Source organism: Pistacia vera, unplaced genomic scaffold (assembly GCF_008641045.1).
Source record: "Pistacia vera cultivar Batoury unplaced genomic scaffold, PisVer_v2 Contig896, whole genome shotgun sequence".
Taxonomy (NCBI): Eukaryota; Viridiplantae; Streptophyta; class Magnoliopsida; order Sapindales; family Anacardiaceae; genus Pistacia; species Pistacia vera.
The window spans coordinates 146,791-207,738 of NW_022196774.1; the positions used below are offsets into that span (position 1 = coordinate 146,791).

The 60,948-nt window shown below is 39.4% G+C and overlaps 3 protein-coding genes across 3 annotated transcripts; all 3 read right to left on the reverse strand.

Annotated features, from left to right (window-relative positions):
- Positions 1–24,526: 24,526 nt before the first annotated feature.
- On the reverse strand, positions 24,527–26,661 carry LOC116119552 (disease resistance protein At4g27190-like). Its single transcript, XM_031405490.1, has 3 exons — positions 26,200–26,661; positions 25,793–26,101; positions 24,527–25,504 (listed from the first exon to the last, which is right to left on the reverse strand). Exons 1-3 carry the CDS (start codon positions 26,659–26,661, stop codon positions 24,527–24,529), a joined length of 1,749 nt encoding a protein of 582 aa, XP_031261350.1.
- Positions 26,662–46,732: 20,071 nt separating this feature from the next.
- Positions 46,733–48,619, reverse strand: LOC116119553 (disease resistance protein At4g27190-like). The gene has a single exon (XM_031405491.1). The coding sequence runs from the start codon at positions 48,617–48,619 to the stop codon at positions 46,733–46,735; it is 1,887 nt and encodes a 628-aa protein (XP_031261351.1).
- A 2,393-nt stretch (positions 48,620–51,012) lies between these two features.
- On the reverse strand, positions 51,013–54,441 carry LOC116119587 (disease resistance protein At4g27190-like). Its single transcript, XM_031405531.1, is given in 2 exon segments — positions 51,013–51,851; positions 51,854–54,441. Coding segments are annotated over 2 exon segments (2,958 nt in total). The 5' UTR covers positions 54,318–54,441; the 3' UTR covers positions 51,013–51,357.
- Positions 54,442–60,948: the final 6,507 nt, after the last annotated feature.

Below are 60,948 nucleotides of genomic sequence, written 5' to 3' on the forward strand. Positions count from 1 at the left end.
CGTGCTACTGCTATTGCGTGCTGCCACGCGTGGAGGAGTACTGACCACATGCTCCAGCATGTGGCCTTGGGCTGTGCTGCTACAAACAGCATAGCAACAGCGACGCATGCAAATGCACCACTACTGTCCTCTCGATTGGGTGTTGTTTTGGAGCTACCCTATGGTGGCCAAATGCTCCCAGCACTTGGCCTTGGTTGGCACTTGGTTTTCAGCCAAGGGTCTGATCTGGTGCACGTTAAAATGTACACCAAATCTGGATTTTTTGGGCAGCCCACATAAAGATGCAATGGGCTGAATTTTGGGCCGTGATCGCATTGTTGTGTGATATTTTTTAATCCATAATTTTCTAAAAAAAATGTCGCTGCATGTTAGAAACATTCTGGAGGCTCAATTGAATGAGGCCCGATAACAAGGGACTAAAATGAAAATTTTAAAACTTGTTGGACTTAAATAAACACTGTCAAAATTCAAGGGGTAACTTGTAATCTACCAACCTAATCAAAATTAAATTTTGATTGTTTATGCATGATTCTTGGTTGTGAATATGCATGGTGTTTGGTGCATAATCCTATGAATCTAGTTTATTTGTTTTGGGTTATGTAATTTAAAATAGGGCTTGCGTGCCCTGCCTTTCTCTAAATCTCCAATGTAACTTCTTTCTCTCATCTTACTCCCCTCGAATGTAACTTGAGGTTTCTTTTCAAATATGTAAAATTAGAAATGTAATTTTAATTTGGAAGTTGTGTAATGTTCGGGAAGGAGAAGGCGAATTACTTGAAGAATCAGAAGTTATAATTAAACCTAGGTTGACCTACCAATTCCTCTAGGTTTGGGGAATCAGTTTTAGTTAAGGCTATGCACCAAAACATTTATTTTACGCTTAGCATGCATGCTAAGGGTGTATGTTATGACTATAACATGCTAAGAAAGATAAAATTAGTGAGACATAAAATAAAAACCTCTCAACTAAAGTATATTAAGTCAAAATTGAAAGGCCTTCCATCACCATGAGTTTAATCAAACCACTGTTCGTTAAAACCTTGTTTTTCAAAGCGAAGGATACACTTCTACTAGTGGGAGGTTGAATATCATTGGAGTTTTCCTTAATGGTGATGGATCGACTTAAAATGATGAGTTTTGCTTGTTTACCAAAACGAAGGTTGATAAGCACATCATAGGCATAATAGAGAAGTACACTTGTTGTATGTACGTGGTGACATGTAGTGTCCACTCTACTGATACTGAGAATCACACTTGAGGACAATGGCTGTGGTTATCGTATTGTGTGATTAGTTTGTTGGCTTACTTCGCATTTGAGGTTGGTAGTGGGAGCTATCAATTGATTTGGATTAAGTTTGTTGGCCTACCTAATCAACCCATTTTGGATTTTTCGCCAAAGCGAAGGTTTGAAATGGGCTAGATGGGATCTTAGTCCACTAGGAAAGCCAACGGGCTTTCCCGAGTTAATAGTGAGGGCTATTGGCTTGAGGAAAATAGTGGGACCAATTATTTAATAAAGACATTGTTAAATAATAATAATAAACATGATAATAACTTTTACTTTACTGCATTTGTAGATTCACCAAAATGAGCAATACAAACCTACGATCGAAATCGAGAAAGAAAATAGGCTAGATGAATCCAATTTCTTGGACTGGTATTGAAATCTTTGGATTGTACTAAAGTCTAAAAAGAAATTGTATATCCTTGATAAGCCTTATATGGATGAGCATGATCCTGATGCCACTCAGGAAGTAAAGGACACTTACCAAAAGTTCCTTGATGATGCTAATAATGTTCAATGCATTATGCTAGCATTGATGACACCTGAGTTGCAAAAGCAACATGAGAATATGGATGCTGCTGCCATGATTCTGCACCTCAATGAGTTTTTGGAAGGAAATGCTCGACATGAGAGGTACAAGATGTCAAGTGCATTGTTTAGGAGTCGTATGAATGAGAGAGCCCAAGTTGGTCCTCATGTGCTCAAGATGATTGGGTGCATAAAGAGGCTTGAGACTTTGGGGTTTGGTGTGGATGCAGACTTACAAGTGGATTTAATTCTACAATCACTACCTGATTCTTTACATTGTTCATAATGAACTTCAATATGAACACAATGGTGAAATACCTGTCAGAGCTTTTGAACATGCTTAGGACTGTAGAGTAGGACACGAAAAAGTCCAAGCCTGTTTTACTGGTTGCCAGTAAAGGTAAGGGTAAGGGTAAGGGTAAGGGTAAGGGAAAGGCCAAGCCCAAGCTTAAGCACAAAGGACAAGATGCTCTCAAGCCCGATGGTGGCATTGGAAAGGGTGGGAAGGTAGTCTGCTTCTATTGTGGCAAGTCTGGCCATTGGAGGATACACTGTAAGGATTTCCTCACAAAGAAGAAGAAGTCAGACGCTTCAACTTCAGGCATGTACATGATTGAGATTAACTTATCTCCTTCAACATCTTGGGTCATTGACACAAGATATGGTACTCATATTTGTACTGATGTGCAGGGACTAAGGCAGAGTAGATTGTTCGCTAAGGGAGGAGTGGACCTACGAGTTGGAAATGGAGCACACGTGGCTGCATTGGCTGTAGGATCTTATTGTTTGTTATAGCCTACAGGCTTATTTTTAGAACTTAATAATTGTTATTTTGTACCTTTCATTTCAAGAAACATTATATATGTATGCGCTTTGGATGATATGGGATATCATTTTGAGATTTCTAATGGATTGTTATCCTTTAGTTTGAATGATATTCTATATGGAAATGCAAGGTTACATAACGGATTATATGTTCTAGATTTAAACAATAAGGATATTCTCAATGTAGAAACAAAGAAAGCTAAACATAACGATCAAACCCAAACATACCTTTGGCATTGTAGATTGGGTCATGTTAATTAGACCTGTATTGCAAAACTTCAAAGGGATAGAGTTTTGGACCCTTTTGACTTGTGAGTCATGCCTTTTAGGCAAGATGACCAAGTCGCCTTTCACAGGACAAAGTGAAAGGGCTACAGAATTGTTAGGCATCATCCATGGTGATGTTTGTGGTCCACTAACAATTGAAGCCAGAGGTGGATATTCGTACCTCATCACATTTACTTACAACCTCCGTAGATATGGTTATGTCTACCTTATGAGACATAAATCTGAAGCCTTTGATAAATTCAAAGAATTCAGAAGTGAAGTACATAATATATTGGGCAAGAGTATTAAAACTCTTCGGTTTGATCGAAGAGGTGAATACTTGAGCTCTGGGTTTTCTGAATACTTAAAATGGTGTGGGATAGTTTCAAAACTCACCCCTCCGTACACACCCCAACACAATAGTATGTTTGAAAGGAGGAATAAAGCCTTACTTGATATGGTTAGGTCCATGATGAGTGTTAGTGATCTACTCGCATCATTCTAGAGACTATGACTTACGTACTTAACTATGTGCCGTCAAAGTCTGTGGATAAGATTCCACATGAATTATGGAGTGGGCGAAAGCCTAATTTGTCTTATATGAAGATTTGGGATTGCGAAGCTTATGTCAAGAAATTGACTTTGAACAAACTGGGCCCGAAGTCTAATAAATGTATTTTTGTGGGGTATCCTAAGGAGACCGAAGGATATTATTTCTACCACCTAGAAGAGCGCAAAGTTTTTGTCGCTTGTATTGGTATCTTATTAGAGAAGGAATTTCTCCTAAGAGGTACTAGTAGGAGAAAAGTAGATGAAGGATGGGAAGATGTGCCACAGGAAGTGGTTGAACATCGTGAGGAGGTCACTCCATAATCTGTGGATCTAAGTGAACCATCTCAAGTAGCATAGGAGCTACGTAGGTTTGGAAGAGTAAGCCATGAGCCCGAAGATATGGTTTTCTCATTACCCAACATGGTGACGTACTAGTCTACCAAGACAATGAACCTAAAAACTACGAAGACATTATATCGGATCCAGATTCCGTTAAATGGCTTGAATCCATGTAATTTGAGATGGACTTCATGTACCAGAACCAGGTATGGTCTCTGGTGGATCCACCTGAAGGGGTAAAACCCACAGGGTGTAAATGGGTCTTCAAGAAGAAGACTAACATGGATGGCAAGGTGCATACTTATAAGGCACGACTGGTTGCCAAAGGTTTCAAACAAATTCATGGTATTGACTATAAAGAAACCTTTTCGTCGGTTGCCATGATTAAATCCATCCGGATTATGCTTGCGATTGCTGCATATCATGACTATGAAATTTGGTAAATGGATGTCAAAATAGCTTTCCTGAACGGAAACCTTGAAGAGGATGTGTATATGACACAACCTAATGGTTTCGTTCTTGATAGACAAGCTGATAAGGTATGCAAGTTGCAGAGGTCTGTTTATGGACTAAAGTAAACTTCAAGGAGTTGGAACATTCGTTTTGATGAAACCGTATAAGAATTTGGTTTTATCAAGAACGAAGATGAGGCATGTGTTTACAAGAAAGTAAGTGGGAACGCAGTCGCATTCTTGGTGTTGTATGTCGACGACATACTTCTTATCGGGAATGATATACTGAACTTGCAGTCAGTAAAGACTTGGTTATCCAAGTGCTTCTCCATGAAGGACTTAGGAGAAACAGCCTACATCCTTGGAATAAAGATCTATTGTGATAGATCGCGTAGGTTGCTTGGCCTAATTCAGAGTACGTATATTGACAAGGTACTGAAGAGATTCAGCATGAAAGAATTGAAGAAAAGATTTCTTCCAATGTCATATAGTGTTTATCTCTCTAAGGATATGTGTCTTAAAACACATGATAAGAGAGATAGAATGAAAAGGATCCCATATGCGTCAATAATTGGATCCATCATGTATGCCATGCTATGTAATCAGATTGATGTCTCATGTGTGTAAAGCACTTGTAGTAGATATCAATCGGATCCAGGTGAGTGTCACTGGATGGCTGTCAAGAACGTCCTCAAGTACCTGAAAATGACTAAGGATATGTTCTTGGTATATAGAGGGGAAGATGAGCTCACTGTAAGAGGATACAGTGATGCTAGTTTTCAAACAGACAAGGATGATTATCGCTCGCAATCAGGGTTTGTATTTTGTCTCAATGGAGGTGCAATAAGTTGGAAGAGCTCCAAGCAAAGCACTGTAGCAGATTCTACAACGGAAGCTGAGTATATCGCATTATCCGATGTAGCCAAAGAGGTGGTTTGGATCAAGAAGTTCGTTACTGAACTTAGTGTGGTCTCCACTATTGTTGATCCAATAGAAGTCTATTGTGACAACAATGGAGGAATAGCTCAAGTAAAGGAACAACGATCTCACCAAAAGTCCAAACACATACTCAGGCGTTTTCATTTCATTAGGGAAATGGTTGAGAGGAAAGATGTGTAGATCAATAAAGTGCATACTGATGACAATCTCGCTGATCCATAGGCGAAGCCTCTGTCACAGCAGAAGCATAAAAAGCACTTAAGGTCATTCGGTATTAAATACAAGAATGATTGGCTATACTGCAAGTGGGAGATTGTTAGAATAGGTGCCCTAGAGTCAATCCTATTTTGTAAATTGACTCTTTGTAATCATGTTTTATTATCAATGAAGGCATCTATCTATATCATGTGATCTAATTATATTCATATAAGAAAATGTTATATGTTCTTAGGGTGGTAGAACCGTGACGAGGGTATCAAGTGTTTAAAATCTCGATAGTGAGAACCCTATGAGCACATATGGTGGCCATTCTAGAAACATCTATAGCCCTAGTATTATCCTGACCTAGGGCACAGATAATACGGTAAGATATATATATATATATATATATATATATATATATAGATGACCCTGTCAAAAGGCAGTGACATATCTCACTTGTCAAGGTTGTTTGGTGACAACCTGGTACAACACATAGGTGCTTGCTGTAGGCAAGTTCACCGGACCGACCCACCAAAGGATTCCACATAGATGGTTACCCTAATGTCTGTGGAACAAATCCTCCAACGAATGGTGGTGCACGTGATCCTTATACTTGAGATCACTGGGTGCCTTGTGCACCGATTAGTATAGTTTGACACTAGTCCAATATAGTTCTATTTAGGACTATCAGAACGGTAGTGGTTGACTATATTGAAAAGTGTATTGAGACTATGGTAGATCGACAAGGGATTCATCACTCTCGGGTATGGGAGAAATTATCTCACTGAGTAATTCGGTAGATGGTAACGACATTAAATCTATGGCCACAGTGGGATTAAGTTGTAGCTCAATCCAATCTATTCTAGTCGTTGGTCCAATAACTGAATATCGAGATATCAAGGATATCAGACACTACTTCTATTCCTCGGCCTTGATGAGATAATAGATGATGAAATGATTGGATTACACGGTAAAAATATCGTTGATAGGTAGCAGTTTCGCTAAATCCGAATCTATCGGGTGGTCATGATGCCTAGCTAGAGGTCAATCTTGGTTTGTGTCTAGTGGGACGATTGATTGATTGTCAATCGTGATACAATTCACTGCCAATATGACGAGGAGCTTTCGGGTCACACACATAGAAGATGAATTAAGAATAAAATTCGTGAGAAAGGTATTTTTGTCATTTATGATGAAAGGGCATTTTCATCTTTTAAGATGAAAGGGCATTTTGGTAATCTCACAGTGCAATTAAATTTATTGAGGTTGTTGCCTAAATTTAATTTAGTGTGGAAATTAAATTAATGAGATTATATATATTTAAATATTTAGTTTAAATATATATATGTTTAAATATTTAAATATAATGGATATTATCCAATATTAATATTTATTATTAATATTGATAATGTGAATTCAAATTTGGTTTTCAAATTTGAATTGAAAAATGTCATGTTTGGTTGCTAGGGTAATCTATTCCAATATCCAATTGGAATAGATGACTATTCCAATTTGGAATAGGGTTTTAGTGTGCACTAATTAAGTGCAACTAAAATTAATTCATAAAGTTGAATGAAATAATATATTGCAACAATTAAAAGAAACCCTAGCCTCCTCTCTATCTCTCAAAAACGTGAGCCTCCATTGGTGAGAGAGAATTTTTCTCTCAAAGAAAAATTCTGCAGTTTTTATTCTTTTAGTTGAGTGAATTACCTAGCCTAATAATTCCTCAATGATGTTTGTCCCATCTTCGTGTGGATACCGAGAGTTCATTCCTAACTTGGAGTGGGAGCGAATCACATCAATCGGAGGAGCCTCCACACGTTGGTATGACATTTAACTTGATTTAAATATTTTTCTTGTATTAAAATGATGTAGATCTGTAATTGGATCATTGGTTTTATGGTTTTTGTGATCGAAAATTTTTATATTTCCGCTGCGTTAACGATCCAAAAACCAACAGTAATTAGTAATTATTTTCTTCCTTCATTCTTTTTTCCCTCTCTATCTCTTTATCTACCTTCACAACTCCAATAAATACTAGCTTGTCTCTTCTAAAGTAGAAAGTCTGTATGAAATATCTTATATCCTAGAAAATAAAAAAATCCAAGATACTATCCCTCCTTTTGTAAATCCTTATACAGCCTTTTCCAAGCCTTCTTCTTATTTGTCTAAAACCTTTAAAACTCTTGTTAGACCTTCCAGAAAGCAAGTAAAAGAGTATGTCCAGACTAGTACTTTTGATAAGTGTCAAATTCCAGCCACAACTCAAGAACAATATGTTACTTTGGAAATCCCTCAAGAATCCATTGTTGAATGGATCCATGAAGGATACTCTTATGTGCACTTTGGTGCTATCAGACTTGCTCTATCTTATCATGGCAAAAAAGAACTCCCAGTCTCTGTCTGAATTGCTCTGTTAGACACCAATTTGTCCATTATCAACATGGTTACATAGAAACGACACAGACAACTTTGAATGCTAGAATATCATCATCACACTGTTTCCTAATTTCAATATGTCTCTCTCTGACGTTCATTGCGCCAAAGTTCTCAAAGTTCAACTACAGATTGTCGATGTAGATTTGAATCCAGGAAGTATTACCGCTACTTTTCATTACCAAATGGTTTGGTGAATCCAAGACCATGCTCTTGATCTCACTATTCTTACGACTATTGATGTGCTACTTTTTACTGTTGATTCTCAAAATACTCCTCACTGTATCAATATCCCCAGGCAGATTTCTAGGGATGACTTGATTAAACTGTTGCCAGACTCTTGGGTGACAAGTAATGAGTCTCTTAATTAAAAAGAAACTGTAGTAGTTTCTACACTCTACCATGCATGATAACAATGATGGTACAACAACTATCACATTTAAGTCTCCAATAACTCCTAGTGCTCCACCTTTGAGTTTTAACTAACTCAATTCATAATTACTCTAGTCTCACCATCTCCAGTAGTACGAGAACTTGGGCTTTCCATTCATTCATTTCAACAATTTGGTGCTCCTGTCTATTATCAATATGATCCAGTCAATGGTCATAATCCATTTGATCTTGATTGTCAATGCTCTGACTGCCTTGATGATCCTATTTGGGAAATTGACGAGTATTATCTTTCCAAATGAAATTATTATAAACGGAAAAGATAGATAGCTCGATGCAATTAGAAAGATCTTCATTCTAGATTTGAAGAACATGATCCCGAAGTTGGCCTTCTTGGTCAGCCATCCGGCAAATTTGACTATTATGTCAAATATTCACTACCATCCTAGAAAGAATCACCATCCATTAAACCTTCATGGGACACTCCTCCAGAACCTAAACTTAGATCTCCTTTAAAATCACCCAAACCTGCTAAATCACCTTACTTTAAAAAGCATTTGACTTATTATTAGCAGGCTCTCCAGTAGATAGCAAAGGAAAACAAAACGATTTAGTCACCCTTTGTTCATACTTCTCCAGTCCAATCCATCATGATGATTCAATCACCTGATTCTCAAAAGGTAGGACAAAATTTTAATTATGACACAAATTTTCCTTCCCTTAAGGAAATTGTGACTCAATAGCCAAAAGTGGTCCCCTCTAAAGCTATACAACCTAAAGGCTCAACACCAATACTTTCCCAAGCTGAAGTAGTTCTTAACTGGCAAACTGAAAATGCTTTGGCCCAAAATAAAACCATGACCAGAATAGAGCAAAAAATAGATTTGGTAACTCATCATGTGGACTCTCAGTCCCATAATCTTAGTATGCTGATTTCTCGTTTACAAAAATAGATTGATCAGCTCCACCAAGAATTGATGCACATTGTCAGGCATTCTCATAGCCATTCAACTCAATTTCTCCAGAAGAAAGCATAAGTGAAGTCGCTCAAAATTCAAATGGCATCACTTCAACAGGAATACCTTAAGCAAAAGCTCAAACAACCATAGGCTTTTCCTGAAGTATCTTCGGTGCCAAATCCTTTTGACTCTTCACCAACTTGACCATAACCTTCATTTCCACCTTTTCCAAAGATGAGTCAATCTTTGGTCTCTCCTCAGATGCCTTTTGGTGCAGTTCAAGCTTTTGGAAATATTGAACAATTATATGTCAGACCTTGCAAAGAACGTGATGAAAAAATTAAACTGGAACGTGAACAAAAGAGGCGAGAAAAATATTATGCTAAAACATCTGAGTTAGCATGTAAGCCATCTAATAATATACCTGACTCTTTCTCTTCCAGTCATTCAGATCCTCCATCTCCAAAGCCTCATCATGCTTTATCTAAGGATAAGACTCCAATGCAAATGATGACGATGGAAGATTGCTAGATTTCTACTAATCATGTCTCTCTAAAAAGTCTTATTTCTTCTAATTATTTGAGTTATTTTCTAAGAGATATGGCAAAAGACAATGTCTTGCAACTTCTGGTATGACTCAGGATTCTTCATCTACCTTCCAAACAGAATCAAAAGCTGATATGCTTTCTAATGATGAATCGTTTGATAATAGCTTTGATTCTGCCAATGATACTTCTAATTAACATTTCAAGGTTTATGTCCAATTAATGACCCATCAACCCGAATCCTCAAGAAAACCTGTTGTCTTTGAAGTTGGTGAAGATGAAGTGCCTGAAGGTGATGATTCCATTTCAGACTCTGCACCTAGGTATCGACAATCTCGTCATACTACGGTTGAGCATGACTCTCATACAACTTCAACCAAGCTTCACACTTTTACTGTTGATGATCTTCCTCCACATAAATGGAGAAATCAAATTTTTTAATTTCAAGCCTGGTTGCAAGTTGAGATGCTTAAACCTAATGCCCAAGTCTCTATTATTCCTACACAGTTTATAATTAGATTTGGTGGAATTCTCTGTGATTGGTGGATTAGTCTTCAAGAATACAGACAAACTTTGTTTATCCAAATGCTAGATATTTATCAAGCTTTGTATCTCCTTTTTGATGAATTTTGCAGATTATCTCACCTTTATGAAGACCAGCTTAGAGAAGAATATTTTAAGATGCGATGTTGTTCTCTCAAAAAGAAAGATCCTGACAAACATTATAAAGAAATTGCAAAACGATATCATATACTTAGGGGAATGGATGATCCTAACATGAAGCAAACCTTTTTAGCTTCTATTCTAATCTCCCTAAGTCATGAAGCAACCAAGCAAATGTAGTCTCAAAGCAAATAACTTGGTTCCACTTCCCTTAGAGAAATTTATCAGTTTATCATCCTTGCTCTGGAAAAGCTTTGTTCTCAGAAACAATTTTTTGATGATTATTTGAAGTGCTCTAAATAGCTAACAAAAGTTTGTCATAGACCAGATTTGTAGATCAAGTGCAAATCAGATCGCTCATGTTCTTGTCTTGCCAAGAAAAAGTTTCATTGCAAATGCATCAAGTATTCTCAAACTAATGCTCCTACCAGATGCAAATCTCGACGCTTCAAGTCTGCAAGTTTCTCTGAAAAAAAAAAATGTCGAGGCAAATGATCTAACCGTTGTTACTTATGAAACTGTCATGGCCATTTTGCTAAGAATTGTCCAAATAAGCCCAAACAGTCAGCCAAAATGATGCAAAAACTTTCTCAGCTCACTGATATAGATTTTTCTGATGATGATGTCGAAAGTTGGTTTTCCATGGATGAAGAACCCACTTCAGATACAGTCTTCAGTTTGTAGATACTGATACTGAGTTCTCCGATTCAAATGATTGTCACTATTTCTACAATAGTCAACAAATACCACAATATTTCTATCTTTAGCTTTCTCATGTCATGTACCTACAGCAACAGTCCAGATCTTCCCTACTAAATATTCCAATCCCATTTTTGTTATAGCATTTTTTGATACTGGTGCTACCTGCACTATTATCAATCTTAAGATCTTCCCATCCTCCTAGTGGAAACCTCATCAAGAAATTTTCTACACTGCTAATAGTGACACTTTCACTACTCATCTGATCAGCAAACCCATTAAAATCCAAATTTTTCTAAGATGTTTTACTTTTCATAAAGTTCTTGGTTCCGATTTACCTGGCAAAGATATGGTTTTAAGTTTTGATGTTTATTCCCAACCCAATAAACGTAGAATCCTCCTTAATGGTATTTAGTACAAGATGTTTTTCCAATCCTGGACCACTTAGCCTAATCTGTTTCAAATTGAAAGCAATCCCATTGAGCAAATCAAAGCCCAACTTATTTCTCGCTCTTGTGCAGATTCTCATGCATATTTTCTCACTAAATATTCCCATCCATTATGGAAGAATTTTGACTTCCTTATCCATCTTCCATTCATCAAAAGTGAAGATATCAATCCCACTAAAGCTAGTCATTTTAGTATGTTACCAGAACATCTCAACCTAGCCCAACAAGAATGTACTCAGTTTTTATCTAAAGGATTGATTGAACCCATTGATTCTCAATGGGCATGTGAGGCATTTTATGCCAATAAATGTGTTGAACAAGCTAGAGGAAAGCTCAGACTTGTTATCAATTATCAGCCTTTGAATTTCTTTCTCCGTTATGACAAATTTCCTCTACCTTCCAGACAAATCCTCTTTGCAAATCTACATAATGCAAAAATATTTTCCAAATTTGATCTCAAAGCTGGATTTTGGCAACTTGGGATTCATTCTGGTAATCCTCATAAGACTGCTTTTTGCATTCCTAACCAACATTACTGATGGACAGTCATGCCTTTTAGTCTTAAGGTAGCGCCTTCTCTGTTTCAGTAAGCCATGACGAAGATATTTGCTCCTCTTCTTCATACATGTCTTATCTATATAGATGATATTCTCCTCTTCTCAAAAGATGAGGAATCATGTTCATCTTCTTCGCAAATTTGCTGATATCATACATTCCTATGGTATTATGCTCTCTGAGAAGAAAATGTATCTAGGTCAAACAAATATTGTTTTTCTTGGTATGGTCATTGTTGCTGGCAAGTATGACCTCTAGCCTCATACTGCTAATGAATTATAGAAGTTCCTAGATGTTCTCACTACTCAGAAAGAAATATAACAATTCTTGGGAATTGCCAATTACATGCGCAGTTTCATTCCTAGCATTTCTCAACTCACCTCTCCACTTTCCCAGATGCTTAAAAAGAATCTTCCTTCATGGTCTGATAAGCAAACCAATGCAATTAAGAGTCTTAAACACAAAGCCTTCCTTACATAGCCATTGAAGATTCCCTCTTCTAGGAAACGAATCCTTCAGACGGATGCTAATGACACAAATTGGGTTGCAGTGCTTTTCGAACAAGATTATGACAAATTACGACATTTGTGTGGATACCAGAGCAGATAGTTCAAACCGCATCAACAACATTATCATTCTACTTTCAAGGAAATATTAACAATAAAAGATGCTATTGAAAGGTTTGAATTTGATCTTGTTGGACATCATTCTTTGTTGAAACAGATATGAAGTCCTTTGATCAAATGCTCTGATTCAACAAGAAAAAAGTTCCACATCAACAATTACTACGATGGGCAAAATGGTTCAGCAAATATTCTTTCGCCGTCCAGCACATCAAAGGTCACACCAATACCATTGCAAATTATTTATCCAAACCTAAAGCTAAACAAGTTTGTTTCATGAGTCCAAACCACTTCCTTGTTTCATGTATCAACCACTAACCCAATCCAATTCTTGTTCATCCTCTTCTTCACCAAACCATATGGCAGACACACCTAGGGCTGCAAAAAAAAAAAAAAAACAGAAAACCTAATCGAACCGAAAAACCGGACCGAAACCGAACCGAAAAACCAGTTTTTAGATTAACCGGTTCGGTTTCAGTTTTTAAAAATAATTAAACCAAATTTTCGGTTTGGTTAACGGTTTAAGGATAATATTAAACCGGTTTTGAAAAAAATAAAAGTATCCCTTATTTTTTCCCCCACTTTTTCTTAGTATTGGGTACGCAGAATTGCAGACCGTAGTCTGTTTCTCTACGCATTTTCTTGGGTTTGCTTCTCCACGCAAATACTTTTTTTCGTCTTCTTCTCTTTCACTACTTTCTCTTTCTTCTCTCCTTTCACTCTTTCTCTTTCTTTTTTCATTTTTCTTCACATTTCGTCTTCTTCTCTTCCTCTCCTTCCTTTCTCTTTCTTTTTTCTTTTTCTTCGTCTCTTCGTTCTCCTTCTCCACTTTTCCTTTTCTTTTTCTTTTTCGTCTTCTTCTCCTTTCACTTTTCTGTTTTTTTTTTCTTTTTCGTCTTCTCCATTTCTTCTCTGGCAAATCCAGTAACAAATATACTCAGTTCATACCAAATACTATAAATGTAAGGGAAGAGAAGGGATAAAAGTTTAATCCCAAAGTTACAATAAAATTTAATTTTCACAATACAAGTTATCGAGATGCTTACGTCTTTGCAAGGAGAGGCAATAGTCGCCATTGATGAATTGGATAATTGAGCAACAGGATTTCAACACTGAAGATCTCTCCACTCTCCACGCCATCAAGAATCATCGTGTTATCATGATGCTCAGTTTAGCAAATCCACCATGAAAATAATTCTGAGACGAAATGATCCCATGCTCAAAAATTTATTAATAAAACTGGTTCGCAAACCGGTTAACCGGATTACAAACTAAAAATCTGGATCGGTTTGCAAACCGGTTTATGCCAAAATCCGGAGCGGTTTCGGTTTGCAATATGGTTTGAACCGAAAAATTGGTTCGGTTACAAAAAACATGTATCCGGTTCGGTTAACCGATTTTTTGCAGCCCTAAAGCTCACGACTTGATCCGCTGTCATGAGTTACCTAGAGAGGTTCAATAATACTCTCCAAATGGTCAGCCAAAGGCTAAACCGATTGGATCGGGTCGTGCCACCTGAATCAAATGAGGAGGTGCCACCGCAAAAAACACTTGTAGGTCGCGTGAAAACATGGAAAAGGGCAAAAGCCTATACCGCACATATTGTGGCGCGTCAAAAAAAGGGAAAACAAGTGGCGCACAGTGGACCTAAAGGCTCTGAGGGACCAGCGAACACTGATCATGCCCCGGGTAGAATACCCGTGGCATTGCGACTCGGTGACATGTCGTTGCTTGAGCCATCCTGTGCCACGTCGCGCGAGCACTCCCACAAAAGTGCAAGGCGGGGAGATTCCCATTATCGCCAAAATGACGGCTTTGATCGTCATCGTGCAGGGGATTCCCACCATCCGCGAGTCAGTTTGCACCACCGTGGAGGTCGGGAAGGTTCCCCGAATCACTCAATGCCATCACACAACTCCAGCTAGCGTGTGTCGAGCTTGGCCGGAACTGTCGGCTGTGGTGAGGAGAAATCCGACCTACTATCTTTCCTCAATCGCAACCGCGAGGGTCGAACCCACGTTACGGAAAGTGATCCCCAGATATCGCCACTGCCTCAGATTGAGGAGCTATAGCGAGCTTTGGATCAGCTTAAGGCTCAGCGAAATGAGCAAGGGTAGGTCGTAGAGGACACTTCCTTTTCTCTGGCAGTATTAGTTGCTCCCCTCCCGTCAAGATTCAGAAAGCCCGACATGTGAGCATTCGATGGGAATTCTGATCCGCAGGATCATCTGTATGAATTCAACGACCTCATAGAACTCCACCAAGTCTCTGACTTGGCAAAATGCCGTTGCTTGGCGGTAACCCTTACCTCTTATGCCAAGCGATGGTTTAGGTCACCCCCAGCGGGATCAGTAAGCTTGTGGCCTCAAATGAGCTCGACATTTTTGAGACACTTCCAAGCGAACAAGAAGTTCTTGATGCCGCTAAGCTACCTGAGCAACATAAGGCAAGAGAGGGGCGAGCCCCTCCAATCTTACATTAACAGGTTCCACAGGGAGCTCCACAAGGTAGCTCACACTCTCGAAGAGTCCGTTCGAACTCTCATTATTGTGGGAGTTCGCCCATAGACAGATTTGTGGAAGGAACTGCAATCTAAGGACGATGTTTCCCTCACCCGTTTCTACAACCTTACGAAAAAGTACCTCCGCATTGAAAACTCTATGGCTGCCCTCAACCGCTACGACCCCGGTTCTTCGGGCAGTGCTCCCGATCGGGGGGAGAACAGGAGGGCTAATCGCAGATGGGCTAATGACGATCAGCGAAAAGGAAAGAAGTAGCGATACGAGCCAAAGAAATCCTACGCCCTAGTTCCTCGTTGCGATCGCGACAAGAGTCAATACACCCCTCTAAATGCCTCAGTAACGGCTATTCTGGATAAGTCAGAGGAGGCCGGTTTGCTCGGAGAGCTCGAGCCCATGAAAAATCCCTCTTCCGCTAGAAACAATAAAAAGTAATATTGTTATCATCAGGATAATGGGCACCACACCGATGAGTGTCGGGCCTTCAAGCAAGCAATTGAGGACCTCATTAAGCAGGGGCACTTCAAAGAGTACGTCGATGACTCTGCTCCTGTTCAAGAGAAAAATCAAGAGGAACCGGGAAAGAAGCGTCGTGGTCGCAAAGGTCTTTACAGTATAGGGATCATCTTTGGGGGACCACATCTCACAAGAAATTCATGAGGTGCTCATGAAAGTTTTGCCTGCGCAGCCCGTCATGACCCCATAAGTGTGATGAACACAACGCCGTGACCAGCGAAGGTTCGCAGAGAGGAAGAAATCACCTTCTCTAAGAAAGATGCGGTACGATTGCATCATCCCCACGATGATGCTCTCGTCATCACACCCGAGATAGAGCAGTGTGAGGTCCACAGAATTTTGGTGGACAATGGAAGTGCCGTGAACATCTTGTTCTAGTGAGCTTTCGAAAGAATGAAACTGGATGAGGCCGATCTGAAGTCTGCCTCCATCTTATTGTACGGTTTCACCGGGGATCATTTGATTCCTAAGGGGACATCTCGCTCTCGGCCACGTTGGGTGATATCGATGAAATGACCAAAATAACTGAGTTCCTAGTAGTAGACTATCCATCCGTTTTTAATGGCATCTTAGGACGGCCTTTACTACGAAGCTTCAAAGCAGTCACCTCGATCTACCATCTAAAGATGAAGTTTCCCACCCCGACAGGGATAGGGGAAGTAAGCGGATCTCAACACGCATCTCGCGACTGCTATGTAAGGGCAATGCAGATGGTGTGCAAGGGAAAAAGGCATTCCACTCGGAATCCCTGAATAGGCAATGACGATCAGCAGGATCGAGCCATAGCCTGGCCCAACTGAGGATAACATGGACCCTCGTATCCAGGAATGCCTTTGCAGTGGGCCGATTGAGGACCTATCTGAAGTCTCAGTCGATCAGAGCGAGCCAAGCTGAGTGTTGAGAATTGGAAGTAATCTCAACCCCTAGCTCGCCAACGACCTAACCAACTTCCCTAGGGAAAATATCAACGTATTCGCATGGACTCATGCCGACATGGTCGGGATCAGCCCGAATATCATATGCCATGCCTTGAATATTGATAGTGAGGTCAGACCGGTTCGCCAGAAGAGAAGAGTAATGGATCCAGAGCAATATGCTTCCTTGAAAGTTGAGGTAGATAATCTCCTCTTAAACGGATCCATCTGAGAGACACTCTACCTGAGTTAGGTTGCCAACCCGGTTTTGGTGAAAAAGTCGAATGGCAAATAGCGGACTTGCATCGACTTCACCGACCTAAACAAAGCTTGTCCGAAGGACAACTTTCCCTTGCCAAGAATCGACCAGCTTGTTACTGCCACCTCTGGGCACGAGTTGCTGAGTTTTATAGACGCCTACTCGGGATACAATCAGATTTCGATGTACGCACTGGATGAAGAGCATACCTCCTTTGTGACGGATTGGGGGCTATATTGTTACAAGGTTATGCCCTTCGGCCTAAAGAATGCTGGGGCGACTTACCAGCAACTGGTTAACCGAATGTTTTCCGAGCAAATCAGGAAATTTATGGAAGTCTATGTTGATGACATGCTGATCAAATCGCATGTCGCTTCAGATCACATAGCGCATCTCGCTGAGATGTTCGGTATACTCCAGAGGTATAGAATGAAGCTCAATCCTCTCAAGTGTTCGTTCGGAGTATCCTCGGGAAAATTCTTAGGGTATATGGTTAACCAAAGGGGAATAGAAATCAACCCCGAGAAGATCTAAGCTCTCCTTGATATGAAAAGTCCGACCAACCGAAAACAGATTCAAAGTCTCAATGAGCGAATAGCGGCTCTCAGTCGCTTCATATCAAAGGCAACAGACTGCTGCTTGCCATTCTTTAATATATTCAAGGCCAATAAGAAGTTCAAATGGACTCTCGAGTGCGAACAGGCGTTCCAGAGCATAAAAGAGAACCTCGGAAAGCCACCTCTTCTGTTCAAGTCTCTCCCTCAGGAAATTCTTCTTCTATATCTGTCCGTCTCTCAGTATGCGGCTAGTGCAGCTCTAATTCGGGAAGAAGACAGGGTCTAATGGCTAGTATATTACGAGAGCAAGCGTATGCTGGACGCTAAAATGCGGTATCTAGAAATGGAGCGATTAACTTGTGCCTTGCTGATCGCCTTTAGGAAGTTGCGACCTTATTTCCACGAGTACACAATCTATGTATTGACCAACTATCCGCTCAAGCAAGCCCTCTAGAAACCAGAGGCTTCGGGTAAGTTGCTCAAATGGGCTATGGAACTAAGTGAGTTTGATCTGCAGTACAGACCAAAAGCAACCATTAAAGGGCAGGCTATTGCCGATTTCATTTCGGAATTCTCATATCAACCAATCAAAGAATCTGAGCAACAGGCCAGCGAAGTCACCCAGGAAACTGTTCAGAATCTGTCAACCTAGAGTCTCTATGTCGATGGATCCTCGAACAGGAAAAGGGCCGGGGCAAGCCTTCTTCTCCTTAGTCCCGAAGGACTCGCATCCATGGCATTCTTTGATTTGGGTTCAAAGCAACCAACAACGAGGCTGAGTATGAAGCTCTACTCGCTGGCTTGCGGTTGTCAAGAGAAATGGGATCAAAAGCGATCAGCATTCATAGCCACTCCATGCTGGTTGTTAACCAGATCTTGGGGGAATATCAGGCCAATAAAGAAAACATGATCAGTTATTTGAAGAAAGCTAAGGCCGCGCACGAGCCATTCAAGCACTTCACGATCACATAGATCCTCAAAGATAGTAATTATGTTGCGGATGCCTTGGCAAAGATAGCCTCGTCGCTGGACTGAGATGTGCCAAAAAGTATTCCTGTTTGGTTCATAGAAATCCCTAGTATCAGCTCGCCCAAATAGGCCGTGAATGTGACCGAGTTGGTTTCCTAGATGACCCCGATTATTCAGTATCTCCGAGATGGGACCTTGCCCAATGATAAGATCGAGGAAAGAACCATGCGAACTAGAGCTACTTATTACACGTTTATAGGAGATAAATTGTACAAGCGAGGGTTTAACGCTCATTTCCTCCTATGTGTAACTGATGAGGAAGCAGACTATATCATAAGGGAGATACATAAAGGGATCTGCAGTAATCACACTGCTGCGCGATCCTTTGCCAACAACAAGTGGACAACTTTGTAAAAAAGTGTGACAAGTGCCAGCGGTTCGCAAACATAGCGAGCTCCTTCCCACCAGCTGATAACCATGACCAGCCCCTGGCTGTTCTCTATGTGGGGAATTGATCTTATTGGACCCATGCCAGTTGGTAGGAGAGGAGTCAAGTACACGGTGGTCGCGGTGGATTACTTCACCAAGTGGGCTGAGGTCGAACCCTTGGCCGTGATCACTACCAAAAAGCTCAAAGACTTCATCTTAAAAAACATAGTGTGCCACTATGGAATTCCTCATACACCTATCTCTGATAATAGGAAGCAATTCGATAATAAGGAATTCAAGCAATTTTGCAATGAGCTGGGAATCCATAAAAAGTTCACCTCAGTCGCAAGACCGCAAGCAAATGGTCAGGTTGGAGCTGTCAACAAGACCATCAAGTATACTTTGAAAGCCAAACTTGGCCCTGCCAAGGGTAATTTGGCCGACGACCTTCCTAAAATCCTATGAGCATACATGACAACTCTGAGAACCTCTACTTTAGAAACACCTTTCTTGCTAGCATATGGCTGCGAGGCGATGATCCCTGTGGAGGTAGGAACTGGTTCACTTCGAAGATAACTGTTCAATGAAACAGACAATGAAGCGCTTATGCGCACAAGTCTGGATTTAGTTAAAGAACATCGTAGCAAGGCTCAGCTAAGGATAGTAGCCTACCAACAGCGCGCGAAAAGGTTCTTCGACTTTGAGATTAGAAGAAGAGACTTCCAGGCTAGCGACCTTGTTCTAAAAGAATTCCTTCTCGGTACAAGAGAACCAAATACGGGAGTATTGGGGCCGAATTGGGAAGGCCCATACCACATCGCTAAAGTGATAAGACTGGAGACTTATCACCTTAAAAGGCTGAACGCTTCTGAAGTACCACGAGCTTGGAATGCTGAACATCTTCGCCCCTAGTATCAGTAATTTGCGAACTCATTTTCTAATTTTCTTGTAAATACTCTTTTAGCCTTGTAAAAAAAAAAAAAAAAAAAAAAAGAGATAAGCTCTAAAGTAATATTGTTTCTCACATGTGTGACATTCTGTTCGCGTATATCACTTGTACAAATACTATTGCAAATATTTAGAAAAGCGATCTCGTGTCTACATGTAATTTTTGTGAAGTACAAAAAATTATAAGTACTCATGAATGATTAAGGAAATAATTTCTTTATTTATTGAAAATTAAAAAAGCAAGTACAAATTTGCGAGCAACAGGGATAGTTATAGAAAGCAGAAGCAGAAGCAGAAGCCATCACTAGCTTTCGTTCCCAAGCCCCGAAGGCGCGACCTCAATATCTCCAGGTTGGTCGCTGATCACCTGGTCGACCATTGGTTCCACTGGGATGTACTCCTCTGGATGCTCATCCTCCGGATTAGGCCCTTGACCTTCCTCCTCGTCATCGGCCTGTGCCATGGAAGTGAGGATCCTCTGGTAGTCGTCTGGAAGGTCAGTGAGGTCTATATTCAGATTCTTTGGTCAAAGGGCATAGATGGACTGGGTCGACCAGTCGACGACCCTCCTCTCAATTTCTAGCTCTTGTCGCTTCATCTCTTCAGTTAACGAAGCGACACGTCCTTGGGAAAATTTGAGTTCTGCCTCCAGTGCCCACCTCTACTTCTCGAACGTTTCTCACAACTGCACTCTGTCCTGCTCTGCTCATAAGGCTCGCTTGAAGTTCGCCTATAGCTCCAGCTCTTTCTCACCAGCCTCCTTGGTGAGTCTGGCCACTGTCCTTTGGAGCTCTTTAACTTCTCCTCTCTTCTCGAGCTCGGCCTTATGAAAATCCATCGTGCAGAGCGCAGCATTCCTCTCCGAAAGATATTGGTTTGTCTGAACGGTGGATAGGTTCATTTCTGTCTGTGTGGCTTCTAAGTCCCGTTTCTGTCGCACGTTCTCTTCTCTCAGCTCGACAAGCCCCTCGGTAGCCCCCAATTGAGTCTTCTGTTGGGCCAGGTGCATGGCGAGCAGGGATTGCATAGCAAAGAGAGCAAGGGTTAAATTCCTTTTCATTAAAAAAGTAAGAAAATGTAAGAAAGTCCTCGACGAGGACAAACCCCTTTTACTTGGCTTTGCAGCTGAAATGCCATGGTCATCAGGTCCACGGGGTTAGAGACCACAAACTGCTCAAATGCCTCTGCGAGCTGGCACTCTAACAGGATAAACATCACCGGCTACAAATGCTTCAGGATTTGCATTATAGAGTCCAGCAAGGGAGTGCCCGTTCCCGCAGCAGGTGGCATCTCGCCCGCTGGCTCTTTGCTCGCTCTCCTCCTAGGAGCCGCGACCTTCCCTTGCCCCCCGTGCGGACCCTCAAGGGCAAGTGCAGTGCCTATCGCACCCTCGGAGGGCCCTCTCAAGTAGAAGGCCTGAAAAGGTTGCGACCCTCCGGCTTAGACTCTGACTCCTCGACTCGAAGCTGCTTCCTCTTCTTCGATTTCTAGGCTACGATTTTCTGGTTAGGTCAGGTAGTCGCAGGTTGGGGAGTGTTTACTGCTCGAGCCGACACCCTCGTTGACATTCTTCCAATGGGGGGATCGGTGGGGTCTGCCCTGGTTGGTCTCGTGGCACCGACTAGAGGAAAGGTGAACTGCCTGGCTCTTAGTGACCTGGGCACCTTCGGTGGCATGGTCGCTGCATGCAGACATCGTTAGCAAAATAGTTCGCTGCATGTAAACAACAAAGTTGGCTAAAGATACAGATACTTATTTGGTAAGGATTCCAAGGTCGCTTCGGGGTTGAAGAAGCCGTATTTTTGCAAGTTTACGGTTGTCACGAGCAGCCTTACGTTGCGACTCTATTTGGACAGAAGACTGAAGGCAGTTATTCTATTGAAGTCAACAAGAGCCAACAACCTGGTTGTCTTGTTTACTGTGAAGAAGCAAAAAAGTTCATTAGCAAAGATTAAAAGAAAGAAAATTCACCAAGAAAAAGAAAGGAAGACCTACTCGGTTCCCTAAAGTGGCAAATGACATCGTAATGAAAAAAGAAAAATTTCATCTCATACGCCTCGACGTTACTGGGGTAACTGTATATCCTTCCCTCAATCGTAAATCGCTTCGAGAGGTAAAAATAGTCCTTGTCTTTACTCTTTTTTAAGGAATACGAGTAGCTGAGCTCCAGCATGGTCAGTTTGCCAAGACCGTTCTTGCCGCATGCGATATATATAGCCACTGCTATTATATATGCATTTGGCATCAGTTGTAACGGTGTGACCCCGAAGTGATCAAGGATCGACCTTATAAAATGGTGGAAAGGAATCAGTGCTCCACATTTGAAGATGTTCTCGGAGATCACAACCATTCCCTCTGGTAGACTCTGAGCTGTATACGTCCTATGTTGGTAGACATCTACGCTAATTGCGTATTGGTCTACAGCTTTTTGAATTTCCTTTGCTATGGCTATTGACAAGATTTCCTGTGAGGGACCCGCTCGGGTGTCCTGCACCGGCGAGCTCGTTTCCTCGTCTGTTCTGGTCGTTGAAGGGTCCATTTCTTCCGCGGTCTAAAAAGAGCGACATGCAGGAATTACTCAGTTGTTGTACATAGTTTCGTATAATGACGTGGAAGAAAAGATAAACACTATCTTCCTTAAACCCTAGAAAAACCCTAAGGATCCTTGGGGGCCACCCCCAAAGACTCAAACCCTAGGGGAAAGCCTCTTCTCCGATCAACCACCGGCAAACACCCATCGTTATCACATGGTTATCATCAAAACAGGAAAGAGAAAGTAATGAAAGAATCGTCCTTACCTCTGGAGTGTGAGGATTGAACTACCTTCTGTGAACTTCAAGTGTGCACTAATCTGAAAGATGGAAAGTTTGGTCTCACGAAAGATGCTTGCTCTCTCTGAAAAAGTGAGTATTGTGACATTGCTTGCGGTGAGCCTGGCATTTTATAGTGAAGGAAGTGGCGATTGGTTTTCCCGAAGCCAAGCGACGTTTGGACGGAAGTCATCTCTCGCCATTGACTGCGACCACGTGTCGTCAATCAACAGGAAAGAGTAACCGTCATGCTTCAAAAAATCAAATTATCGCTTCCCTCCGTTGAAATAATCAAGGGACAACTCGTTTCCCTCCACCACATTAAATGCGCCCTCATCCACATTTAATACCCTGAAAAGGAATGTCGTTTTAACATGACTTACATTTAATGCGCATGGCTATCACTTATTGTGCATATGACACATTTGTTAGAGCAAAAGGTATTTCATTAATGGATTAGCTGCCAAAGCGCAACGGATAACATCTGAAGAGGTCGTTAGGATAAAACACTCTTCATCGCATGTCAGTTGTGAAGCGATGCAACGGTCAATTGTGAAACGATGTGACTCCTTGCCTTCAGCAAAAAATACGCTAAGTATAACCAGGTCACGGACCTCGATCAAGATAAGAGGCGCATTAATATGACATTGAATAAGGTCTGGTCCAGGTCGTAGACCTTGCGGAAGGAGACCACTTCAGGTCACCCTTATGGAAACGTCTTGCGACCTCCTTGTAGCCAGGTCGGATCGATTGGGTGTCATTTGGAACATATCAAATCAAGGCATAATTGTGACGTTCTTAAGGTTCGATTCTCAATCCTTAAAAACTAGGGGACTTCTGTTATGCCTGGAAAAGTAGGGCTGACGCAGAATTTTGTCTGCATGGGTAGTCAGAACTTAAGAAGGTTCTACGACCACTTAGATGCGGCCACGTTGCGTGATGACGTGAGTAGCATACTCCTACCAGTGTAGTGGGTGTGCGCCAGGTTGGCAAATGGTCGGAGGTGCTCCACGTGTCCAATCCCTACACAAGTCGAGGAAATCACTCAGACAGGTGAGCAATGGGACGCAGAGAAGGATTTGCCCGGCTTCCATCCCACTCACATATTTAGTAATCATTACCTTGATTCATCCTATTATAAATAGAGGGCTTTTCTCCCATTTGGGGGATTGGCTAATTTCACTCTGGAATAGCATACTCTCTCTCTCTTTTGTATTCTCAATGTTGTAACTCAACTCGTTGAATGCGACCTGACTCTACTCATTAATACAATATCAGTGGACGTAGGATTCGCCTTGTGAGCATCCGAACCACTTTAAACATTATTCTTCACCCTTTATTCAACTAAATACTTCCATAACCACGTGTGACTTCTAAGCTCGCTTAGCATTTCTCACGTGCGAATAGTTGGTGTCAAAATCAAGCATCAACAAGATCAATTACTTGGAGGTTTGGAACCACATACTTAGGAGATTTCTTCTTCCCAAGTATATTTTGGAAGAGCTCTTTCAGTAAGTCGCAGGAGTATTCAAGGTTTTCTGTCTTAAGGAAGCGATTACAATACAAGAAAACACGTTCAAATTGGGGATAATGGGTTATTTTTAGTAGTCTTAGTCTAGAAAATATGAGTGCACAATACCAAACTAATTTTGAAAGGCTCTTTAGGGCCGTGAGACCACAGACATAAAGTTCCTCTAGATTTGGAAGAAGATCAAATCGGGATGCGGATACTCTTATCTGAAAGTCGTCTCTGGAACCAGTTTCCCAATTTTCAATAGTGAGTGATTTTAAACTGTACAAGACATGAGAATCTTTGATCAAGTTTTCGAGCATTTTCTTCAGCTTTCCACAGTGATTTAGATGAGAGAAGTTGCCTTAATTATCAACCATGGAATCTACTTTAGGGAAAGATCAATATCTCTTAAAATCACTGATCGTTCTTCACGTTTAATTGGCAGAGATTTCGCTGTTGCACCCGTATAGAATTGGAATTGTCTTAATCTACATATCCAGAAAAGATCCTCATAGTGAAGAGATGGAATGCCCTCCAATCTTATGGATAAGACATGTAAGTGCTGAAGGCATTGGAGCTCTTCAAAAGTGCCTTGTCCATTTTTTGACTCTTGCTTCACACTCCAAATATAAGCACTGCGTGTCATATCCAGGACTTCCAAACAAACCAATTGGGATATAATGCAACATTTAATGGATTTTAGTTTATTTGTGCGGGACAAGCTTAATTGCCTTAAGTTGCTCAGATTTTCCATTCTGCCTGGCAGTTTCGTAATGTTGGTGGTAGAGCAATCAAGCACTAGTAGTTTATTAAGGTTGCTTATTTGGGTTAAGTCATCAAGATAAACACAATCCTTTAAGACAAGCATGCGAAGATCGATCAATTGGAGAATGGATTGAGGCAATGACAGAATGCATGCTTCACTGATATTTAAGATCCTGAGTGACTGAAATGCCTGCAGAAATCCATCAGGAATGATCTTAAGGGAGAGATTTCCTTGTAGCAGTAAAGTGAAGGTCTGTGGACAATGAATTCTAAGATCAGGTAGCTTTCTTAATCTGTTATTCATGAAAGAGACTCTTTTGAGAGACTCGGACATTTTAGCTTCTGAAATTAGTGCTAGACCAGTTCCTGACCGAACAAGTGACCTATATCCATCCTTCATGGAAGAAGAGATCCATATAGCAACATCTCCAACTACATCATGCATCTTCACAGTGCCTTCACGATCTCCTCCTTCCAGTAAACAAGAGTCCATCAGATTTTCAATCAGAGCAATCCCTCTATTGTGCAAGCCATCATAACTTTGCTGTTCATCTAACAGACCTTTAGCTAGCCAACAATTTACAAGTTCACTTACCTTAATAGAAAAAATCCTTAGGATAAAACGAACAATATAGAAAACAAGGTTTTATGTTTCTACCCTGTAAGGAATCGTAGCTCCACTACAAGGGCTTGTAGACTTTTTCCTCTATGCCTTTCATATAAGGAATTGATTTTTGCAACTCGCTCAAAGCATATCCCTCCAGAGTTCAACCATAGTCTTTCCCCTTATAGCTGTTCCCACATCAATGATTGCAAATGGCAAGCCACTGCATTCTCTAGAAACTGCTCATGCCAAGGGTGTGACATGGTCTAAAGTAGCTACCTCCCCCACATTTCTACTAAACAATTTCCATGCTTCATCATTCACGGTCTCCAATTTCACTTCTTCATCAGTCTTCATATCCCTGCATACCTCTTGGGAGCAAGATGTCAATATGATCTTAGAATCGGCATTAGTTTTAGGTTGTGGGATGTCGATACAATCCAAGTCAATTGCCTCCCAAACATCATCAAGGATAAGAAGATATTTATGCACCTGTTGGAGCCTCTCATGAAGTTGAATTGCTAATATGTCCACAATTTCTCCATTTGCACCTTTAAATTCAATCTCTCTGCTATTTGTACTTGGATCCTTTTTAAATCCATTTCCTTGGACACAATAGCCCATATTACCATGCCAAATTGTTGTGTGGAAGAAGAGTTTTTGAGATTGTCGTTCAAGTTCTTTACCAGAGTAGTTTTGCCAACACCTCCTATGCCCCAAACACCAATCCTCAAAACATTATCGTCATTCAATAGATTCATAATTTTGGCTAAAGTTTTTGATGCTGTAGATTGACTTTCAATTGAAGGTCTAGGGATGTGCTCAACTGTTTTTGCCAAGTAATTGAGACCCACCATTTGAGAAGTAAGATTTCCAGCCTTCAGAATTCTTTCTACTTCCTTGAACATTCTGGCCGTCTCCCTACTAAGTCTACAATTTTCTTTGAAATTAAAGAACCATCCGTTATTGACTATTCTAGCAGTGTGTGCCACTTCAAGCGTGAATTGTTGAACTTCTCTGAGCCATTCTATTATTTGAGTATAAGCCGAGTCAACTTCTTCTTTCACTTTGTTTTGAAGATCTGTTAGACTCTTCATCTGCTTTTCTAGAGCATTGCAATTTGATTGGAACCTGATGAAGTTCTTCATCTCCAGACAGGAGCGAAAGAATAATTGACCAGACTGTACCACTGCTGTACTAAGGATTAAGGTTGTTGGTTTTTATGCTGGAAAGTGACGAGGAGAATGATATTAAGCAAAAGAGAGAGGCGGCTGCATGGATATGCTATGTTTTTCATAAAAAATATAGGGTTAATTTATACACAAACCAATCCACTGTTTCACCTAATGCAGTTGAGATTTTTATAGATTTGAATTAAAACTAGATACATTCAACTAATAAAAGTTCATGTCAGTCTAATACAACACTTAAACACTACAGGTTTCAACTAAACCTATCACAAATTACATCACAAAATCCATCAACACAACAGCTCTAACTACTGCAATCAGAACAGCTACTTTGAACTCTTGCCGCAAAAAAAAAACTTTCAAAAATATTGACAAAGTTTTTTGCATTTCCAGCAAAATATCACTTGCTTCAACACTCCTTGATATTTTTGCTGGAAACACCAAGTTTGAGCCTTAAATCTTCAAACTTGGCTTTGGATAAAGCCTTGGTCATGATGTCTATCACCTGGTTTTCACCCCTGCAATGGACTAGCTCAACTTCTCCATTTCCTTTAGCTTCCCTTACCTCATGAAATTTAATTTTAATGTGCTTCATACGACCATGCAAGACAGGTTTTTAGCCATTGCTATAGCAGACTAATTATCACAAAGGATCACAGTAGGCCTCTTTTGAGTTTGCTTTAAATCATTCAGAATTTTCCTAAGCCAAATGGCTTGGTTCACGACAGCAGTAGTAGAAATGTATTCTGCTTCTGCTGTGGACTAAGCTATAGTTTCCTGCTTTTTGGACAGCCTAGAAATAACATTTGAATTCAAGAAAAATACATAGCCAGAAGTACTCCTCATATCATCAATGGATCCAGCCCAATCACTGTCCGAGTATCCAACAAGCTAAAAATTTTCAGACCTCTTAAACTACACACCAAATTTAGGACTGCCTTTAATGTATCTCAGCACCCTCTTGGCTACCTTGAGATGAATTTCACTCGGGTTGCTCATATGGAGAGAAGACTTGTTGCAAACATTAAATCAGGCCTGGTTGCTATTAAGTACAACAAACAACTTATTAAGCTTTTGTACAGACCCTCATCTACATTCACAGCCCCATCTTCCTTCACAACCCTATCTTCTCTGCTCAGTTTCTGATTTGCAACTAGTGGAGTGTCTACTGATTTGCACTTATCCATGCCAAACCTTTTAAGAACTTCATTAGAATACTTCCTTTGATGTCCCACATGAAGCTTGATTGATTTCCATACCAAGGAAGTAGGACATTTCTCCCAGGTCTGTCATTTCGAATTCACAATGCATGACTTCGTTAAACTCATTAAACTGACTTGGACTACTTCCAGTGATGAGAATGTCATCTACATAGAGTGAGACAATAATCAATTCTTCTTCCAGCTCTCTCACATACAAGGTGTGCTCATTGGGCCTCCTCAAATGACCCAGACTGATCAAATAGTCATTGATCCTGCTATACCAGGCTCTAGGAGCCTGCTTTAGGCCATACAAAGCCTTCATTAAAAGATACACTTTGTTCTCCTGGCCCTTGACTTGGTACCCTTCTGGTTGCTCAATATAAATCTCTTCATTGAGCTAACCATTCAAGAATGCAGACTTGACATCCAATTGAAAGATTTTCCACCCAAATTGTGCCGCTAGAGCAAGTAGTAACCTAATTGTATCATGCCTAGCCATGGGTGCAAATGTGTCCTGAAAATCAACTCCATATTGTTGAGCAAATCCCTTGACAACCAGCCTAGCTTTATGCTTATGAACTAAACCGTTCGGATTAAGTTTCTTCTTGAAAATCCACTTGACTTGAATCACTTTTCTATCATCTGGTCTGTCCACAAATTTCTAGGTCTGATTTTTCTCTATCATTGCTAACTCCTCTTAAATAGCAACTCTCCAAGCTTCTGATTTTGCTGCTTCAAAGAAGCTTGTTGGTTCAAGTGAAACCATGTTGCACCTCTCATACACCTTAACCAAAGATCTGGTAACTCTAACCGAGAACTCCTCTTCTGCATCACTTTCATGTTCTTCAAAATTCTGACCACTGACAGCTTCAGTCAGCCGTGGTCTTACCTCTTCATCAACTTTGTCTTCCTCCCAATTCCAGACACCTTTCTCATCAACTTTAACATCTCTAGTAATATGTATCTTCTTAGTTTCTGAAATGTACACTCTATAGGCTCTGGATTGATTGCTATATCCAATGAATATCCCTATGATTGCTTTGTCATCCAACTTACTCGTTTTGATTGCTGGAATAAGAACATAACAAATGCTTCCAAAGACCCTTAGATTGTCCACAGTTGGCTTGACTTCATACTAGGCTTCATAAGGAGTTAGGTTGATCAAGGCTTTTGTGGGAAGCCTATTAAGTAGATAGACTGAAGTGTTAACAACCTCTACCCAAAAACACTTCGGTAGCTTCTTCTCAACAACCATACATCTTGCCATTTCTACAATAGTCTTATTCCTCCTCTCACTTACTCCATTTTGTTGTGGAGTATAGGGTCTGCTATATTGGTGCTTAATTTTAGCCTCTATGCAAATTGTTTCAAACTCCTTTGAAGTATACTCACTCCCATTGTCATTCCTCACTATTTGAATACTTAAACCAGTTTGGTTTTCAACTTGCAACTTAAACTTCCCAAAAGTAGCAGCCACTTCATTCTTTTGTTTTAAGAAGTACACCCAACATATTCTAGACCAATCATCAAGGAACAAGACAAAGTATTTGCTCTCGTTCAATGAAGGTGTTTGCATAGGTCCACATACATATGTGTGGATGAGTTGGAGTTTCTCTGCAGCTCTGCAAGCTTGGTTTATGGGAAAGGCTTGTCTACTCAGCTTGCCAAGTTGACAAGTAGGGCATACAAACTTAATTTCATCAATTTTGAGCATGTTCTGGACCAGCTATTTGGTTTGAATTTGTTTAAGGCCATGGAAGTGAAAATGGCCAAATCTTTTATGCCATATTTCAGATTCATCTACCTTAGCACTATGAGCCTTAAATTTTGATTTTTTTTCCACTCAATGGGGAAGCTCTTTCCCATCATCCTAAACTTCATAAGTTCACAGCCCTCACTATCTAAAATTTTGCAAGATTGGTCCTGAAAATGCAAGACATATTTTCTCTCTAACATTTGTCCTACTTTAAGCAAACTTTGGCTTATTTCAGGAACATAAAGAACATTAGAAATTAGCTTGGTACCTGATTTAGTTTGCATAGCCACATCACCTTTGCCATTGACATCTACAAACTCTCCATTCCCTATCTTAACTTTGGACTAATATGCCTTGTCCAAGCTGATGAAGCTTTGCAAATTTGGCGTCATGTGGTTGGTGTAGCCGCTGTCAATCAACCAAGTCTCATTGCAAAGTGGAGCTGCGCAGTAGGATGCCATAAACAATTGCTCAGCTTCTTGGCCTTGCTGCTGATTTTCAACCACTTGAGCTTGTTGCTGGGAAGGTTCTCCTTTTTTTTTTGCAGACTCTCTCTATGTGGCCAAATTGTTTGCAGGCCCTGTCTCGAATTCTTGGGCTGAACCAACACCTCTTCTCGAAATGACCCTTCTTCTTGTAGTGAGAGCATGGTGGATACTCCTTCATCCCATCTGATTTGTTCCACTGAATATTGGCTCTTTCCTTCCCCTTCTTGTCTCCAGCATTCCTCTTGTTGCCTTCCTGCACAAACTTGCCTTTGTGAGCTACCATTATTGCACCTTCACTTGCATCTTCTTGTCTTAAGAGTCTCCTTTGCTCTTGAGCTTGTAAGGCATGGACTAGCTCAGTGAGAGTGATTTGAGACAGGTCCTTAGAGTCTTCAAGAGAAGAGATTTAGACTCAAACCTTTCGGATAAGCTTACCAACACCTTTTCTACTATTCTTCCGTTAACTCCACCCCAAGCAACCTAATTTTGTTAACCATACTCATCAGCCTGTCAACATACTCCCTCACCTTCTCAGTTTCTTCCATTCTTAGCATTTCAAATTCCCTTCTTAAGTTCAACACTTGCATGCCTCTTGTTGTGTCACTTCCTATAAACTCCTCTCTCAACTTATCCCATACTTCCTTTGGTGTTTCACACGCCATAATTCTTGTAAAAACGAGGGCAGTTATGGTTGCATGGATGTGAGACAAAGCTCTCGGTGCCTCAGCAGCTTCTTCTTCATGTATCCTGATCTAATTTAGGGTGGGATTTGGGCCTAACTAAGTTTGTTAACTATTTTCCTCTACATACTGCAGCAAGCCTTGTCCTCAGAGGAATGCCTTCATCTTGATAGCCCACATGTGATATTGTTCACCATTGAAAACTAGGAGTAAGGGAAGCCGTAGGTTGTGCCATTGAAACAGGTTATTTGGAGTTTGACAGTGAAAATGCCGTAACAGGGGTTGAGAAGTTGGATAGGAAAGATGAGTGTATTAGGCCCTTTAAGATCAATAAGTGCTCTGATACCAATTGTTGGTTTTTATGCTGGAGAGTGATGAGGAGAATGATATTAAGCAAAAGAGAGAGACGGCTGCATGGATATGCTCTGTTTTTCATAAAAACTATCGGGTTAATTTTTACACAAACCAATCCACTGTTTCACCTAATGCAGTGGAGATTTTTATAGATTTGAATTAAAACTAGATACATTCAACTAATACAAGTTCATGTCAGTCTAATACAACACTTAAACACTGCAGGTTTCAACTAAACCTATCACAAATTACATCACAAAATCCATCAACACAGCAGCTCTAACTACTGCAATCAGAACAACCACTTTGAACTCTTGCCGCCAAAAAAAACTTTCAAAAATATTGACAAAATTTTCTGCATTTCCAGCAAAATATCGCCTGCTTCAACAGAGGTCACCAATTCGATATCTGAAGTTTGGTAAAAAGAGTAAGTTTGGAAGCCTCCAGGAAAGAAGATTTGAGATGCAAAATGCAAATGACGTTGGGAATGGAACTTAAAAGAGTTTGCAAGCATATGATTGCCTTTCCGAATAGACCATCTAATTAGAAGCAAATGTAAAATGGCTATTGTGGACTTTATTTTTTCAAAAAATTATTTAAGCTGACATTTTTATCATCGTTTGGATTAACACAATCATTAATTTGCAATAATCAGAAGTTTAGGCTACCAGAAATATTTGTCTCACCTGCTGAGAAAGTTTTCTATAGCAGTATCCTTCATCTGGTTCTGTGTGCCCCTTGAAATTGTTGACCAGAAAATATAAATAAATTAAGAACTTAACTAAGATTCTCTCAATTGGTTTTCTTGCACCAACAAGGAAACCAGAAGGTGTCAAATAAATAACTTGTTTTAGGCTGATCTCTAGCTTTCAGTGAGTTGCACTGCATTTTCCTAATATTAAGTAAATTAAGTCATCTGCTCTAATGTTTTGGGTAGCACCTCTGACCTCCTCAGTGCCTACTCCACAAATGAAATGTTTACCTGCGTGTGACTTTGTTGCCTCCAGATGGTAACTAGTGTTGGAGATCCCATATCGACTAGGCACACTTAAGCCAATGGGTTTATAAGAATGGGCAATCCTCCCACTCAATAAGGCCTTTTGGGTGAGGATTTAGGCCCAACTCTAACAAGTGGTATCAGAGCCAGCCCCATTTGAGCTGAGTGATTGATCAGCGGTAGGCTGCCAAACTACCTCCATTCATAGGCAAGTGATTGACCGTGAGGGGGAGTGTTGGAGATCCCATATCGACTAGGCACACTCAAGCCAATGAGTTTATAAGAGTGGGCAATCCTCCCACTCAATAAGGCCTTTTGGGTGAGGAGTTAGGTCCAACTCCAACAACTAGAACAAATTAAATAATAAAGAAAACAATAAAAAAAGGGAGATATTATCTTTGGCGCTTGAACATAATATTGTACAGGAGTATGATGGAAACCAGTCTCCCAGGCTCACGTTTAATCACAGATAATAAAAGCAAAAAGCAATATTCAACCACAAGCACTATACTAACTGGAATGAAACTGGAAATAAACTGCATTAAGGGAAATAGATTCGTAGCAAAACAGAAAATGGAAATAGACCTAGCACTACACTGAACTTCGAGGGCCAGTTCCTCCTATACAATTCTCTACTAATTTTCTATGCTCTATCCTATGCTACTGCTCTCCTTTTATTCTAACTCAAGATTCCATGCCCTTAACAAACTCTGACAATAATTGCCATCTGTTGAGCCTTCATTGTGCCATTTGCTTCCTTGCCAACTGTCTTGCCATCTGTCCCGCCTTGCCATGCCTCGCCTTTCCCTTTTTGCCATTTTTCTGTTATACCACTTGGTGACCAGGTGTCCATCAGAATGAAAAAAAATACAAATTGAAACCACCTAGCTACAGAGAAAATTGTAGCATTTGTGTTTTGTTTTACATCATTGAGCAGAGTAATATCTATTGATCTTAAATTTCATTTAACTCTCAGTTGTGGTAAGAACACTCTAACAGTCTTATCAGTCCAGGCGAATTGTCTCCTGCAGAATGAAGAGAGAGTTTATCTCCAACAGTCATTTTATGTAATAGAATAGCTAAGCACTAATGCTTCTCCAAATTCCAAATTCCAAATTCCAAATTCCAAATTCAATCTCTTTTGCAATTTGTGTTTGGATAAATCTAGTCCTTGGATACTGTAGTCTTTAGCTATTCCAAAAGTTTGTGTCAAAGTCATGCTGGGTTTCTTGTTCAGAGTTCAAAAGATCCTCCCATGCTCTAAATCCCATCACCATTGAACAGATTCTTAATTTTGACCAAGTCTGAGATGCTTTGATTTGTTCTTCAATTAGTTGTCCAGGAATATGTTCCTGTTCACAGGTATGCATATAATAATGATGTATACGTAACATGATAAGAGAAGAAATCACATGGAAACTACGATAGGGTAGGGTGGGGTATAATATATTACCAAATAAGATTGTTAATAATTGAAAGGTCAAATGTGAACTGTTGATGCAGTGATATTTTGTTGGAAATGCAGCAGAATTTCAGTTCGGGTTTGAAAAGTTTTTGGCGCCAAAATGTCCTCTGTTTTTGCATTGCATCCTGACATGTTTGAGCTGCTAAATTTGATGTATTTTGGTGATATGTTTAGGTTTGATCAGGTGTGATTAAGACAAGACTTGTATTTGAAAGGCATTGTACATGTATTAGTTTTATGTCTAAGTTTAAATTCAAATATGTAAAAATATCCTTGTAAAAGTGGTGTAACAGTGGATATTTTGGGCTGCTTTTGCTGTATAAATTGAAGGATTAATGGAACATTAGTAATAACCTTCTCTCATTTTCAGTTTCTCTCTTTCTTTCCTTAGTATTCTCTGGGCTAAAACACCTACAGGAACTAATCTTAATAATACAAATGCCTATGACAACAGAAGTTGGGGCAGCTTTTACCAGAGTTTCCAACTCAGCAATAAATAATTTGTTGGTGTCTAATTTCTTTAAAATCCTCTAGTTTATTGTGGGCTGGTCGGATTGAAGTTGGCATTTTAGTTAATAAACTCTGTGTACTGTGAACTGCAGTTTTAAGTGGAACTCTTGTCTTTTCTACTCAGGTGTGTAGTAATTCTTTCATTCTCACGTGGCCTCATTAACAATCTTAATTAATACTATGGATGGACATGATAATATGACTGAGGAAAAAGTGATCAATTATCTGGAGGTTTGGAACAACAGACATTGGAGGCAGAGCTTCATCCTCCCAGGGAGAGTTTAGTAGAACTCTTCCGCTTACTTGCGGGGGCCAATTTAGACTACAAGGTTTTCTGCCTTTAAAGATTGGTTCACCGTATGAGAAAACATGTTTTAATTGGGGACAGTGGGTTATTTTTAGTATTCTTAGTCCAAAAAATTTGAGTGCACAATCCCCAACTAATTCTGAAAGGCTATTTAGGTCCGTGAGACCGAGGACATAAAGTTCCTCTAGGTTTTGAACAAGGTTAAAGCGGAGTGCGGGTAGGCTTATCTGAAAGCCGTTTCTGGAACCAGCCTTGCAACTTTCTGTTAGGATTTATATGTACTTTTTACTTATTCTTAAGGGTAGTTTAGTACTTTTGCTTAGTTGTGTATATATTTAACTTTACTCTCCTTTTCTTTGGTTACTCTTAATATTATAATATATGGAACCCTAGTTTTCCTTTCTCAATCTTCTTTGAATCTTCTTTAAATCTTTGAGTATCGTATGTTAATATGGTATCAGAGCAGATGATCCCAAGGGGATTTAGTAGCTATTTTTGTTTTCTTCTTTTAGTGATTTGTGGTTGAATTTATGGGTGATTCTTGTGGTTGAGTGTGTGGCTTGGTTTGTGGTCGAATTCGTGGGTGTTTTTGTGCATTAATTGTTGTTGGTTGGCAAGTGCTGGATAGGGTTGAGCTTGTGGTGGATTGTAGGTTGAAGGTTTAGCAAAATCGAAGAAAACCAGATCGTAGGGGCCTGACTACAATTTTTCAAACCTGCAGGATATTTTTTGGGGGTCTGTTGTAAGTTTGAAAAGTTTTAGGACTATTTTGAATTTTTTTTTTCATCGAAAGCCTTTTTTTTTTTTTTTTTTTTTTTACTTGATGGTATAATTGTGCTGATCTTCATTATGGCTAGTGAAAACAATGATTCTCTTCAACCTATTAGTGTGAAATTAGTTGGAAGTAAGAACTATTCATATTGGAGTTATGTGATGAAATTTTTTTTGAAAGGCAAGAAGATGTGGGGTTATATTGTTGGTACTTTGGGCAAACCTAAAGATGATAATGCTGAAAAATATTTAGAATTGTTAGAAGTTTGGGATGTGAATAATTCGAAAATCATTACTTGGATAAACAACTTTGTTGAGCATTCTATAGGTATGCAATTGGCTAAGTATGAAATAACCAAGGACGTTTGGGAACATTTGGAAAGATTGTATACACAATCCAACTTTGCAAAACAATATCAGTTGGAATGTGATATTTGAGCCCTCCAACAGAACAATATGAGTGTCCAAGAGTTTTATTCAACAATGACGAATCTTTGGGATCAATTGGCTTTTACAGAATCAATAGAGTTGCAAGCTTTTGAACCATATATTGCTCGTAAAGAAGAACAACGACTGGTTCAATTTTTGATGGCTCTTCGTGATGAGTTTGAGGGACTTCGTGGGACAATTTTGCATTGCAGCCCGCTTCCTTCTGCTGATTCAAGGGTTAGTGCATTGTTAGCAGAGGAGATACGTCTTAAAACTCAAACACAAAAAGAAATTCTTCCCACACCTACTCCTTCTGTTTTAGCCGTACCATCTAGACCATCCTCCAATTATCAACGTAAGCCCAATTTGAAGGTTAGTTATGATGAATGTAGTTTTTGTAAGCAAAAAGGTCATTGGAAGGCTTAATGCCCAAAGTTACTAAACAGAGGACACTTGCCACCACAACACCATCCTCTTCCAAGGCAATTGGCAAATCAATGACCTTACAAGTCTTCTTAGCCTAAAATTGCAGTAGTTGTACCGTCATTAGACTCATTTGGTTTTGGCGTCATGCCATCTCCCAATTCCTCAATAGCCACATTTGCTGAGCAGTTTCAAAAGTTTCTTGCCACACAATCACATGCTATGTCTGCCTTGTCTCCTATAGGTTTGTCAAGTTTTTCAAGTATGCCTTCTACCATATGGGTTTTAGACTCTGGAGCTTCTCATCATATGTCACCTGATCCCTCATCTTTTACTTCATTATGCCCTAAATCATCTGTGTTTGTCATGACTGTTGATGGCACTCCTATGCCTTTAGTAGGTGTTGGTTCAATTGTCACACAAAATATATCTCTTCCTAATGTTTACAATGAATCTTGTTTCTGTTGGCCAATTATGTGACTCTGGTTACTGAGTCTTCTTTTCTTCCACTTCTTGTCATGTGCAAGATCTACAATCCCATAAGCTGATTGCAACAGGCCATAGGCAAGGGGGATTATATGTTTTGGATACGCTAAAAGTACCAGATATTGCAGCTTCTAGTGTTGACTTGTCATCTTTTCGCTTAAATAGTTCTTCTTCTAGTTTTTATTTATGGCAATCTTGTCTTGGTCATGTTTCGGCCTCTCGTTTTAGGTACTTAGCTTCCACAAAAGCATTAGGAAATTTGCAAACTCATGATATTTTAGATTGTTCTGGTTGTAAACTTACAAAACTTTCTACTTTACCTTTTAACCGAAGTGTTTCTTCCTCTTTTGCCCCATTTGATTTAATTCATTCTGAAATGTGGGGACTTTCCCCTATTTCTACAAAAAGGGGGTCTCGGTATTATGTTTCCTTTATTGATGATTTCACTCGTTATTGTTAGGTTTATCTTATGAAAAACTGTTCTGCCTTTTTTAATATTTATAATGCATTTCGAGCCTTCATCAAAACTCAACACTGTGCTACAATTAAGTGTTTTAGATGTGATTTGGGTGGGGAGTACACTTCAAGTAAATTTTTTGAATTGCTTACTTTAGATGGCACCATCGCCAAACTTCATGTACTGATACACCAGAGCAAAATGGTGTTACAGAGAGAAAACATAGGCACATTGTTGAAACTGAGTGTTCTCTGTTGTTATCTACCCATGTTCCTAGTTCTTTTTGGGGAGAAGCAATTCTTATAGCAATCCATCTAATTAATAAGATCCCATCATCTAACACTTTAGGTTTGTCTCCGTTTGAAAAGTTGTATGGACATGCCCCTGATTATTCTTCTTTACGAGTTTTTGGATGTACTTGTTTTGTCCTTCGACCTCATGTTGAATGTAGCAAATTATCTTCTCGCTTTGCCATTTGTGTTTTTCTAGGTTATGGTGATGGTAAGAAAGGATACCGTTGCTTTGATCCAATTGCACAAAAATTGTATGTATCTCATCATGTTGTGTTTCTTGAGCACATACCTTTCTTTTCTATTTCTGATAGCTCTCATAGTCTGACTAAGTTTGATCTCATTCATATTGATCCCTTTTCTAATGATGAATATAGTTCCTCCCTTAAGGTTCCACATGCAATAGATACAACCCCACCTCATGTTTCCCACTCTTATCTTCCAATTACCCATTTTCCTCTTCAATATTCTCGCAGGGTTCACCCTAGTTTTCCTGTAGATACTGGTACTTTGGTCCCTAATGCTCCTTCTCTCCCTACGATCACTTAAGCACCTTCTGAGGTTGTGGCTCCTTCCCGCTATCCTCAACGCACTCGTGAGTCCACTCAATTGCCTGATTTTTCTTACTCTTGTTATTCAGGTTCTTTTGCTTATTTTGTAACCTCTATTCATAATCTTTCTGAGCCTTTATCTTATAGTGAGGCAGTTCTAGATCCACTTTGGCAGCAAGCTATGGCTGAGGAACTTTTTGCTTTGCGTAAGACAAACACTTGGGATTTATTGCCTTTACCCCCTAATAAGAAGGCAATTGGTTCTCGTTGGGTTTATAAAATAAAAACTAAGTCTGATGGGTCAATTGAGCGTTATACAGATTGGTAGCTAAGAGATTTCCTCAACAATATGGTATGGATTATGAGGAGACTTTTGCTCCAGTTGCAAAAATGACAACTGTACGTACTCTTATTGCAGTTGCATTTGTTCGTCAGTGGCATATATCTCAAATGGATGTTAAAATGCCTTCTTGAATGGTAATCTTCATGAAGAAGTCTACATGGTACCTCCTCCTGGTGTGTCTCATAGTCTTGGAGAAGTTTGCAAACTCAAGAAAGCTTTATATGGTCTAAAACAAGGACCTCGAGCCTTGTTTGAAAAATTCTCTACTATGATTTCTTCTCTTGGTTTTTACTATAGTAATCATGATTATGCTCTTTTTATAAAGAGTACCCTTGTTGGTCATATTCTACTTCCTTTATATGTTGATGACATGATTATTACTGGTGATGATGTTGATGGAATTGCATTGTTGAAATCATATTTAGCCAGTCAGTTTCAAATGAAGGACTTAGGCTTTTTACGCTATTTTTTGGGTATTGAAGTAGCCTTCTCTCCAAAAGGTTATCTTCTTTCTCAATCTAACTATACAATAGACATCTTGAAGTGTGCTTGTCTTACATATACCAAGATTGTTGATACTCCTCTTGAGCATAATGTTCGATATTCTCCCTCTGATGGTGTCCCTTTGCAAGATCCCACTTTGTATCGCACTATTGTTGGTAGTTTGCTGTATCTCACTATTACTTGTCCAGATATTGCATATGCTGTTCAAATAGTCAGCCAGTTTGTAACCTCCCCTACTACTATTCATTAGGTAGCTGTTCTTCGTATATTGTGGTATCTTCGGGGTACTATTTTTAAAAGTCTTTTACTTCCATCTAAATCCTCTTTGGAGTTACGTGCATACTTTGATGCTGATTGGGCTAGTGATCCTATTGATCGCAAATTTATCACTGGGTACTGTATTTTTTTGGGTGATTCTCTTATTTCTTGGAAGAGCAAAAAACAGCCGGTCATTTCTAGATCCTCCACAGAAGCTGAGTATCATGCTGTGGCATCTACTACCACTGAGATAGTTTGGTTATGTTGGTTACTTGCCGATATGGGTGTTTTTCTTTCTCATCCCACTCCTATGTCCTGTGATAACAAGAGTGCTATTCAAATTGCTCACAACTCAGTTTTCCATGGGCGAACCAAGCACATTGAGATTGATTGTCACCTCACTCGTCATCATCTTCAGCATGGCACTATTACATTGCCTTTTGTTTCTTCTTCTATACAGATTGCAGACTTGTTTACTAAGTCACTCTATCTCTCGCTTTCGTTTCTTGGTTGACAAACTCTCGATGCTTTTTCCTGCCACATCATGAGTTTGAAGGGGAGTGTTAGGATTTATATGTACTTTTTACTTTTTCTTAAGGGTAGTTTAGTACTTTTGCTTAGTTGTGTATATATTTAACTTTACTCTCCTTTTCTTTGTTTAATCTTAATATATGGAACCCTAGTTTTCTTTTCTTAATCTTCTTTAAATCTTTGAGTATAGTATGTTAATACTTTCAACAGTCAGTGCGTAAGACATTAGCATCTTTGATAAAGTTTTCGAGCATTTTCTTCAGTTTCCTACAATGATTTAAGGTGAGAGAGCTTGCCTTAATTAACAACCACCAAATCAGCTTTGTGAAAGATGAATTTCCCTTAGAATGATCGATCGTTCCTTATCGTTTAATTGGCAAGGATCTGAAAGGAGATTAACAATGTATAAAATTCTCAAAAAAAAAAAAAAAAAAAAAAAAAGCAGCTTTTGTTCTTAACGAATTCTAATTCTTGGAACATGTTTGGATTAAAAAAAAAAATAATAGCACTAGTACATGAAAAAAGTGACTTTAGCTAACTAAAACACACTACAAACTCACCAAAATCACATCAAATATAAGGTAATCTATGACAGAAAAACCAAAAACTCTTGTCTTCTTAAGTGTCTATCATGGACATCAGATCCGTTGTTTAACTATTTTCTTCATCGAAACATATCTTTTTGTTTCCTATAAAGAAAAAATTGATGAGAGAAAAGCCAAAAACAATCGATAACCAGGTGACAGTTTAGTCTCATAAGACAGTTTAACCTACAAATAATCTAAAAGCTTCCTTGTAAGTGAGAAAAAGATGAAATATCTATGAAAGAAAATAAATTTATGTGGCTAGCAGACCGGAGGAAGCTTTTACATTCTAGATTGAAAGAAGATGGATGATATATTTTACACGTTCCATATCTAAATTACGAAAGCATACAAGGAATTTGAACTGAAGATCTACATTGAAGGCCAGATGTTGACATTTAAACCTCGAATTCCAGTATAGAAAAAGGGAAACATATATGATCTATATATTTTTTGCATCTCAATTGGTATTAGATCCATGTTGTCTTGTTTAAAAGTGAGGTTATAGTGACTTGGCATTGTTGGTGTCTTAAGCTGGAGAATGCTAAGGAAAAGAAAGTGAGAAAAATGAGTTGAGAGAAAGGTTCTTTTCATTGTAATAACATTACACTTTTATACAACAAAGCTACCCACTGTTACACCAACTATTTAGGATATTTACAAATTTGAAATTTAAAACAAAGCTTACAACTAATACACCCTTAATCATAGCTGAGAGCACTAAACTCATCATCAAAACATATCAACTTCAGTAGCTCTTACACAGTAGAATGCAAGGCAAAATAGAGAGTTCTTTGGCGCCAAAAGGTTTTAAAAAACAAACTGAATTTTAGTTATATTTCCAGCAAAATATCACTGTTTCAAAACTCCCCCTTGATATTTTTGCTGGAAACACCAAGTCTGAGCCTAAAGTCTTCAAACTTGGCTTTGGACAAGCCTTTGGTCATGATATCAGCCACTTGATCCTCACTTCTGCAATGGACCAGCTTGACTTCCCCATCTTGTTCAGCTTCTCTTACCGCATGGAACTTGATTTTTATGTGTTTAGTTCGTCCATGATGAACTAGATTTTTAGCCATAGCCATAGCTGATTGATTGTCACACATAATTGCAGTAGGATTTCTTTGTCTCAGCTTTAAATCTTCTAGGATTTTTCTCAACCAAATGGCTTGATTCACAGCAGCAGTAGCTAAAATATACTCTGCTTCTGCTATGGATTGAGCCACGGTTTCTTGCTTTTGGAGAGCCAGCAAATTGCACCTCAATTCAGGAAAAAAGAATAACCTGAAGTGCTTTTCATGTCCTCTATAGAACCACCCCAATCATTGTCAAAAAATCCCACCAATTCAAAGATTTCTGACCTCCTAAACCATACTCCAAAGTTAGTGCTACCTTTTACATATCTTAACACCCTTTTTACAGCTTTGAAGTGTGTTTCCTTGGGCTGACTCATAAACCTGGACAAAAAACTTGTAGCATACATTATATCTGGTCTGGTTGCTGTTAAGTACAACAAACAACCAATCAAACTCCTATATAGCCCTTCATCAATATTTTCTGCATCATCATCTTTTGAAAGCTTTTGATTAGGAACCAATGGAATGTCCACTGATTTGCAATTCTCCATATTGAATTTCCTTAAAACTTCACTTGCATACTTCTCTTGGTTGACAAAAAACCCATTTGAACCTTGATAAACCTGCATCCTGAGGAAATAAGACATTTCCCCTAAATCAGTCATCTCAAACTCATTGAGCATGGATTTCTTAAACTCCTCCAATTGAGCTAGTTTACTCCCTATCACAAGAAGATCATCAACATACAAGGAGATAATCATCACATCCTTATCAACTTCTCTAACATGCAAAGTATGTTCATTTGGACTTCTCACAAAATCCAAGCTTATTAAGTGATCATTAATCCTACTATACCAGGCCCTTAGTGCCTGTTTCAAGCCATACAAGGCCTTCTTCAGGAGGTAAACTTTATCTTCACTTCCTCTGATCTTGTACCCTTCTAGTTTTTCAACATATATTTCCTCATTCAGCCATCCATTGAGGAAGGCTGATTTAACATCCAACTGAAAATTTTTCTAGCCAAATTGAGCTGCCACAACAAGCAATAATCTGACTGTATCATGCCTAGTTACCGGTGCAAAAGTGTCCAAGAAATCAACTCCATATTGTTAAGTAAAACCTTTGACAACTAGCCTAGCTTTGTGCTTAAGAACTGAGTTTCCTCTTGAAAATCCATTTAACTTGGATTACTTTTCTATTCTCAGGTCTATCCATAAGTTTCTAGGTTTGGTTCTTCTCAATCATTGCTAGGTCCTCCTTCATGGCAGCTCTCCAAGCCTCTGATTTTGCTGCTTCAGAGTAGTTTGTTGGTTCAAGTGAAGCCATGTTGCACCTCTCACAAACCATAGCTAAAGGTCTGGTGCCTTTAACCGAGAATTCCTCTTCTGCATCACTCTCATCTTCTTCAAAAATCTGATCACTAGCAGCTTCTGTCCATTGCGGTCTTGTCTCTACATCAACTTTGCTTTCTTCCCAATTCCAAACTCCATCCTCATCTGCCTTGACATCCCTGGAGATTAGAATCTTCTCGGATTCTGGAACATACACCCGATAAGCTTTGGATTGGTTGCTATAGCCAATAAAAATTCCAATCAAGGCCTTATCATCCAACTTGGATCTTTTTGCTGCTGGAACTAAGATAACATATACTCCCAAAGATTTTGAGATTGTATAATACTGGTTTGACTCCATACCAGGCTTCATAAAGAGTTTGGTTGATCAAGGCTTTTATGGGAAGCCTATTAAGTAAGTACACTACGGTGTTGATAGCTTCTGCCCAAAAATTCTTTGGCAACTTCTTCTCAACAACCATACACCTTGCCATCTCCATAACAGACCTGTTCTTCCTCTCACTAACTCCATTTTGCTGTAGAGTGTAAGGGCTGCTATACTGATGTCTAATTCCAGCCTCATTGCAAATTTGCTCAAACTTTTGAGAAGTGTATTCAGTACCATTATCAATTCTCAAGGTTTTGATGGTTTTTCCTGTTTGGTTTTCCACCAGTTGCTTAAATTTCTTAAACACACCAGCCACCTCACTTTTTTGCTTCAAAAAATACACCCAACACATCATGGACCAATCATTCATAAACAACACGAAGTACCTACTTCCACTCAATGATAAAGTTTCCACAGGTCCACACACTTTTGAGTTAATGAGCTGAAGTTTTCCAGCGACTCTCCAGGCTTGGTTTATAGGAAAGGGCTGCCTACTCAACTTGCCAAGTTGACAAGCTGGGCATACAACCTTAGTTTCTTCAATTTTGGGCAGATTCTGGACCAATTTTTTTGTCTGAATTTCTTTAAGGCCATGATAATGGAAATGGCCAAATCTCTTATGCCATTTTTCAAACTCATCTACCCTAGCATTATAGGCTCTAACTTCAGATTTTTCCCACTTAATAGGGAATCTCTTTCCCACCATTTTTACCATCATAAGTTCACACCCTTAATTTACTATCCAAGATTTGATAGGTTTGGTTTTGAAAATGTAGGACATAATTATTTTCCAACATTTGTCCTACACTAAGGAGGCTTTGACTAATTTCGGGTGCATAAAGTACATTGGTAATGAGTTTTGTACCCGTTGGTGTCTGGACAACAACATCTCCCTTTCCTTTTGCTTCCACAAACTCACCATTTCCTACTTTGATTTTGGACCGATATGAATGATTCAATTTGACAAAGTTCCGTAGGTTTGGTGTCATGTGGTTTGTACATCCATTGTCAACCAACCAGCCTTCATTGCTTGTTTGTGTTGCATTGTAAGAGGCTACAAATAGTTATTCTGTCCTTTGCTCTGGTTGTTGATCATCAATCACTTGAGCTTGCTGTCGGGATTGCTCTCCTTTATTCTTGCAGACACTCTCTATGTGGCCAAACTATTTTTAGGCCCTGCATTGTATCCCTGGCCTAAACCAACATCTCTTCTCAGAATGGCTTTTCTTTTTACAGTGAGAGCAAGGTGGATACTCCTTCACCCCACCTGGTTTTCCCCACTGACCATTGCTCATTTCTTTCCCCTTTTTGTCACCGGCATATCTCCTATTGTTCCCTTGTACAGACTTGCCTTTGTGAGTTGCCATCATTGCACCCTCATTTGCATCTTCTTGCCTCAAGAGCCTTCTTTGCTCTTGTGCTTGCAATGCATGGCCTAACTCAGTAAGAGTGATCTATGACATATCCCTTGAGTCCTCAAGAGAGGAAATTTGGACTCAAACCTTTCGGGCATGCTCACCTTCTCCACAACTATCCTATTTGCCAACTCCACTCCACTCCAAGCAACCTGATTTTGTTGACTACACTCATCAGCTTGTCAACATACTCCTTCACTTTCTTTGATTCGTGCATCCTCAACATCTCAAACTCCCTTCTTAGATTTAGCACCTGCATATTCCTTGTAGTGTCACTTCCCATGAATTCCTCTCTTAACTTGTCTCAAGCTTCTTTTGCAGTTTCACATGCCACTATCCTTGTGAATACAAGGTCTGTTACAGCAGTATGGATGTGAGATAGGGCTCTCGGTGCCTTGTGTAATGAATCCCACATCAGAAGCATATTGGGGAGGTCTTGGGCTTATAAATGGGGGGAGTCCCTCCACCTAATAGGTTAGCCTTTTAGGTGTGAAACTCTCAGCTCGTGACAAGTGGTATCAGAGCAGACCCAATCCGTCTTTTGGTGTCCCACCGAGTAACCACACAGAAAGGCGTCCACGTGTGATTGTGGGTCCACACGAGAGTGAGGTGGACGGGTAGGTAAGGGCCCCCACTTGTGATGAGGGCGTCACAGGATTAGGTGGGGGAAGAATGTAATGAATCCCACATCGGAAGCGTATTAGGGAGGTCTTAGGCTTATAAATGGGGGGACATTTGGAAGCTTTTTCTTCATGTATCTTGATCTGATTCAGGGTGGGATTTGGTCCCAACTGAGGTGGGTGATGATTCTTCTCCACATACTGCCACAAGCCTTGGCCTCGGAGAAAAGCTTTCATTTGTGCAACCCACATGTGATAGTGTTCACCATTGAAAACTGGAGGTGATATCAAGGCTGATTGAGCAACCATCGGTTCAGTTTAGAGGTCTGAAGCAGGAGAAATATAAAGTCTGAAACACAGGAGTTCTTGAGCTGAGATGAAGGACTGAACATGGGAGGGAGAGATTTCAAGTTTTTAGTAAGGTTCTGATATCGTTGTTGGTGTCTTAAGCTGTAGAATGCTAAGGAAAAGAAAGGGAGAAAAATGAGATGAGAGAAAGGTTCTTTTCATTGCAATAACATTACACTTTTATACAACAAAGCTGCCCACTGTTACACCAACTATTCAGAGATATTTACAAATTTGAAATTTAAAACAAAGTTTACAACTAATACACCCTTAATCATAGCTGAGAGCACCTAAACTCATCACCAATACATATCAACTTCAGCAGCTCTTACACGGCAGAATGCAAGGCAAAACAGAGAGTTCTTTGGCGCCAAAAGGTTTTCAAAAACAAACTGAATTTCAGTTATATTTCCAGCAAAATATCACTGTTTCACCGGCATGTTTGAATTATTTGATCCGTCCCGGCTTTGAAGTAAGGTTGTAGACTTGACCGGGTAGCGACATCCTTCCAATGCAAATTGTTCCACCACCGCAATCCTCCTCTTATTTCTTTAATGGTATTTGCATTATGGGTTGTGAGAGGCAGCTGCTGAAGCGAGTTACAATCGATCACCTCAATCTCCTCTAGACTTTGCCAGGATTGTTCATGATTGTAGAAAGTTTCTAGTTTGCCAAGTTTCTTCAGTTCAACTGTCTTTAGATTTGGAGCAATAGGTTCTGGAACAAAAGTTTCTGCAGAACAATTAAAGAGCTCCACTAACTCATCACAAAAGCTGACCTCTATTTTTTCCAGGTTTGGCAGGGCAGGAAGGAAACTAACCCAGAGAAGACATTTTAATCGAGGACACACAGTTACTTCCATGGATTTTAGTCTCGTAAATCTCAGACCAAGATGACCAACTAGTTCTGAAATGTTTTCTAAACAAGTCAGATTTTGGAGACGGAGTTCTTCTAAATTTGGTAGCAGATCACAATGGGCGGCACATCCTCCATCCGGCCTTAAGCTGCTGTTGAAACTTGCAATGGTTAGAGATTTCAAACTGGCAAAATGATCAACTCTGTGTATGACCAAGGTTTCAAGCATTTGCTTCAGCCCTCGACAATGATTCAGGACAAATGAACTTGCATTAGGCAGAAACCAACGGATCCATTCACCTGAAAGATCAAGACCACCGATTGTCACCTTTCTTTTGTCATGTTTACTTGGCATGGAGATTGCTTCCGGACCTATATAGAATTGGAATCTTTTTAATCTACCTATCCAGGTAGGATCTTCAGAGATAAAAGATGGAATGGCCGCAAATCTTGCTGATAAGATAAATAATCGTCCAAGGCATCCCAACACTTCGTCCGTTGATTTTCTCCAAATGTAAGCACTGTGTGCCATTTGTAGAACCTCCAAACTACACAATCTGGATAAAATCCCACTTTGAATAGATTGTAGGTAGTGAGCGCGGGATATGTTTTATACTCTTAAATTGCTCAAATTTTCCATTTCACTCGGAAGTTCTCTAATACGAGTCGCACAGCAATCAAGCACTTGGAGTTTGCTAAGCATGCCTAATTGGGTTAATTCTTCAAGAAGACGACAATCCCTCAATAGGAGCACTTTAAGGTCAACCAGATGGAGAATGGATTGAGGTAATGACTGAATGTTGGTTCCACTAACATTCAGGATCCGGAGTGATTGAAATGCTTGCAGAAATCCATCAGGAATTCTCTCAAGGGGAAGGTGGCCTTGCAATAGTAAACTTGAGGCCTCTGGACATTGAATTCCACGATCCGGCAAACCTAATATTTTGTTATTAATGAAAGAGATTCTCTTGAGAGATGTGGACATTTCAGCTTCTGAAATCCTAGTCAAGCCAATTCCTGACCGGACAAGTGATTTATAACCATCATCCAAGGAGGATGATATCCATATAGCAACATCACGAATTACGTCATGCATCTTCACAGTGCTCTCGTGGGCTCCTTCTTCCAATAAACAAGAGTCCTTTAGATTTTCAATCAGAGCAATTCCCCTATTGTGCAAGTCCTCATAATTTTGTTGTTCATCTATCAAGCCTTCCGCCAGCCAGCAATTTACCAGTTCGCTTACTTCAATAGAGAAATCTTCCGGATACAAAGCGCAGTACAGAAAACAAGGTTTGATGTTTTTACCTTGTAATGAATCGTAACTCCACTTCAAGGGCCTGAAAACTCTATCCTCTATGCCTCTGATATGAGGAACTGACCTTCGCAACTCGTTCAAGGCATCCTTCCACAGTTCAATCATTGTCTTCCCCCTCATAGCTGTCCCCACAGTGATGATAGCCAAAGGCAAACCGCTGCATTCTCTGGCAACCACCCTCGCTAATGGTTCAATATGCTTTAAAGTAGCCACCTTCCCGGCACTTCTACTAAACAATTGCCATGCTTCTTCGTCATTAAGAACATCGACTTTTACTTCTTCATCAGTCTTCATCTCCCTACATATCTCTAAAGATCGAGATGTCAAAATGATCTTAGATCCTGTATGAACTTCAGGTTGCGGGACACCCAAAGCATCCAAATCAATCATCTGCCACACATCATCCAAGATAAGAAGAAATTTATTCTCCCGTTGGAGCCTCTGATGAAGTCGAACAGCTAACCTCTCCACACTTTCTCCCATTATCATTTCAAGATTCAATCTCTCCGCTATTTGTATTTGAACCCTTTTTAAATCTAGCTCCTTGGACACAGTAGCCCATATTACCACGCCAAATTGTTGAGTGGAAGAGGTGTTCTTGAGATTGTTGTTCAAGTTCTTCACCAGGGTAGTCTTGCCCACTCCCCCCATGCCCCAAACACCAATCCTCTGAACATTATCATCATTCAATAGATTCATAACTTTGGCTAAACTATTTGGTGCTGTCGTTTGATTTCTGATTGACGGTCCAGGGATATACTCAACCTTTTTAGCCAAATGGTTCACACATTCTGTTCTAGCAATGATATTCCTAATCTTCAAAAGCCTTTCTATCTCCTTGACAATTCTAACCGTTTCCCTGCTGAATTCATATCTTTCACTGCAATTAAAGAAACATCCACAAAGTTTTTGTTTGTTGGTTGTCCTACCTGCTTGCACAGGCTCTGCTTCGAAAATGATTTGTTGGACATCTCTAAGCCACTCCATCTTTTGTGTATTAGATAAATCAACTTCTTCTTTCACATTGCTGCGAAGATCTATCAGACTATTCATCTTTTTTTCTAAATCATTGAGATTTGATTGGAATCTGATGAAGTTTTTGATGTTAGAAAAGGAGCCACAGCGCCTTCGGCTTATTTCTACCGCAGCTGCATCTAGAATTGAAGTCAGAACTTCCATCGTGGAATCTTGGTTAAAAGTGTTGCCAAGATTTAAGAAATTTTATGGCAATCAACCGTAGAAGGAACCCAAGTTTCTCAGCCACTCAGGGAAGATAAACTGAGATGCAAAAGGTCATTGCTCTTGGAAATTGCTTGCTAAGCTGGGAAAAAGGGACCCTCCAATGGCAAGTAAATTTCCTGCTTACCTTTTGATGTCATTCTGATGCTGACTTTTGATGATATTTTTTTTATCTCCTAGATAAAGTTAAAAAAGAATCGGAATTCTACCGACCAATACCAATGATCGAGTAGACATGTAACTTCCTAGAAGAGTAAGTGCCTTCTACAATCACAGAGGCTTCCAGTTAGTCTTATCTTTGGCTATCTTATTTCCTGAAATTGAATTCATAAATTATGTAACTAGAGAATTTCTTAAAAACGTAGTGATGTTCGAGAGATTACATCCAGCTTCCATAACGTCCAAAAAATTTGTAACTTGTGACAAATTCTTTACTGCTCTGCTTGGCAGGTAAAAACTATTTTCTATGATCTCAAAGGGTTGGTCTTCGGTTAAGAATGTTTATTCTATTCTGGGTTTAAATTTTAGAGTTACCTATCACAATAATATTGTAACTCACCTGGTTATTTGGATTTGTAAGATGTTTAATAGATCGAAAAATTAGTGGAAATACGCATAAACTGGTCAGACACCCCATATGCCAAAAAAAAAAAAAAAAAAAAAAACACTATGTTCTCCAGCTTTTCAGTCAACTACTTTTTACCCCAACATTTATCTATAGGATTCCTTTTTTTTTTTCAAAGAATATGTGATGTCATTTTCCAAATATTAGTTTTTTGCCGCTATCCTACCCCCCGATCAAACAAGGGCGGCCAGTCAATGAAGGTGGTTGGTAAACCATCCGGTTGAACCCCTCGGGGCCCATTTATCTATATGTTTGATTGAAAAAGAAATTTGACTTGAACAAACATTATATAATTAGTTAAAATAATATTTTGTTTAAAAGTATAAACTTAATTGTTTTAGAAAGAAAATATAGATAAGAATTAAGTTGTTTCATGAAAAATTTTTAAATAATGGAAATACTAATTCAAATATTTTTCTTATTTTCCACATCTATATATATTCACACTTAAAAAAAGAAAAGAAATATTAAACCCTATATTACCTCTTTATATATATTTAGCTATTTTCAATTTAAACTACAACAAAAACAATGTTTTAAATAATTGGCAAGTTGTACAAGGGTATTTTTGTCCTTACACATGAATGGTGTGTAAAATATCAGATTTCTCTAATCGCGGTTAGATTATTGGATGTGTTTGCTGGTTTCTGGAAATTTTGGGGCAGAATTGAGTTAAACTGACAAACTTTGGAGCAAAATGTTTTTCTCTCCTCTCTGCTTTGCTTTGCTCTAGGGTCCAGCAATAAGCGCTAAATATGAACATTCTCAAGATATAATATGATGTTTTAATGCGCGTTATAGTTGAATGTTCTTGAGAGAATGATATTTTGACCGCATCATACGGATTCCTTTCCTTAATGCTTTGGCTGTCTATCATTTGTTTCTGTAATCTACACTGGTTGACACAAATACTTGTAGCCTTTATGCAACCTGTTTTCTTTTCTTCTTTTTCGTTTTTCTGGATAAGATATTATGTTTGCAAATTGGGCAGCACATTGAACTCTTTTTCTTGTCCCCAAATATTGAGGAAAACGAAAAACAATTATTATCTACTTCTCCTGGATTTGGAACTCACTGTCAGTACTTGCATGGATGACTAATATGGTAAAATTTCCAGCTGTTGTAAATCTTTTCACCTCCTAAAGCGTTATTGCTATTTCCTTGCTGAATTTACACCGTTGACTGCAATTAAACAAGCATCCATTGTGTCTTTCCTTGTAGGTCTCCATACTTATTTATAGAGACTTCGGTCGAAGCAGAAATGCTTCGATCTCTCCAAGCCATTCTTTCACTTGAGTTTTTGGTGGCTTCCTAACTTTCTCTGCAGCTGCAATTTCTTGATTAATGTTTTCTCTAAGATCAGTTAGAGTCTTCTTCTCTTTTCTTAAAGCTTTTATATTTGATTAAAAACGAACTGTGTTTCTGATATTAGAACAGAGGGAGCAACAAGGACAAATGGAACAAGAACAGTAGCATACAACTTATGCCACTACTGAAAACAACAGTTCCATGGAAGAAATTTGTTGAGCAAGAAACCTGATGCTTAGGTTTCGAAAATAAGTAACAGATGAACAGAATGCTAGTAGTCATATTATTTCTTTATATGTCATGACTCATCATCATCTCAAGAAACAAATGTACGGTAAAAATTTCTTGTTGGACTTCAATCATTTGATAATTAAGCTACAATGCTTTCTTTGTTCAATTATTGTCTAAGTATAGTTTTGGCGCACATGACTATCAGACTGTTTCTCTAACAAGTTGAGAATAGAAAACGAATCAACAGTTTCAAGGATGATGTCCTAGGTATGAATCAAGGAGAAGACGCTTTAAACCTCACAATAGAAAGTGGGTAAGAGATTCTGAGCCCCACCAAAGAAAATGAGTAACTCTCAGAACCCACCCGAAAAAATGGGTAAGGGTCCATCATCCATGGAATGTTACATACTATACGTATATGATACCGAAGAGGAAGCATTACATACTTTATGGAGAAAGGGGAAATAAACTCTGTTGGTCAAGGGACTATATGATCAGATCTCTTATCTTTATCTTACAAAACTGTTCCATCTATTCTCTGCATCTCCATTGGTCTTACCTCCATATCAGCCTGTTTGAAGAAAGGCTGTAGACTCGATCTGGTATCCTTGTCAAAATCCAATTGGCTCCACCACTGCAGCTCTCCTCTTATTTTTCTGATACCATTTGCATTTTGAGAAGTGAGAGGCAACTTCCCTAGCAGATTGCACTTGATCACATCAACTTCCTCTAGACTTTGCCACAACTCATCCTGTCTGCAAAGATTCCTTAGCTTGGGGAGATACTTCAGTTCCAATGTCCGAAGTTTTGGAACAACAGGTTCTGGAGTAAAGCTTTGCTCTGAATAATAATGAAACAGCTCAACCAAATTTTCACAGAAGTTTACCTTGATCTGTTCCAGATTTGGTAGGTCTAGAATGAAGCTACCGTATGCGAGAAGATATTTCAACCTTGGACAGTGAGTCACATCCAAAGATTTTAGTCTTAAAAATCTGAGTCCTGACCAACTAGTCCTGAAATGCTCTCCAAATAGGTGAGATCGTGGAGATGAAGTTCTTCCAGATTTGGTAGCAGATCATAATGGGCGGCACATCCTCCCTCTGGCCTTAAGCTGCTGTTGGAACTTGCAATGGTTAGAGATTTCAAACTGGAAAATTGATCAACGCTGTATATGACCAAGGTTTCAAGCATTTGATTTAGCCCCCGACAATGATTCAGGACAAATGAACTTGCATTAGTCAGAAACCAACCGATCCATTCACCTGAAAGATCAAGGCTACTGATTGTCACTCTCCTTTTGTCATGTTTAGTTGGCAAGGAGTTTGCTGTTGGACCTATAAAGAATTGGAATCTTATTAATCTATTTATCCAGGTAAGATCTTCAGAGCCTGGAGATGGAAGGCCCTTCAGTCGAATGGATAAGACGAGTAACCGCTGTAGGCATCGCAGCTCTTCAAAACTCGTTTCTCCCTCTTCTACCTCTCCTTTCAGTCCCCAGTGATAATTACTGAGTGTCATGTCTAGAACCTCCAAAGAAGACAAACTGGATATGATTCCATCTTGGATTGTTTTGAGATAGTGAGTCCGGGAGAGATCTAGTTGCTGTATATTGCTCAAATTTTCCATCCCTCTGGGCAATTCTCTAATACCAGTGGCACATAGATCAAGTGTTTGAAGTTTACTAAGGCCTCCAAGTGGGGGTAAGTTTTCGAGAAAGAAGCAATCCCTTAAAAGAAGAGCTCGAAGATCATGTAGTTGAAGAAGGGAAAGCGGTAGTGACTGGATACGGGTTCCACTCAAATTTAAGAGCCTGAGTGCTGGAAATCCTTGTAGGTATCTGTCAGGTACTCTATCAAGGGGAAAATTTCCTTGAAGTAGTAAACTTAAGGTCTCTGAACATTGTATCTCACAATCAGGCAAACTTGTGATTTTATTATTCATAAAAGAAACTCTTCTTAGTGAATTCAGTAACTCGATCTCAGAAATCTGGCTCAGGCCAGCCCCTGAACGAATAAGGAATTTACATGTATTCTCCAATGAGGATGCAATCCATATAGCAACATCTCGAACAACATCATGCATTTTCACAGTGCCTTTATGGTGGCCATTTTCTAACAAGCAATAGTCCTTTAGGGTCTCTATCAAAGCTATTCCCCTGTTGATTGAATCCTCATAATTTTCTTGTTCTTCTAGTAATCCTTCCGCCAACCAACACCTTACTAGTTCGTGTACTTCGATTGAAAAATCCTCAGGAAACAAAGCGCAATAAAGGAACCAAGACTAAGTATTCTTACCTCTCAGTTTATCGTAACTCCACTTTACAGGCTTGTAGACTTTATCTTCAATCCCTTCAACACATGGCACTGATCTTTGCAACTCATTCAAAGCATGCTTCCACAGCCTGACAATTGTCTTTCCCCTCATAGCTGTCCCCATGGTGATGACAGCCAAAGGCAAACCTCTACATTCTCTGGCAACTGCCTTTGCCAGTGGTTCAATACGTTCTAAAGTCGTTACGTTCCCTGCATTTCTAGTAAACAATTTCCACGCCTCTTCATCATTCAGGGCATCAACTTTCACTTGTTTATCAGTTTTCATCTGCTTACATACTCCCAGAGAGCGAGATGTCAATATGATCTTAGAGCCAGTTTGAATTTCAGGTTGTGGGAAACCCAATAGGTCCAGATCGATAGTCTCCCAGACATCATCTAAGATAAGAAGAAACTTATTCACCTTTCGGAGCCTTTTATGAAGTCGAATTGCTAACCTTTCCACAGTTTCTTGCATTTTAACCTCCAAATTCAATCTCTCTGCAATTTGTATTTGGACCCTTTTAATGTCCAGGTCCTTGGACACCGTAGCCCATAGTACCAAGCTAAAATACTGTGTCGAAGAAGTGCCCTTGAGCTTGTTGTTCAAGTTTCTTACCAGGGTAGTCTTGCCTACACCTCCCATGCCCCAAACACCAATCCTCATAACATTATCATCATTCAATAAGTTCATAATTTCGTCTAAAGTTTTCGTTGCAGTTGTTTCATTTTCGATAAAAGGTCCAGGGATTTCCGCAACTGTTTCCACAAAAGGATGTTCATTCACCATTATATTGCCAGCCTTCAGAAGTCTTTTTACCTCTTTCAGCAATCTAGTTGTTTCCCTGCTAAGTTTGTATCTTTCATTGCAATGAAAGAAACATCCACACAGCTTTTTGTAGTCAGCTGTCATAATTTCTAGCACTGAATTCACTTCAAGAATAATTCTTCCGACCTCTCTATGCCATTCTATCTTGTGAGTTTCATCTGGTTCAACTTCTTCTTGCACTTTATTCCTTAGATCTGTCAGACTCTTCACCTCCTTTTCCAAGGCACTAAGATTTGTTTTGAATCTGATGAAGCCCTTAATTTCTGGACAGGAGCCACAGAATAATCGGCCTGTCTCTACCACTATTGGACTAAGGATTGAAGCCACCATTTCCATGACTGAATTTTAGTGAAATGTGTTAGCCAAGCTTTAAGAAATTTTAGGTAATGAAATTGAAGGATGAATGCAAATTTGGCAGCCTAAGAAGCAAATGTGGAATGGCCATGACGCACTTTTATTTATTGAAGTTGACTTCAAAATAGTTAATGGATTAAATCTACCATTCTTATCTGTCTAGTCATTTGTTTGGCCGCGAGATCCGGCTGTCACTTGTAGCTTTTTTTTTTTTTTTTGGTGGAATTGTGAGAATTGGGAGGAGGAGAAGAAAAGGGAGGGACAAAGAGGAGAGGAGGAGGAGGGGAAGGGGAAGGGCAACACAGAGAGAAGGAGATGGAGAAGAGAGGAAAGCAGTCGGAAACGGATAAGCGAGTCGGTGGTGGAGGAGGAAAAAAATAAAAGGAAAAAGAAAAAAATTATTGTTGACATAGTATTTTATGCTTTGCTTTGGTCCTGCACTCATAGTTGAATATTCTGACGATATAAGTATATAACAATGTTTTAAGAAATTATATTGAATAGGCGGAACGACGTCTTCCCAGTTCCCACCCGAAGCTTGCCCGGGTGTGTTTGGTTAATAAAATATTTTATTAATAGAAAAAAAATTACCTTAAGCGTGCATTTGGTTCTGAAAATATTTTATTACTCAAAAGGTTAGCTTATTTCTCAAATAGATTACCTTGAAGATTACAGTAAATATTATACCAATACATTTGGTTAGATTAGTAGGTATAAATAATTAAGATGTTTGGTTAGAAAGAATAAAATATTATCCACAAAGACTTTTATTGAATTACCACTCATTTTTAATATAATAATAATAATAATTATATTATTATTATTTAAATTCCTTTAACCCCTTATATTTGAAAATTTAGCTAAAACACCCATAACAACAAAGTTTAAATTTTAACAAAATATCCCAGCCACCCAAGACCACCACCGATCGTCGACCACCGGCGCCAGGCACCAAAACGATGCACGACTAACGAGATCAGGCTAGCTGTGCGTCGTTTTGGCTATTTTCGGCCACATTGAATGCCGAAAACAGTTAGAACACTGTGGATCTGGTCGAAAACGACCAGATCCACGCTGATTTGGCTGTTTCTGACTAGATCAAAAGTAAAAAACAGCCAGATTGTTGTGGATCTGGTTGAAAACGGTCACAAATGGTCTATCTATTTTGGTCGTTTCTAGCCAGATCCACGACAATTTGGCCATTTTCAGCATTCGATCTGGCCAGAAACAGTAAGATCGGTGCACAGCCAGCCAGATCCCGCCAGTCGTGTGTTAATATGGCTACTATTTTTGGTGGCCAACAGTAGTGGCTGGCGGCCGACTGTGGTCTTTGGTGACTGGGGTGTTTTAGCTAAATTCTAAAATGTAGGGGGTCTGAGTTATTGTTATTTGGTTGACATTCGAGGGCAATTGTGTCTAGAATGGTATTTAATTAAGGGCAAAATGGGTATAAAATTAAGATTACCTTAGTAATCTTTAAATACCACCCCCTGAGGAGGAAATCTGATTACCCCCTATTTAATCCACAGTAATCACTATTGGTATTGAAAGATTACCGAAATCTTTTAGTACTTGACAACCAAATAAGAGAATATTGAAAATGAAAGATAGATCACCGGAGTTATCTTTCCAAAGCCTTAACCAATCACACCCTAAAAGATTATTGGGAATGTTTAGGAAAATGTGTTTGATTGGTTGAAACAAATTGGTGGGTATGTTATATTAATATGTTTAGTTGGGAGGAATAAATTGGTCGGTATGTTATATTAATAAGTAATACTACACCAACAACCCTTTCTCACAAACTTTCTCTCACAACCCTGATGTGGCAGCTCGCAATTGGTTAACTAATTAATTAGTGGTACCCATGTGGGACCCATTGTAAACTGATCAATTATGAGCTGCCACATCAAGGTTGTGAGTGAAAGTTTTTCTGAGAGAGGGTTGTTAGTGTAGTATTTTCTATATTAATATGTTTAGTTGGGAGGAATAAATTGGGGCTATGTTATATAATTTACTAAATTGCCCTACTTTTTAAATATTAATATAATATTATTATTTTTTGAATAATTCTTTTAACCCCCTACGTTTGAGATATTACTAAAACACACCAGCAACCAAAAAAGTTTTAAACTTAATAAAAACACCCTCACCCACCCTAAGCTACCCTCGGCCGCCTGCCACCACCACTGGTAGCTACGGAAGTGGTCATAACGACGTACAACTGGAGGGATCTGGTCGGTCGTGTGCCAATATGGCCATTTGCGGCTAGAACATGCTGCCGTTAATGACCAAAGTTTTGGCTATTGGCGGCCAGAAATCTGGCTGTCGTTAACAACCAGAGTTCGGTCATTGACGACCAAAAGCTGTAGATCTAGTAAAAAATAGACAGAATAGATCTAGCATTTTCCACCAGATCTACGGCCATCTGGCCGTTTTTTGCCATCAATATGGCCAAAAACTGCTATATCGAAACACAACGATGACTTCCGGCGACGGGTGATAGTGGTTTGGGTTGTAATTTGTTTTAAATATAAGGACATTGTTATCCAAAAACTTAATTAAATAGGGGTAAAATTGTAATGGTAGATTATTGTAAATTAATTTCAAAACAAGGGCATTATTGTCTAAAAATTTTTTTAATAAAGGGAAAATTGTAGCAAAAAAAAGATTACCAAGTACTCTTAAAAAATACCCAAGAAAATGGAGAAGAAAATGTTGAATTTATGAAAAACTTCTGCTAAGGCATAGAGAGCCTTGTCCTATATCCATGCTGCTGTAACAGACCTTGTCTTCACAAGGATAATGGCGGGTGAAACTGCAAAAGAGGCTTGGGACAAGTTGAGGGAGGAATTCATGGGAAGTGACACTAGAAAGTATATGCAGGTGCTAAACTTAAAAAGGGAGTTTGAGATGTTGAGAATGCAAGAAGCTGAGAAGGTGAAGGAGTATGTTGACAGGTTGATGAGTGTAGTAAACAAAATCAAGTTGCTTGGAGTGGAGATGATAGATAGGAGAATTGTTGAGAAGGTTTTGGTGAGCTTGCCCAAAAGGTTTGAGTCCAAAATTTCTTCTCTTGAGGACTCAAAGGACATGTCTCAGATTACACTTACTGAGTTAGTCCATGCCTTGCAAGTACAAGAGCGAAGAAGACTCTTGAGGCAAGAAGACACAAGTGAGGGTGCAATGATGACAACTTACAAAGGCAAGTTTGCACAAGGAAACAATATGAGGTATGCTGGAGATAAAAAGGGGAAAGAAATGAGCCATGGTCAGTAGGGAAAACCAGGTGGGGTGAAGGATACAATGTAGGGCCTGCAAGCAGTTTGGCCACATAGTGAGGGTCTGCAAGAACAAAGGAGAGTAGTCCTAACAGCAAGCTTAAGTAACTAATGATCAACAACCAGAACAGGTGACATAGCTTTTGTTTGTAGCTTCCTGCAGTGCAACACAAACAAGCAATGACGGCTAGCTAATTGATAGTGGATGTAAAAACCACATGACACCAGACTTACAGAGCTTTGTCAAATTAAAACATGTATATCGGTCTAGAATCAAAGTCGAAAATGGTGAGTTTGTTGAACCAAAAGGAAAGGGAGATGTTGTTGTCCAGACACCAACATGTACAAAACATATTACTAATGTACTTTATGCACCCGAAATTAGTCAATGTCTCCTTAGTGTGGGACAAATGTTGAAGAAGAATTATGTCCTGCATTTCCAAAACCGAACTTGCAAAATCTTGGACAGTGAAGGGTGTGAGCTCATGAGGGTAAAAATGGTGGGAAAGAGCTTCCCTATCAAGCAGGAAAAATTAGAAGTTAGGGCCTATAATGCTAGGGTAAATGAGTTTGAAAAATTGCATAAAAGGTTTGGCCATTTCCATTACCATGGACTTAAAAAAATTTAGACCAAAAAGTTGGTCTAGAATTTGCCCGAAATTGAAGAAACCAAGTATGCCTTGCTTGTCAACTTGGCAAGTTGAGTAGGTAGCCTTTTCCCGTAAACCAAGCCTAGAAAGCTGCTGAAAAACTTCAGCTCATTCACTCAGATGTGTGTGGCCCTATGCAAACCTTATCATTGAGTGAAAGTAGGTACTTTGTGTTGTTTATAATTACTAGTCCAGGATGTGTTAGGTGTATTTTTTGAAGCAAAAAAGTGAGGTGGCTGGTGTGTTTAAGAAGTTCAAGTAGCTGGTGGAAACCAAACAGGAAAAATAATTAAAACTTTGAGAAGTGACAATAGGACTGAATACACTTCTTAAGAGTTTGAGCAAATTTGCAAGGAGGCTAGGATTAGAAATTAGTATAGCAGCCCCTACACTCCATAGTAGAATGGAGTTAGTGAGAAGAAGAACAGGTCTATTATGGAGATGGCAATGTTTATGGTTGCTGAGAAGAAGTTGCCAAAGAGTTTTTAGGCAGAGGCTGTCAACACCACAGTCCACCTGCTCAATAGGCTTCCCACAAAACCCTTGACCAACCAAACTCCTTATGAAGCCTGGTATAGAGTCAAACCAGTAGTAGACAATTTCAAAATTTTTGGGAGTGTATACTATATTTTAGTTCCAGCAGCAAAAAGAACCAAGTTGGATGATAAGGCTTTGACTGAAATTTTCATTGGCTATAGCAGCCAATCCAAAGGTTACTGAGTGTATATTCCAGAATCCAAGAAGATTCTGATCTCTAGGGATGTCAAGGTAGATGAGGATGGAGTTTGGAATTGGGAAGAAAGCAAAGTTGATGTAGAGACAAGACCTCAATTTATAGAAGTTGCTGGTGATTAGTTTTTTCATGAAGAAGAGAGTGATGCAGAAGAGGAATTCTTCGTTAGAGGCACTAGACCTTTAGCTGAGGTGTATGAGAGGTGCAACATGACTTCACTTGAACCAAAAAACTACTTTGAAGCAGTAAAATCAGAGGCTTGGAGAGCTGCCATGAAAGAGGAGTTAGCAATGATTGAGAAGAACCAAACCTGGAAACTTGTGGACAGACCTGAGAATAGAAAAGTAATCCAAGTTAAATGGATTTTCAAGAGGAAACTCAATTCGGATGGCTCAGTTCTTAAGTACAAAGCTAGGTTGGTTGTCAAAGGTTTTGCTCAACAATATGGAGTTGATTTCTCGGACACCTTTGCACTGGTAGCTAGGCATGATACAATTAGATTATTACTTGCTGTGGTAGCTCAATTTGGTTGGAAAATTTTTCAGTTGGATGTTAAATCAGCTTTCCTAAATGGATGGCTGAATGAAGAAATATATGTTGAACAGCCGAAAGGGTACCAGATCAAAGGAAGTGAGGATAAAGTTTACCTCTTAAAGAAGGCGCTTATATGACCTGAAACAGGCACCAAGGGCCTGGTACAATAGGATCAATGATCACTTAATAAGCTTGGATTTTGTGAGGAGTCCAAGTGAACATACCTTGTATGTTAAAGAAGTAGATGAGGATGTGATGATTATTTCTTTGTATGTTGATGACCTCCTAGTGACAGGGAGCAAACTTGCTCAATTGGAGGAGTGCTCAATGAGTTTGAGATGACTGATTTAAGGGAAATGTCTTGTTTCCTCAGGATGCAAGTTTATCAAAGCTCAAATGGGATCTTTGTCAACCAGGAGAAGTATGCAAGTAAAGTTTTAAGGAAATTCAACATGGAGAATTGCAAACCAGTGGACCTTCCATTGGTTCCTAATCAAAGGCTTTCCAAAGATGATGAAGCAAAGACTATTGATGAAGGACTGTATAGGAGTTTGATTGGTTGTTTGTTGTATTTAACAGCAACCAAGCCATAAATAATTTATGCTACAAGCTTGTTGTCTAGGTTTATGAGTCAGCCTAAAGAAACACACTTCAAAGCTGCAAAAAGGGTGCTAAGATGTAAAGAGTAGCATTGATTTTGGAGTATGGTTTAGGAGGTCAGAAAACTTTGAATTGGTGGGATTTTCTGACAGTGATTGGGGTGGCTCAATAGAGAATATGAGAAGCACTTCAGGTTATGCATTTTTCCTGAATTGCGGTGCAATTTGTTAGCTTTCCAAAAAGCAGAAAACTGTGGCTTAATCCACAGCAGAATAGAGTATATTTCAGCTGTTGCTGCTGTGAATCAAGCCATTTAGTTGAGAAAAATCCTGGAAGACCTAAAGCTAAAACAAAGAAATCATACTACAATTAGGTGTGACAATCAATCGGCTATGGCTATTGCTAAAAATCCAGTTCATCATGGACGAACCAAGCACATAAAAATCAAGTTCCATGCGATAAGAGAAGCTGAACAAGATGGAGAAGTTAAGCTGGTCCATTTCAAGGGTGAAGATCAAGTGGCTGATATCATGATCAAAGGATTGTCCAAAGCCAAGTTTGAAGACTTTAGGCTCAGACTTGGTGTTTTCAACAAAAATATCAAGAAAGAGTATTGAAACAGTGATATTTTGCTGGAAATGTAACTGAATTTCAGTTTGGTTTTGAAAACATTTTGGAGCCAAAGAACTCTGTTTTTGCCTTGCATTCTGCCGTGTGTGAGTTGCTGAAATTGATGTGTTTACGTGTACTCAGCTGTGATTAAGACATGTATTACTTTTAAGTTTTGGTTTAAATTCAAATTTGTAAATAACCCT

Bases quoted from the DNA above. Each gene is read 5' to 3' on its own strand.
- LOC116119552 (XM_031405490.1), bottom strand. From the start codon at position 26,661: ATGAAGAACTTCATCAGGTTCCAATCAAATTGCAATGCTCTAGAAAAG. The intron at 26,102-26,199 runs GTAAAGAACTTG...GGATTTAAAAAG, and splicing joins GTGTTGGCAAAACTACTCTG to GATCCAAGTACAAATAGCAG. The intron at 25,505-25,792 runs GTAGCTACTTTA...TTTTCTATTAAG, and splicing joins TTAGTAGAAATGTGGGGGAG to GTAAGTGAACTTGTAAATTG.
- LOC116119553 (XM_031405491.1), bottom strand. From the start codon at position 48,619: ATGGAAGTTCTGACTTCAATTCTAGATGCAGCTGCGGTAGAAATAAGC.